Below are 72089 nucleotides of genomic sequence, written 5' to 3'. Positions count from 1 at the left end.
CAAGGATCCGCCTGCCTCGGCCTCCCGGAGTGCTGGGATTACAGGCGCAAGCCACCACACCTGAGCAGAATCATGCTCTTAATTGTACTTGAAAAACCTTTATCTGAAAAAACTTTTTGAGTTTTTGTTTGTATGTTGTTGTTTTTGCTAAAGCTCACAGTTTCTGACCCTAGGCAAGTTTTTATTAGTCATAGTGCATTAATAACAAATAAATACAAATAGGGCTAATAGGAAAAAAAATGACTAAGAAACTAGGAGGCAAGAAACGGAAGAATTACAGGTTTTGCTTTAAGGAAAAGTGGAGTGGGCCGGGCTCGGTGGCTCATGCCTGTAATCCCAGCACTTTGGGAGGCCGAGAGGGGTGAATCACTTGAGGTCAGGAGTTCAAGACCAGCCTGGCCAACATGGTGAAACCCTATCTCTACTAAAAAATACAAAAATTAGCTGAGCGTGGTGGTGCACCCCTGTAGTCCCAGCTACTCGGGAGACTAAGGTAGGAGAATCACTTGAGCTCGGGAGGCGGAGATTGCAGTGGGCCAGATTGCACCACTGCACCCCAGCCTGGGTGACAGAGTGAGCTGTCTCAAAAAAAGAAAAGAAAAGAAAAAGTGGAGTTTATAATTTTCTGCCGCTACCAATTCTTATCCAGTATCGTTAGAGTAGGTAGTTAGGCAGACATGAGCAGAGCCAGAGAGCACTCCCAACCCAGGAATGTCAGGCAACCATCAAGAGAAGGTCAGGTGGCTGTTAACACCGTCTCTCTAAAATAATAATTCGTTGCAGCCAGTGACAGGTAAAGGCAATCTCCCAATATAGAGAAAACACCTGAAGCTGGTGATCAGCAGCTTCCTGATAAGATTTCAGGAGTTGGGCATGTGGGCTGAAGCACAGGCACCAAAAGATAAAATGGCTGATTTTGACTGGTAAACGACCTTCCTTTAGGAACAAGACTGGTAAGGGAAAAACGCCTCAAATGAGCTTGCGCATGACTTCATTAAATACACTGCGCATGTTCCCCTCCCAAGCGCTGTCAGCCTGCGGACAGCCTGCCTCAAGGTAAAATCGACGGAGCAGAGATGCAAAATCCTGGAGACATGCCAAAGTCTGAAACCCCAAGTAAAAAGTCAAACAGGGCACTTGGATCTCTCAAGTTGCCTGCTTGGCCCTCTAACAAGTGTACTCTACTTTCTTCCATTTCTGCTCTAAAACTTTTTAATAAACTTTCACTCTTGCTCTTAAACTTGCCTCCATCTCTAACTCTGCCTTATGCCCCTCGGAAGAATTATTTCCTCTGAGGAGGCAAGAATCGAGTTGCTGCAGACTCTTACAGATTGGCGCTGCTAACAGCATGATAGGATCCATTTGAAGGGCTAGATTAAATTTGTTTCTCTGAACAAACAAAGCGACCTTTGCACTCCTACAAAGCAATGATTTTTGTTTTGTTTTGTTTTGTTTTGTTTTTGAGACAGTGTCTCATTGTCACCCAGACTGGAGTGCCCAGGCTCGATCTTGGCTCACTGCTACCTCTGCCTCCCGGGTTCAAGCGATTCTCCTGCCTCAGCCTCCTGAGTAGCTGGGATTACAGGCGCATGCCACCACGCCCAGCTAATTTTTGTGTTTTTTTTTAGTAGGGATGGCAAGTCACTGTGTTGGCCAGGCTGGTCTCGAACTCCTGACCTCGTGATCCGCCCGCCTCAGCCTCCCAAAGTGCTGGACTTACAAGTGTGAGCCACCGCGCCCGGCCAGCAATGATTTTTGAAAGTAGAATTTCTAGATGCATTGTTTGTTTGTTATATGAAGCTTCACTCTGGAAAGCTTTTGTGCTTACAACCGAGCTGCATGGGTGGGTTTTTGAGGCTCTTGTTCATTCTCTGCCTGCCCTTTCCCCCACATTAAAATGAAGATGATAAAATACCAATTGCATTTTACAATAGCACTTGAAAAGGCATGAAAGATATAACTGTCAAAAATAGTTATTCATGCCAGGCTTGGTGGCTCATGCCTGTAATCCCAGCACTTTGAGAGGCTGAGGCAGGTGGATCACTTTAGCTCAGGAGTTCAAGATCAGGCTGGACAACATGGCGAAATCCCATTTCTAGCCAGGTGTTGTGGCGCATGTCTGTAATCGCAGCTGCCCGGGAGACTGAGGTGGGAGGATCACTTCAACCCAGTAAGTTGAGACTGAAGTTAGCCTGATTGCGCCACTGCACCCCAGCCTGGGCGACAGAGTGAGGCCCTGTCTTAAAAAAAAAAAAAAAAAGTTATTTGTTATTAATCAGCCTAGTTATCCACTTCTAGAGTCAAACTTGTCTGTTGACCCACCTATTTCATTCATTCTAGAATGAGTTTCCTTCTTTTTCAGGGTAAACATAGGTTACATTGCAGGTAGAATTGCTGTGGTTTGTTTTCAGACCTGCCTTTGTGGGAGCAGTAGTGGAGGCACCTGGGTTCTCTACCTTCCTGTTTCTTAGAGCTCAACAGCAGACCAAGTGCTAGAAATGTTTCCTTTACAAGCAGCGTGTATGACAACTCTCCAAGTGAGGTGGAAGCTGGGAACATTGTCGTTTCCACCCTTAGGCTGTTGTGGCTTTATTTACACCCCTTCTGGATAACTACAGCTCCTCACTTATTTCCATGTTGAAGGAATATTAATCCTCCTTTACCATGCATGCAGATATGTCAAGCCATATTTCTTCCAGAATGATTCCGGCTCTGTAAGTTGTCCCCTAGTATCTGCTGAGGAGGTTGAGACATTTTACTTAGGGTGCTTTTCGGTAAAATGGAAATAACAATATTACCCCGCCCCCATAGAATTGCTGTATTAAATGAGAACTTACAATGTGCCTTGCATGCAGTAAATTTTTTACAAATTGGCTCTTATTTGTATTCAGTCTCCACACATTCTGATCCTGAATATGAAACAACCTTCACGACATATTTACTACAGGCCAGGCACTATACTGGGCACTAAGAAACAAAGTTATACAAAATAGGCAAGTCTTTATTCTTTTGGAACTCTCATTTTAATAGGAGAGACAAACAAGTAAAACCATAAAGCAGTGGAGATGGTTTTGGGTGAAACTATTCTACCTCACATCATCAGCTGTTAGATTTGCCTAAGGAAGCACACAAACTAGATCCCTTGCATGCACAATTCACAACAGGGTTCCAGCTCCTATGAGAATCCAATGCCACAGCTGATGTGATAGCGGGCAGAGCTCGGCAATAGTGCTCACCCGCCCTTCACCTCCTGCTGTGTGGTCCTGTTCCTAACAGGCCACAGTCTGTAGCTCCGGGATTGAGGATCCCTGGAATAGAGGATCAAGATAATTTTGGATAGTGCTAAATGTATCATAATTATGAGAAAATAAAATAGAGTAATGTGATGGAGAAAGCTAGATGAGAAACTACTTTAGATGGGGTGGCCAGGGAAGGGCTTCCTGAAGAGGTCACTTTTCTGCTGATATGGGAATGTGGAGAGTCAGCTATGATCTTGGGAGAAAGCACTGGAGGCAAAGGCACAGCAATTACAAAGGCCCTAAAACCAACTGAACTTATAGTACTGTAGTGACAGCCAGGTGGCTGAATGTGTCACTTTTACAGTTCATATGTCCAATGAACTGTAAGAAACAATTATATAGTATATACATGTATATGCTTTTTATAATATGTATCTTTTTTTTTTTTTTTTTTTTTTGAGACGGAAACTCCTTCTGTTGCTGAGGCTGGAGTGCAGTGGCATGCTTTTGGCTCACTGCAACCTCCACGTCCCGGGTTCAAGAGATTCTCCTGCCTCAGCCTCCCAAGTAGCTGGAATTACAGGCGTACACCACCACACCCGGCTAATTTTTGTATTTTTAGTAGAGATACGGTTTCACCATGTTGGCCAGCCTGGTCTCAAACCCTGGCCTCAAGTGTTCCACCCGCTTCGGCCTCCCAAAATGCTGGGATTACAGATGTGAGCCAACGCTCCTGGCTATATCTATATGGTGGAATATATACAAAACAACTAGAGAAATTTGCACAGTGACTAGATACTTGATGATATTATTATTATTATTATTATTATTATTATTATTATTTTGAGACGGAGTTTCACTCTTTTTGCCCAGGCTGGAGTGCAATGGCGCGATCTCGGCTCACGCAACCTCTGCCTACCGGGTTCAAGTGATTCTCCTGCTTCAGCCTCCCGAGTAGCTGGGATTACAGAGATGTGCCACCACGCCTTCTTCTTCTTCTCCTTCTCCCCCCCCTCCTCCCCCCCTCCTCCTCCTTCTTTTTTTTAGAGGAGTCTTGCACTGTCACCCGGGCTGGTGTGTAGTAGTGCCATCTCAACTCGCTGCAACGTCCGCCTCCGAGGTTCAAGCGATTCTGCCTCAGCCTCCCGAGTAGCTAGGATTACAGGCGCCCGCCAGCAAACCCCGCTAGTTTTTTGTATTTTTAGTACAGACGGGGTTTTACTGTGTTGGCCAGGTTGGTTTCGAACTCCTGATCTTGTGCTCCGGCCGTCTCAGCCTCCCAAAGCTCTGGGATTACAGGCTTGAGCCACCGCGCCCGGCCGAGTTGGTAATATTTGAAGGTGTGACAGGTACATTGGATGCACTGTACTATTCTGTCTACCTTTGTATATATACTTTGAAACTTTTTCCGCACAATTTCTCTGGGAAACCTGGACCTTTCTTCCCCGCCTGTTTAGAAGGGAAGGTGAGTAGAGTCAAAGACACATGGAGCATTAACAGTCGGAATAAACGACAGAGACGCGGAAACTTCCGAGGTTTCTAGAGCGGACCCGGAAATGACGCCAGGGGATGCAAACCCTTCTTCCCCTTTTTGCTGCCCCTGAAGCTTACCGTTAGTGGTCAAGTTTTACTGGAAGCGGGCTTTCGCTATCGCGGGGACCAACGCCCTGAGCTTTTGTGCCCAAACGGGATCGCCAGGTTCTTTGATGCGGATCGAAAGGGGCCGGGCCTCGGAGCCTACAACCTGACCCAGGTGGGACTTGGAGAAATGTCGAGAAACCTAGGTCTGGGACTTGAGTTGGCTTCCAGGGCACACATTCTTGTTCAGAAGAAACACACTGCAAAAATCGGGAGGTGACGGGCAGATGAAGGCACCTATGTGTCGGTGCTTCGCCTCCGGACTCCAATGCAACCTACGGGCTTTTGGAAAGGAGGAAGTCGATGACTCTGCAGGGACTCCTCTGGTCCAGGAGCAGATGGCTTTTGTCTGGGCACTCCCCAGCAGAAAAGGTGCATCGGGAAGCAGCCTGGCTTGTGGATGGTAGTAAGTCACTGTTGATGGGTTGGGTACAGGGAGGGATTTAAGTTCTTGAGCGATAGGTGCTGGGGAGTTTACCTGCTCTGGATAACACTATCTTGTGGAAGACAGTCACCTGGAAAACAGAAATGGCGAGACTGTGTTGAATACACTGATGATTCTGGGCTTCAGGTGAATAGGAAATGTATAAGGTTATGGGTGAGTGTGTGCTCATCGGACAGTAGCAGTACATCTGAACAGTCGGCCTCTCAGTCCTCCTCTTCCTTAGAATCACCTATGGAGCTTTAAAATTTCCTGGATAATGTTAATGTGCAGCCAGCGATGATGACCATTGGGCTACAGTCAAATCCAAGAGGCGCATCTCACCCTTTGTTCTGATGGACAGAAACCATTATTCTGACACCTTGCCTGTTGGAGGCATTGTACCTTAAGTAGCACTTAATTCATGTGTGCCGGATTCGCTGAGTGAAACTTACCAGCAGAGTACTGAATCTTGAATAATACAAGGAACGAGTAGAGTAAGGTAGTTCTCATTTTATCCTTATCTAATCTAAGAAATCCAGCACTGGTTCCGTGCCTCACGCCTGTAATCCCAGCACTTTGGGAGGCCGAGGCGGGCGGATCACGAGATCAGGAGATCGAGACCATCCTGCCTAACACGGTGAAACCCCCTCTCTAGTAAAAATACAAAAAATTAGCTGGGCGTGGTGGCGGGCCCCTGTAGTTCCAGCTACTCGGGAGGCTGAGGCAGGAGAATGGTGTGAACCTGGGAGGCGGAGCTTGCAGTGAGCCGAGAGGGTGCCACTGCAATCCAGCCTGGGCGACAGAGCAGACTCCATCTCAAAATAAATAAATAGATAAAAAAGAAAGAAATCCAGCACTATTTCTCTGTTTAAGAAGTCTTTTCTTCAACAAAAAACAAAATCCATATAAAAGGATTTTCTGACACTGCTGGGGGCTCATGGAATTCCAATGTCTAGTGTCTTTTCTGTCAGGAGTTAATGTTACAAAGTTCAGTGGTGCTCTTTTTTTGAGATGGTATCTAGCTCTGTCACTCAGGCTGGAGTGCAGTGGTGCCAACTCGGCTCACTGCATCCTCTGCTTCCTGGGTTCAAGCGATTTCCCTGCCTCGGCCTCCCAAGTAGTTGGGATTACAGGTTTGTGCCTCCACACCCAGCTACTTAGTAGAACCGAGGTTTCACCATGTTGGCCAGGCTGATCTTGAACTCCTGACCTCAAGTGATCCGCCCACCTCAGCCTCCCATATGCTGGGATTACAGTTGTGATGATCTTAAAACCTCTAATGATTTGGAAATATCCCTCCAGTGATCTTTGTTCTGTCACAGTGATTGTAATAACATTTACTGAGGAGTTATATGCCCAGTACTATTAAATGGTTTACAGATTTTGTTATTTAATCCTCACAACTCTGTTAGAGAGATTGGATATTGTTATATCCATTTTACCACAGTAAAGCTGACGCTCAGAGGGTTTAACCTGGTAATAAGTCCAGTATCCCACAACTAGTAAGTGGCAGAACCAAGGATTTGCATTCATGTCTGTATAACATCAAAGCCTGTTTTTCACTTTTTTTTTATTGAGACAAAGTCTTACTCTTGTCCCCCAGTCTGGAGTACAACGACGTGATCTCGGCTCACTGCAACCTCTACCTCCCAGGTTCAAGCAATTATCCAGCCTCAGCCTCCCTAGTAGCTGGGATTACAGGTGTGTACCACTATGCCCAGCTAATTTTTTGTATTTTAAGTAGAGACGGGGTTTCACCATGTTGGCCAGGCTGGTCTCAAACTCCTGACCTCAGGTGATCCACCCACCTCAGCCTCCCAAAGTGCTGGGATTACAGGCATGAGCCACTGCACCCAGCCACGTGTTTTTTACTTTTAAGTCAATGGGACACTTCAGATTACAAGATCTGTGACCCCACACAACCATTCCATGAACTATTGGTTCAGCATATAAGAGGACCCATTTTCTGCCATTTCCTGCATGATGCCTCTAGCAAGCATTGCAATAAAAAAGACCGGGGTTTTTAAAATTATTACAAAGAAAAGGAAAGCTTCTGTAGTATGTTGATTAAAGAAATGTCTAGAAAAGGGGAATGGGATATGAGAACCAGGTTGCACCAAATTGACAGTTTATGAAAAAATAGTAACTAAGAATATGATACTAATTTTGATTAATTGGTTTTGAATAGACATGGCTTTATTCATTTAAGGCAAACATCTCCATCTTTGTGGAGTTTTTTCTGGAGGAAAATACAGTTTCTCAGGTGGTGGTATTGTGGAGAAAAATCAGAGAAGGGCAATATAGAGTAGGGTAGAGTGAGGGATGGGTGTTAGTTTTAAATAGGATGAATGTGGAAGGCTTTACCATTATTTAAGCAAAGACTAAGGAATGAGGAGTGAATCACGAGGATTCTGGGGAAGGAACATTCTAGGCAGGAAATATGCCTCGTTTTGGAAGCTATAAAGAGCTCTATACTGTTGACCAGAAATTTGTATTTCGGTACGTGACAGATACACCAGGATGATCAGAATCTAGCTAGGAAGGGGTAGAGTTCATGACAGGAAGGAAGTTGTCATTGGCTGGTAAAAACAGACTCTTAAAAGAAACCTCTTTCAGGTGGTGGCTCATGCCTGTAATCCTAGCACTTTGGGAGGCCAAGGAGGGTAGATCATGAGGTCAGGAGTTCAAGACCATCCTGGTTAACATGGTGAAACCCCATCTCTACTAAAAACAAAAATTAGCCAGGCATGGTGGCTCATACCCGCCACTGCACTCCAGCCTAGCAGAGACCCTGTCTCAGAGAAAAAAAAAGAAAAAAAGAAACCTCTTTCAAAATAGTCTTTTAAAATAATATTTTTAGTGACATTGAAAGTAATCTTGTATGTATGTGCTCATGGAAGAGGGAAGGAGAAGAAAGCTGACTTCCAGGAATCTGCTGCAAAAAAAAAAGAATGATAGAATAATTTTTTTTTTTTTTTTTTTTTTTTTTTTTGAGAGGGAGTCTGGCTCTGTCACTCAGGCTGGAGTGCAGTTGCATGATCTCGGCTCACTGCAACCTCTATCTCCAGAGATCAAACAATTCTCCTGCCTCAGCCTCCTGAGTAGCTGGGATTACAGGCGTGCGCCACTGGGCTCGGCTAATTTTTTATTTTTAGTAGAGACTGGGTTTCGCTATGTTGGCCAGGCTGGTCTTGAACTCCTGACCTCAGGTGATCTGCCTACCTTGGCCTCCCAAAGTGCTGGGATTACAGGTGTGAGCCACCACGCCCAGCTATTTTCACTCTTACTTATTTGTTAGGTGGTATACTTTCCATCTTTTTTTCACTTAACACTATATCTTAAGAGATTTCTATATTAATAGACAGTGTCTTCATTTGTATATGGATATACCATAATATATTTAAACCATTTCCTGGTGATGAACACATGGACTTTACTCATTTCCTGGTGATAGACACTAGGTTGTTTCTAATCTTTCACCATTACAAACAATGCTGTGAATAACTGTGTGTATGTATCTCATATATATACCCATATATACAATTATATATGTATATATGTACAGTTAACTATATATAGTTTTATATATAAATATATACACACATAATTATATATATATATACAGCTAAACATGTAACTGAAGAAACATATTTTTCCTTCATTCCCTGTGTATAACACTATTACACAGAAAAATTTTGCTTTATTAAATAGCTAATGTCTGTTTTTTCCTAAAGTGTCACATTTCTTTAGGACAAACAAACATAGATTAACAATCACATTTTAGCTGGGCGCCATGGCTTACACTTGTAATCTGAATGCTGGAAGGCCAAGGCAGGTGGATTACTTGAGCTCAGGAATTTGATACCAGCCTGGGCAATGTGGCGAAACCCTGTCTCTACAAAAAAATTTAAAATTAGCTGGGCATGGTGGTGTGTGCCTGTAGTCTCAACTACCCAGGAGGCTGAAGTGGGAGGATTGCTAGAGCCCAGGAGGTTGAGGCTGCAGTGAGCTGTGACTGCGACAGAGCCTAGACTGGGTGACAGAGCAAGGCCCTGTCTCAGAAGAAAAAAAAAAAATTGTATTGTATGATGAGCTAACACATTGTAAACATATCTGCTCTTCCATTCATGTTTAAATTTATATTGGTCCTGCCACCTTGCTGAGCATTTTGCATTTACTTTGTATTGGGTGGTGGATTTGGATGGTGCTAATATATTGAGAGAAGGTTTATTTGCAGCTGAATTGTGCAGAAAGGACTTTCATGGGGGTTGGCCTGGGTGAGCAGAACTAGCACTAGGTTATTCCTGACAACTTCTTTCTCTTTTTATAGACCTGCTTTGCTCAGAAAGGGAGATCAGGAGACCAGGTGATGCTGCAGCAAATGTCAGAGTTGAGTCCTAGGTAATGTCCTGCCTTTCGAAGATCTGCGTGCTTCATGGCAGCTGCCCCAATCTCCTTCACTTGGGCTAGAGCCTACCTAGCACACCACTAGTCACATGCATCCACTCAGGAATTGCAAGACCCTTCTGTAAATGAATGAGATGTTTCTTGCCCAGCAGATTTTTCTCTTAACGGCCACTTTACACTTACCCTTCTTTCCATTCCTTTCCAACCTTATTTAAACAAGCATAACCATCTTTTTTTGAATCTTCTCACGCTTTTGTTGTTTTCTTTTTTTTTGAGACGGAGTCTAGCTCTTGTCACCGAGGCTGGAGTGCAGTGTTGCAGTCTCAGCTCGCTACAACCTCTGCCTCCTGGGTTTAAGTGATTCTCCTGCCTCAGCCTCGTGAGTAGCTGGGACTATAGGCGATGCCACCACAGTCAGCTAATTTTTGTATTTTTAGTAGGGATGGAGTTTCGCCATGTTGTCCAGGCTGGTCATACATTCCTTGTATGCATTTTTGTGCATGTGTGCTCTTCTCTTTGGAAAAGCAGGATCATGGGGTATGTTTTAAGAAGATGGGATAGGTCAGGCTTGGTGGCTTATGCCTGTAATTCCAGCACTTCGGGGGAGGTTGAGGTGGGAGGATCACTTGAAGCCAGGAGTTGGAGATCAGCCAGGGCAACAAAGCAAGAATATCCAGCCCATCTCTCTTTCCCCCAACTACAAAAAATAAAAAAAAAATTAGTGGAGTGTGATGGCTTGCACCTATAGTCCTAGCTACTCCAGAGGCTGAGGTGGAAGGTTGCTTGAGCCCAGGAGTTTGAGGTTATAGTGAGCTACGATTGTGCCACTGTGCTCCAGCCGGAGTGACAGAGCAAGACTCTGTCTCTTAAAAAAAAAAAAAAAAGAGAATGTGGGATGTTTGAAGATATGGTTGTGAACTGGGTTCTGGTAGAGTCGGGGCTTGCTCAAGACTTACCTTTTTAGGAATGAGATTTAAATATGGATCTTTTAAAAACAATTGTAATAAAATACACATAAAATTTAGCATCTTAATGTTTTATTTGTTTGTTTGTTTGTTTGTTTGTTTGTGTTTTTGAGACGGAGTGTTGCTGTGTTGCCAGGCTGGAGTACAGTGGCACGATCTAGGCTCACTGCAACCTCTGCCTCCTGGGTTCAATCGATTCTCCTGCCTCAGCCTCCCGAGTAGCTGGGATTACATGCACGCCCAGCTAATTTTTTTTGTATTTTTAGTAGAGACAGGGTTTCACCATGTTGGCCAGGATGGTCTCAATCTCTTGACCTTGGGATCCGCCCACCTTGGCCTTCCAAAGTGTTGGGGTGTTGGGATTACAGGTGTGAGCCACCGCGCCCATCCTATCTTTTTTTTCTTTTTTGAGAGGGAGTCTCACTCTGTCGCCCAGGCAGGAGTGCAGTGGCACCACCTCGGTTCACTGCAAGCTCTGCCTCCCGGGTTCACACCATTCTTCTGCCTCAGCCTCCTGAGTAACTGGGACTACAGGCGCCCGCCACCATGTCTGGCTAATTTTTTATATTTTTAGTAGAGACGGGGTTTCACCATGTTAGCCAGGATGGTCTCGATCTCCTGATCTTGTGATCCACCCACCTCGGCCTCCCAAAGTGCTGGGATTACAGGCATGAGCCACTGCACCCGGCCCTATCTTAATTGTTTTTAAGTGTTCAGTTCGGTGGTATTAGGTACATTCACATTGTTGTGCGACCATCGCTACCATCTATCTGCAAAACTCTTTTCATCTTATAAAATGGAAACTGTACCTATTAAGCAATAACTCCCCATTCCCCTCTCCCTTCAGCCCCTGGACATCACCGTTCTGCTTTTTGTCTCTGTGAATTTGACTACTCTAGGTACTTCAGATAAATGGAACCATATAGTATTCGTCTTTTTGTGACAGGCTTGTTTCATTTAGCATAATGCTCTCAAGTTTCAAGTAACATGTCAGTTTCCTTACTTTTTAGAGTTGAACAATATTTCACTATATGTATATACCACATTTTGTTTATCCATTCATCTGTCAATAGTCACTTGGTTTGCTTTCACCTTTTGGCTATTGTGAATAATGCTGCTACGAACATGGGGTTTATAAATACCTCTTTGAGATCCTGCCTTTAATTCTTTAGAGTGTACCCAAAAAAGGAATTACTGGGTTATATGGTAATTCTATTTTTCTTTTTTTGAAGAATTGCCATACTGTTTTCCATAGGAGCTATATTATTTTACATTCTCACCAACAGTGTACAAGGATTCCAATTTCTCTTCATCCTTGCCAACATTCGTTATTTTCTGCTTTTTTTTTTTTTAAAGGTACGTGGCCTAGTGAGTGTGAAGTGGTATCTCTTTGTGGTTTTTATTTACATTTCCCTAGTGATTAGTGATGTTGTGCATCTCTTTGCAATTGCATATCTTCGGAGAAATGCCTATTCAAGTTTTTTGTCTAGTTTTTAATTAGATTATGTTTTTTTGTTAAGTTATAAATCTTTTATTTTTAAAATGAAGATCCTTCTCTGGATCTGCTAATCTTTGTAGGGATACTAGATAAAAGGGAAGATGTATTCAAATTAATTCTTGAACTACTCAGTGTTCTGGGGTTTTCTGGGTGTGTGTGTAAATAAGGTAATACTTAAATTGTTTTCTAGGTGGACAAGGTGGAGGAGAGAGAATTCTTTGGCAGCAGCATTATGAACAAGTGCAAGGCTAAGAAATAGCATGGTGGCCTTGACTAAGTGTATGGTGACAGCAGGTCAGTCTGGAGAGAAAGTTTTACAGAACATGTGGGGGACTTGGACATGCATCTCCTAGCCCAATGCCGTCCAATAGAACTTTATCCTGTATCTGTGTTGTCCAACACAGTAATCGCTAGCTACATGTGACTATTAAACTCTTGAGGCTGGGCATGGTGGCTCACGCCTGTAATCCCAGCACTTTTGGAGGCTGAGGTGGGCATATCCCTTGAGCTCAGGAGTTTGAGACCAGCTTGAGCAAAATGATGAAACCCTGTCTTCACAAAAAATACAAAAAATTGTCAGGCATGGTGGTATGCCCCTATAGTCCCAGCTACTTGGGAGGCAAAGGTGGGAGGATCACTTGAGCCTGGGAAGTCAAGGCATCAGTGAGCTGTATTTGCACCACTGCACTCCAGTCTGGGTGACAGAGAGAGACCCTGCCTCAAAAAAAACAAAAAACAAGCAAACAAACAAAAAACAACAACAAAAACACTTGAAATGTATTGAATTTTAGTGGCTACTGTATAAGACAATACAAATCAACTCTAGGCAGTGGTTTCTTAACAAGCAGGTAGCATAACCAGATTATGTCTTAGATTATAGTTATAAGGTGGAGAATGCATTGAACAGGGACAAGACCAAAAACAGTAAAATCAGTCAAGAGACTCTCGGAATAACCTAGGTAGGTGTGTGTAAACTTTGGTCCCTCTTTAGTTATCAGTCCTTAATTCTATTCTGTTTTCTTTCAGTTAGGATGTTTATTTGATTAGTACCATAAAGACCAAGTAACAACGATTTAAGCAAGATAAAAAATTTTCTTTGTCATACAAATGTGCTGTTGAAGAGCAAACCAGAGACTTCTAGAAGCCCTTCTTCACAAAGTTCTCCGGGGTCTATGTTCTTCTTGCTGCTTTTGGACCTCCTGGGGATTGCCTTGTTCACATGGGTGAAACAGAATCACAGCCTGCAGGAAGGGGAAAGAAAATATTGTGACCTAGCAGCTTCCTTTTAAGCAATGACAGAATGAAAGTTGCATGCAACACTTTGCGGCTCACATTCTATGTGAGTTGCGGCTCACATTCTATGTTAAGCTAAAACTTGGGAGATTCTGACATCAAAGATGCCACATATTTAGGAAAGAGTTTATAAGCATTAAGAGTGGAAAATTTTTCAGCTAAAGCTCAGCCTTTCCTGTACATCAGTGTCCTTGCATGGGGAAAGAAGAGAGTGGTGTTTGAATGGGAGGAGTGAAAGAAAACTTGTACGACATCAGAGAATACCTGCTGTACTAGTTTGTTAATGCTGCCATAACAAAATATCAGAACTGAGTGACTTAAACAACAAAAATTTGTCTCTCAGTTCTGGAGGCTAGAAATCCAAAATTAAGGTTTCAGTAGAGTTGATTCCTTCTGAAGGCAATGAGGGAAAGATCTGTTCCAGCCTCTCTCATTGGCTTGTAGATAGCCATTCTTTCCTATGTCCCTTCACATTGTCTTCTCTCTGTGTATGTCTGTATCCAAATTTTCCCTTTTTAAAAGGACACTGGCCATATTAGGATGGGTTTGGTCACATCCTAATGATCTACTTTCAGTTGGCCTCGCAGTAACTCTCTAAAGGCACTGTCTCCAAATAAGGGTCACATTCTGAGGTACCAAGTTTTAGGACTGCAACATATGAATTTTGGTGGAACACAGTTCAACCCATGATATCTGCTAATAAGGGAGCTTGCAAATATGACTAATTTCTAACCAGTTTCTAACATCCCATTTGACACCAGGGAACTCCATATTTAAGGAAACCATTCATATTAACATTTAACATGGTTTTATGGCCGCCCAAAATCAATTTGTCACTCTTCTCTTTTTTGATGTTTAAGGAGCAGAGACACCAAAAGCTGAGACTCTGAACTGGATCAGTGTATTTTCAAATTTCAGGAATTCTTCTCATCAGAGAGCCTAACTTGGAAATGACCACTTACCTTTTCCAAATTTTCTTAACCCATAAATAGGTTAAGGCCAGCATAAAGGAGCTAATACATCTGCTGATTGAAAGTCAGGTTATCTGAACTGCAAAAAAAATTGGGGCTTGAGTTAGATATCAAAAAAAAAATAAAAATGATTCACTGTGAAAAGTGCAAAATTATGTTAAATATAACATTGTTGGGACAAAACAAAAATTAATTTTATTGAAATACTGACTTTTATAAGGTTTTTAGCTTGTTATTTTATTTTTTTGTTGTTGTTTCTTTGAGACAGTGTCTTGGTCTGTCCCGCAGGCTGGAGTGCAATGGCACGATCTTGGCTTACTGCAACCTCCACTTCCTGGGTTCAAGTGATTCTTGTAACTCAGCCTCTGAAGGAGCTGGGATTACAGATGTGCACTACCACACCCTGCTCCTTTTTTTTTTTTTTTTTTTTTTTTTTGTATTTTTAGTAGAGATGGAGTTTTACCATGTAGCCCAGGCCGGTCTTGAACTCCTGGGCTCCAGCGATCCTCCCGCCTCAGCCTCCCAAAGTGCTGGGATTACAGGCTTAAGCCACTGCGTCCAGCCTAGCTCGTTCTTTGAAAAAATATTCCCCATTTCTTGTAAATCGCTTCTTCTCTGCACAGTGGAACATTCTCTTGGCTGGTTTGTAAATGAGAAGGCTCTTTCTACCAAACTCAGACTCATTACTGTCAGGAGTAGCAAATGTTAACTTTCTAAATGCATTTTACCCAGGATATAAACCTATGTGCTATTCTTAAATATATTTAAACTTTCTCAATTCTAACATTTTAAAAATTTTAGAACTTATTTCCAACCTGTTTTATACACTGTTCAGCTGATACTTCACAATTAGTACTTTTGATCTAAGTGTTTTCAGGGTGAGATTCCAGATGATCCCAGTAAAGATTTTTGTTGATAAGTCTTCCCATTATGTGAAAGTCATATGTTGAAGAATGCAAATCCTTCAGTGTTTAGGTTTTACTCCTGAATTAGGCAGTCTTTCAGACACCCCAGAAATAAATCTGGTTACTGCCTCTCATCTTTAAAAACCCTTCTGGTTTCTTCAGTCAGAGAACACAAATCTGCAAGTATTGTTGCCAGGCTGAAATTCAGGACACAGCAACTTATTTCGGATATTAATGCTCCTTGCTTCCCAACTTTATGCAAATGACAAAGCAAGAAAATATACAAGGACATGCTTTGGAAGTCCAAGGTGGAAGGATCGCTTGAGCCCAGGAGTTCAAGACCAGCCTGGTCAACATAGTGAAACCTCATCTCTACAAAAAAATTGAACTTAGCTATGCATGGTGGCACATGCCTGTCGTCCCAGCTACTCAGGTTACTGAGGTGGGAGATTGGCTGGAGCCTAGGAGTTTGAGGCTGCAGCAAGCCATTATGGTGCAACTGCACTCCAGCCTGGGTGAAAGAGCAAGAGTCTGTCTCACTCACAAAAAAGTATATTATCTATTTGGGAAATCACATTAAGAACATACACCAAAGAATATACTTTAGGACAAATTATAGACAAATATGTAATAGTATAAGCAGCATTTACAACGAATTCAGAACCTTTTTTTTAGAAAAAAGGAAAGGATACAGCAATTAAGAGAGTTCCATGCCCTCAGGTTTTATGATTTAATGTGATGGCAGACAGAGAGGATGAAGAGGAATGGACATCCTTTTTGTGAAAATATTTAGGCCTTCAAGTCAAGAAACTAGGGCTTGAAAGCCCTTGTTTTTGGACTCTAAGAATCTCATGAAAGCTGTGGACTGACTCTTCAGAAAAATATACATACACTTGATATTTTGCATGAGTTTCTTGGTGTTCATGGGTACCCTTCAGGCAAGTGAAATATATGGTCTGTCTCAAACTGCATTCTCCTTTGATTTCCTCCACCATAGTGGCTGGAGATCTAAAAATTCTTTCTTTCTCTGATTTCTTTGTAGTTGGGGTAGCATGTGACCTGGATCTGATCATTGTGATTCAAGTCAGTGTCACTGTGGGGGTTTCGGGAAACATTTTTTAAAAGGGAGAAGCTTGGCTGGAACACTCCATCAGTTCTTTGCCCTGTGCATTTTTGCCCTTCTTTCTGCCTCTCAGGAATGCAGACAGAATTCCTGGAGGAACAGCAGCTATCATACATCTGTGATGATGAAAGCCATGGAACAAAGGCAATTGAGCAAGAAGACAGAAGGAACTGGGGACATTCTTGACAGTAGTGCCACCACTGGATGATTTACTTTGGGACCTCTTATTAAATGAGATAGTACTCTTTCCTGTTTAATCCACTGGAGTAGAATTTTCTGTTACAGTGAATCCAGTCCTAATTGATGATATTGGCTAATACATATTAGCACCTCCTATGTCCCAGTACAGTTTAAGCATTTTGTCTACTAATGTTTTAAATTTTCTCAATGACCTCATGAGATAGGCTATAGGTTCTCAGAGTGTGGTACCTGGACCAGCAGCATCAGCATCACCTGGAAACTTGTTAGAAATACAAATTTTAGGGCCCGGCTCTAGACATACTGAATCAGAAACTCTAGGGGTGAGGACCTAGCAGTCTGTTTAAAAAGCCCTCCATGCTATTTTGATGAATGCCAAAGTTAGACAGCTACTGAGATAGGGTATTGTTACTATCCCCATTTTACAGATAAAGAGACAGCTGAATTTATGTCACTTGCCAGTGTCACACGCAACTAGCAAGACTGACTCCCTGAAGCCCATCACATGTAAGAACTACTTTAGAGCAGTGGTCTTCAAACTTTGAAAGCATATCCTGTTGAAAAATTTTGTATCCACTTCTATATTTTTAAGCTGACATCTAAAAATTTCACATCATAAGTTTAAACAGTTGTAAAGAATGTGATTTCCAGTATATTGTGAATTATGACATTTTAAAATGTGTTCCATCACTCCTCTAAACATATCCAGTGGTTTCTAAAGTGTTTAGGTTTTACGCCTCAATTAAGCAGTCTTTCAGACACCCCAGAAATAAATCCAGTTACTGCCTCTCATCTTTAAAAACCCTTCTGGTTTCTTCGGTCACAGAACACAAATCTCCAAGTATTATTGCCAGGCTGAAATTCAGGACACAGCAACTTGTGTGTCCTGAATTTGATATGATGATAGTGATTTAAACCTATCATCAAATAAAAAACAAAAAAAAAGAAAATTTTTAAAAAAGCATTTTTTTTTTTTAACATTAGATATTTTACATCTTTTTCTCTTTTTTTTTTTTTTTGAGACAGAGTCTCGCTGTGTTGCCCAGGCTGGAGCACAGTGGCACGATCTCGGCTCATTGCAATTTCCACTTCCCAGGTTTAAGTGATTCTCCTGCTTCAGCTTCCTGAGTAGCTGGGATTACAGGCGTACACCACCATGCCCAGTTAATTTTTGTATTTTTAGTAGAGACAGGGTTTCATCATGTTGGCTAGGCTGGTCTTGAACTCCTGACCTCAAGTGATCTGCCCACCTTGGCCTTCCAAAGTACAAGGATTACAGGCATGAGACACCGAGCCCAGCCATCTTTCTCTTTTTTACTTGAACTCAGATTTTTATTCCTCCGTTCCTCTCTCTCTCTTTCTTTCTTTCTTTTTTTTTTTTTTTTTTTTTTGAGACAGTCTCACTCTGTCACCCAGGCTGGAGTGCAGTGGCGTAATCTTGGCTCACTGCAGCCTCCACCTCCCAGATTCCAGCGATTCTCCTGCCTCAGCCTCCTGAGTAGCTGGGACTACAGGTGTGTGCCACCATTCCCTGCTAATTTTTGTGTATTTTTAGTAGAGATGGGGTTTCACCATGTTGGCCAGGATGGTCTCGATCTCCTGACCTCGTGATCTGCCTGCCTTGGCCTCCCAAAGTGCTGGGATTACAGGCATGAACCACCGCTCCTAGCCTCTTTCTTTTCTATTCTTTTCCATCTGCCCTCCCCAAACATCTCCTTCCTTCCCTCCCTCCCTTCCTTCCTTCGCCTCTTTCTCTTTCTCTCTCTCTCTTTTTCTTTTTTCCTTCTTTTTTGAGACCATCTCACTCTGTTGCCCAGGATAGAATGCAGTGGCACAGTCTTAGCTCACTACAACCTCTGCCTCCCAGGTTCAAGCAATTCTCCTGCCTCAGCCTCCCAAGTAGCTGGGACTACAGGCAGATGCCACCACACCCAGCTAAAGTTTTTTTTTTTTTAATTTTTTGTAGACAGGGGATCTCACTATGTTGCCCAAACTGGTCGTAAACTCCTGGGGCTCAAGCGCTCTGCCTGCCTTGGCCTCCCAAAGTGTTGGGATTACAGGCGTGAGCCACTGGGCACGTTGGGACTAATATTTTCTAAGTCATGTTTCCATGGCAGAATATTCCTCACTGCTAGAATGAGACCAGAGGTCAAAATCAGCTCTATGTCTGTCATTCTTATGGATATGAGAAATTGTGTTCACACAAGTAGATAGGGATGAAAGGAATTTTGAAATAGAAATGCAGTTCTAATTTTTCTAACTTCCATATTGCATGCCAAAAATCACATAATCTATCATGAGATTCTCTAGTTTTCTCTCATCTGGTGATCTTCTTTTCCACGCTTTCTTTGCAACCCTTTCATATGACCAACATTTATAGCACTGTTTTCCAACTTCGTTTTCTTCAGCTCACAGTAATAAATACAGTTTACATCTTGACTCCTGAAGGTATATGAATTTATAACTGAAGATTTCATAATCTACTCCTTTCCCTTGCTACTTTGTAAGTACAAGTATAAAGTTAGTATTAAATATGCATTTAATCATATTTAAATAGCCATGCATTGTTTAATGACAGGGATACATTCTGAGAAATGTGTTGTTAGGTGATTTCATCCTTGTGCAGACTCACAGAGTGCACTTAAACAAACCTAGATGGTACAGCCTATTACACACCTAGACTGTTCGTGATAGCGTATTGCTCCTAGGCTATAAACCTGTGCAGCATGTTACTGTGCTGAGTGCTGTAGGCAATTGTAACACAATGATAAGTATTTGTGTACCTAAACATATCTAAACATAGAAAAGGCACAGAAAAATATGATATAAAAGATTTTAAAAAATGGTACACCTGGCCGGGCACAGTGGCTCACACCTGTAATACTAACACTTTGAGGCCAAGGCAGGTGGATCACTTGAGGTCAGGAGTTTGAAACCAGCCTGGCCAACATGGTGAAACTCCGTCTCTACTAAAATACAAAAAAATTAGCCAATGTGGTGGCGGGTGCCTATAATCCCAGATACTTGGGAGATTGAGGCAGGAGAATCACTTGAACCTGGGAGGCGGAGGTTGCAGTGAGCCAAGATCATGCCACTGCACTCCAGCCTGGGCAATAGAGCGAGACTCCATCTCCAAACAAACAAAAAAGTACACTTGTATAGGACACTTACCACGAATGGAGCTTGTAGGACTGGAAGTTGATCTGGGTGAGTCAGTGAGTGGTGAATGAATGTGAAGGCCTAGGACAATACTGTACACTACTGTAGACTTTATAAACACTACACTTAGGCTACCGTAAATTTGTAAAAAGTGTTTTTCTTCAATAGTAAATTAACTTTAGCTTACTATAACTTTTACTTTACAAACTTTTTCATTATTTATTTATTTTATTTTTATTTATTTATTTTTTTGAGATGGAGTCTTGCTCTGTCGCCCAGGCTAGAGTACAGTGGCATGATCTCAGCTCACTGCAACCTCTGCCTCCCACATGAGTAGCTGGGATTACAGGCATATACCACCATGCTCAGTTAATTTTTGTATTTTTGGTTTCACCACGTTGGCCAGGCTGGTCTCGAACTCCTAACATCAAGTGATCAGCCTATGTTGGCCTCCCAAAGTGCTGGGATTACAAGCGTGAGCCACCAAGCCTGGCAATTTTTTAAAACTTTCTGACTTTTTTGTAATCCCAGCACTTTGGGAGGCTGAGGCGGGCGGATCAAGAGGTCAGGAGATCGAGACCATACTGGCTAACACATGAAACCCTGTCTCTACTAAAAATACAAAAAAAAACACATTAGCCTGGTGTGGTGGCAGGCGCCTGTAGTCGCAGCTACTCGGGAGGCTGAGGCAGGACAATGGCGTGAACCTGGGAGTCGGAGCTTGCAGTGAGCCGAGATTGCACCACTGTACTCCAGCCTGGGCGACCCAGCGAGACTCTGTCTCAAAAAAAAAAAAAAAACTTTCCGACTTTTTTGGAATAACAGCTTAAAACACAAACAATGGATAGCTGTACAAAACTATATTCATTCTGTGTATCCTTATTCTATAAGTGATATGGTTTGACTGTGTCCCCACCCAAATCTCATCTTGAACTGTAGCTCCCATAATCCCCCACATGTCATGGGAGGGACCCGGTGTGAGGTAACTGAATCATGGGGGTGAGTTTTTCCCATGCTGTTCTCATGACAGTGAATAAGTCTCATGAGATTTGATGGTTTTATAAAAGGGCAGTTCCCCTGCACACGCTGTCTTGCCTGCTGCCATGTAAGACATGCCTTTGCTCCTCCTTTGCCTTCTGCGATGGTTGTGAGGCCTCCCCAACCATGTGTAACTGTGAGTCCATTAAACCTCTTTTTCTTTATAAATTACCCAGTCTTGGGCATTTCTTCCTAGCAGTATGAAAATGGACTAATACAATAAACTTTTTTCTATTTTTCAAATATTTTGTTTTTCAAAACTTTTTTGTTAAAGACTAAGATTCACTGGGCGGGATGACCCATGCCTGCAATCCCAGCACTTTAAGAAGCCAAGACAGATGGATTGCTTGAACTCAGGAGTTGGAGACAAGACTGGGCAACATGATGAAACCCCATCTGTATCAAAAATACAAAAAAATTACCTGGACGTGGTGGTGTGCACCTGTGGTCTCAGTCACTCAGGAGCCTGAAGTGGGAGGATCATTTGAGCCCTAGAGGCAGAGGTTGTGGTGAACTGGGATCACACCACTGCCCTCCAGCCTAGATGACAGAGTGAGACACAATCTCAAAAAAATAAAAAAAATAAAAAAAGATTAAGACACACACATTAGCCTAGGCCTACACAGGGTCATCAACATCACTGTGTGCCACCTCAACATCTTATCCCACTGAAACATCTTCATGGGCAATAACACACATGGAGCTGTCATCTCTTCTTCTGGAATACCTTCTGAAGGATCTGTCTGAGACTGTTTTACAGCTAACTCTTTTTATAAGTAGGAGTATACTCTAACAATAATAAGTATAGTATAATGAATGTTAGGCAATAGGAATAATCAGCTTCATTATAATCTTATGGGACTGCCGTCATAAATGTGGTCCATTGTTGATTGAAATGTCATCATATGGCACATGACAGTACTTTTTTTTTTCTTTTTGAGACCAAGTTTTGCTCTTGTTGCACAGGCTGGAGTGCGATGGTGTGATCTCGGCTCACCGCAACCTCAGCTTCCCAGATTCAAGCCATTCACCTGCCTCAGCTTCCTGAGTAGCTGGAATTACAGGCATGCACCACCATGCCCAGCTAATTTTGTATTTTTAGTAGAGACAGGGTTTCACTGTGTTGGTCAGGCTGGTCTTGAACTCCTGACCTCAGGTGATATACCTGCCTTGGCCTCCCAAAATGCTGAGATTACAGGCGTGAGCCACCGCGCCCAGCCATGACTATGTTTTTTTAAAAACCTAAAATAGGCCAGGCGCGGTGGCTCACGCCTGTAATCCCAGCACTTTGGGAGGCTGAGATGAGCGGATCACAAGGTCAAGAGTTCAAGACCAGCCTGGCCTACATGGTGAAAACCTGTCTCTACTAAAAATACAAAAAATTAGCCGGGTATGGGGGCAGGCATCTGTAATCCCAGCTCCTCGGGAGCCTGAGGCAGGAGAATCACTTCAACCCAGGAGGCGGAGGTTGCAGTGAGCAGAGATTGCGCCATAGCACTCCAGCCTGTGCAACAAAGTGAGACTCCGTCTCAAAACAAAAACAAAAGCACCTAAAAGAATAGAAAAACAACAAAAATAAATTGATTCTTATCTCCAAAGTTGATTTCTCAATCCACTAATTTTTTCTGCTCTGAGAATTGCAGGTTTAAAAACTGCCTTAGACTTTATCAGACCCACTCTGCAATTCAACCTTAAGCATCTTGCTCTGCCTCTTACCTCCTGTCCTTCAGCTTACTCCCTGTAGGGCCTCAGCTCCAACACTTTGACCCCACTGTGTTTACAGTCTATTACACCTGTGTCTTGTCCACCACCCTTCTCATGTCTTCACTTTCCTCCTTTCCCACACTAGATTCCATGGTCTGTGACTACAGTCATTCTTGCTTACATTGTCATCCCACTTGCTTCATCATACTTGTCTTATGAAATTCTAATCCTGACTGGGCACAGTGGCTCACGCCTGTAATCCTAACACTTTGGGAGGCCGAGGCAGGCAGATCACCTGAGGTCAGGAGTTTGAGACCAGCCTGGCCAACATGGTGAAACCCCATCTCTACTAAAAATACAAAAAAAATAGCTAGGCATGGTGGTGCACACCTGTAATTCCAGCTACTTGGGAGGCTGAGGCAGGAGAATGGCTTGAACCTGGGAGGCAGAGTTTGCAGTGAGCCAAGATTGCACCACTCCAGCCTAAGCAAAAGAGCGAGACTCCATCTCAAAAAAAAAAAAAAAGAAAGAAAAAGAAATTCTAATCCTTGTAAAAATCCACATTTCAGGCCTGGCACGGTGGTCACGCCTGTAATCCCAGCACTTTGGGAGGCTAAGGCAGGTGGATCACAAGATCAGGAGATCAAGACCGTCTTGGCCAACATGGTGAAACCTTGTCTCTACTAAAAATACAACAAAAATTAACTGGGCATGTTGGCACGTGCCTGTAATCCCAGCTACTAGGGAGGCTGAGGCAGGAGAATCACTTGAACCAGGGAGTCGAGGTTGCAATGAGCTGAGATTGTACCACTGTCCTCCAGCCTGGCGACAAAGTGAGACTCTGTCTAAAAAAAAAAAAAAAAAAAAAATTCCACATTTCTATTTATTCATTACTTATACCTATCTAGGTGAACATAATTGGAGAAAAACACCACACTGATGCAACTGTAATTTCATGACCACTAACCTTGAGTGAGTCCTTAGTGTTCACTGTAATCTCATACAGTGTCCTAGCCCCTTTACTTCTCCACTCTGGTAGATAAATTTTCTCACTTATCTTTTCACAAACTTCCAATACCTCCTCTCCTGTGCTCACCTCAGCTATGACCTTGCTTTCTTTCTTCCTTTTTTTTTTTTTTTTTTTTTTTTTTTGAGATGGAGTCTTGCTCTGTCGCCCAGGCTGGAGTGCAGTTGCGTGATGTTGGCTCACTGCAACCTCCCTCTTGGGCTCAAGCAAATCTTCTGCCTCAGCCTCCTGAGTAGCTAGGGTTACAGGCACACGCCACCACACCTGGCTAATTTTTGTATTTTTAGTAGAGACGGGGTTTCACCATGTTGGTCAGGCTGGTCTCGAACTCCTGACCTCGTGATCTGCCTGCCTTAGCCTCCCAAAGTGCTGGGATTACAGGCATGACCCACTGTGCCCAGCCAAACTTGCTTTCTATTTGAGGAAATAGAAGCAATCAGAAGACATTTTTCACACATTCTCAATACCTCATCCAGGTACTTAAACATGCATATATTCTGCTTTTCTTTTCTTTTTTGAGATGGAATTTTGCTCCTGTTGCCCAGGCTGGAGTGCAATGGCACGATCTCAGCTCACTGCAACCTTAGCCTCCCAGATTCTCCTGCCTCAGCCTCCTGAGTAGCTGGGATTACAGGGATGTGCTACCACGCCCGGCTAATTTTTTTGTATTATTAGTGGAGACAGGGTTTCATCATGTTGACCAGGCTGGTCTTGAACTTTTGACCTCAGGTGATCTGCCTGCCTCAAACTCCCAAAGTGCCGGGATTATAGGCATGAGCCCCTGCGCCTGGGCTTCCATCCATTCTTTCTTGAACCTTCCTCTCCAGTCAGGTTTTTTGTCCCTAGCACTCCTCTCAAACAGATTTTATCAAGGTCATAGTGACTTTCGCTTTGTTGAACCAGTGATAGATTTTCACGTCTCACATTTTTTTATTATTATTTTTATTATGTAGAGATGGAGTCTTATATTGCTTAGGTCTCGAACTCCTAACCTCAAGCCATCCTCTCACCTTGGCCTCTCAAAGTGCTGGGATCACAGGTGTGAGCCACAACACCTGGTTATGTCTTAGCTTAACCTGCCCGATTGATAACCTTTGACACAGTTAGACATTTTCTCCTTGAAATATTTTCTTCTCTTGGCTTCTGCTATACCACTCTCTTTTAAAAAAAAAATTCTTTTTTTTTTTTTTTAAATTCTTTTCTTGTATCTTCAAGAAAATCAAAGAAACCAAGGTACACCACTCTCATTTGAGCTCTTCCTGCTTCACTGGCTAATCCTTCCTAGTCCTCTTTGCTGTGTACTTTTCATCTCTGGACCTCTAAATAATGGAAAGCCTTAGAGTTAAGTCCTAGAATCACTTCTCTCCTTGGTTTACACTTATGCCCTGGTTGATCCCATTCACTCTTATGGTTTTAATTCTCATGTATTATGGATATTTCCCAAATTTTTTCCCCTTTTACTCCTAGCCTGGACCTCTTCCCTGATGACCATGCTATTTTGTACAGTTACTTAACATCTTTAGATATCTGATCAGCATGTCAGATGTAACATGTGTAAAATCAAACTTCTCTAACTCCCTTCTTGTACATTCTATTTGCCTCTCTTACGGTCTTACCCGTATTAGTAAACAGCAACTCAGTCTTTACAGATTTGGATCCAAAATCCTTGAGGCCATTCTTGACTCTTGTCTCTCATATCCCATGTCTAATCCATCATTAAGTCCAATAGCTCTCCCTGCAAAGTAAACCCACAGGTTGAGACTCCTCTTGCCTTTCACTGTTAAGAACATATTCCAGGCCAGGCGTGGTGGCTCACACCTGTAATCCCAGCACTGTAGGAGGGTGAGGCAGGAGGATCACTTGAGGTCAGCAGTTTGAGACCAGCCTGGCTAACAGGGTGAAACCCCATCTCTACTAAGTACAAAAATTAGCTGGGCATAGTGGCGCATGCCTGTGATCCCAGTTACTTGGGAGTCTGAGGCAGGAGAATTGCTTGAACCCACGAGGCAGAGGTTGCAGTGAGCCAAGATCACGCCACTGTACTCCAGCCTGGGCAACAGAGCCAGACTGTGTCTCAAGGAAAAAAAAAAAGGCATGTTCCAAACCACCATTGTCTCATATTACAGCATTATTGTAAAATTTTACTGAGTTTCCTGCTTAAATTAATCCTAGGTTCGTAGTCCAATCCTAACATGGCAACTGAGTGAATCCATAAAAATGTAAATTAGATAATGTCATTCCTCTGCTCAAACCCTCCAAAGTCTTTTCAAAATAAAATATTCCTTAGCGCAGGCGGGATGTGGTGGCTTACGCCTGTAATCCCAGCACTTTGGGAGGCTGAGGAAGGCGGATCACAAGGTCAGGAGATCGAGACCATCCTGGCGAACACAGTGAAACCCTGTCTCTACTAAAAATACAAAACAAATTAGCTGGGCGTGGTGGCAGGTGCTTGTTGTCCCAGCTACTCAGGAGGCTGAGGCAGGAGAATGGCGTGAACCCGGGAGGTGGAGCTTGCAGTGAGCCCAGATTACGCCACTGCACTCCAGCCTGGGCAACAAAGCGAGACTCCATCAAAAAAATAAAAAATAAAATAAAATAAAAATAAATAAATAGATAAATAAAATAAATAAATAAGTAAATAAAATATTCCTTAGCGCTGCTTACAGGGTCCTACACAATCTGGTTCCTGCCAGCTTCTTTACTCTAGCACCCTCCTTCAGTCCACTCCAGCTGTAATGCAGGCCTTCCTGCTTGCTTCTGCCTCTAGGTCTTTGGATGAGGTTTTCCCAGATATCTGCTCAGTTCAGTCTCCTACTTTCTTAGGTCTCTGCTCAAATGTGGCATTATAAGATCATTCCTGACCATCTTATATTAAGTAGTTAACACTATGGCTACTTTCGGGTCCTACCTCCAGCCTGTTCCATTGTTCTCTATTTGTCTCTTTACTGTCTACACCCATAAGAATGCAAGTACCATGAGAATGGGGACTGTCTCTGATTTAGTTAGGAAGTCAAAACATTCAGAGAGGAAAAGATAAATATATGAAGTGATACATGATTGACTGTGAAATTGGGCAGTCAATCACGGTCATATGTGTTCACACAAAGTGAACTGTTTGGACACTGTGGTTGAGTAAGCTTCTAGCCCAAGCTTGGGCCGTGAAGGGTGAATTTATACTGGCCATTGGAGAGACTGAAGAGGAAGGAGCTAGTAGATAGACATGTGCTCTGGCAAAGGTTTGTGCCACTCTGGGGATGTGTCCATATGGTAACCATATTTCTTTTGCAAACCAGCATCAGGTACTTAGAACACTGTAAGCACTGTGGATACATAGTAGGTGCTCAAAACATGTTCATTTACTGTATGAATGAAGGATATTTGGATGGTACTTAGTGGGCAGTGAAATAGAAGGTTTAAAATGGAGCCCATTCCAGAAAATCTTGCCTATATAGGATTTGGGAAAAGCAGTGTGATGACCTTTTTTGGCAAAGAGGTTGAATTATAGGAAGGAAGTAGACAAATAAAATTGGAAAGATAGACTGAGGCTAGAATAAGGAAGGGCTTGGTTGTTACCCCAAGGATTATATTTAGAGGTAATCAAAAGGAGTTAGGGGAGTTTCAAGCTGGGGAAGGGCCTGATAAACTTATTTGGGGGAGGTGCTGTTAATCTGGAGTCTAGAATTGTGGGGATAATAACTAGGGTCAGTTAAAAGACAATATAACAGGCCGGGCGCGGTGGCTCAAGCCTGTAATCCCAGCACTTTGGGAGGCCGAGACGGGCGGATCACGAGGTCAGGAGATCGAGACCATCCTGGCTAACACGGCGAAACCCCGTCTCTACTAAATAATACAAAAAAAAAAAAAAAAAACTAGCCGGGCGAGGTGGCGGGCGCCTGTAGTCCCAGCTACCGGGGAGGCTGAGGCAGGAGAATGGCCTAAACCTGGGAGGCGGAGCTTGCAGTGAGCTGAGATCTGGCCATTGCACTCCAGCCCGGGCGACAGAGCGAGACTCCGTCTCAAAAAAAAAAAAAAAAAAAAAGACAATATAACAGAACTTAAGGCGTGACACATTATGGGCATGCAGTAAGTATCTGTTAAATGAGTAAGGAGTTAAAAATGTAGAGAGGATATTGGGGCTTGAATGGAAGATTAAGAGAGTTTTAGAAATGAGGGATCATTAGGAATTGTTTTTGAAGGGTGAGAAGTAAATAGGAGAATTTAAAGAAACTCTTCCCTTTTCCCCAACTTTCTTCTTAGGTGATGCTTCCTCATGAGTGGTGCAGGATGAAGAAACTGAACAGGGCCATGATCCTTATCTGTAATTTCCTGGCTGCCACTTTGCTTTGGTGCTCTTCCCTCATCTCTTCCTGGGTAGAAATAGAACTGCCTGGAGATCCCAATGTTCTTGTCAGCGCACTTTTCATGGACTGCAGTGGTAAGACGATGTATTGGATGCCCAAACACAAGTCAAGTAAGTCCTGGATTAAAAAAGGGAGGGCTAAATGTCATTACTAACCTTAGCCTCAGTACTCCTTCCCCTCATTTCCCTCACAACTACTTCTTCCTGCTGACATCCACCAAACTTCACTTTGTGACCTTTAGAACTGGGGAACTCAGAAAACCAGAGATAGCCCTGAAAAGAACTTACACCCCTCTCTCTCTCTGTTTAGCCAACTTCATACTGGGTGGAATTTCTATGATTAGTGCCCTTCTCCTCTCATTCTGCTTGAACTTTTTGTTGCTGACCTTCCCTCAGTTATTCCCTGAGACCCAGAAACAGTATATTTTCTGTGCATCCATCTGCATTGTCACAGGTAAACAGAGGCAGAAATAATTCCGAATGTCTTGGCCTTGGGGTGAGGGTGGAAGAGGCTTAATTAGCCTCTTAAAAAATTTTCAGGAGGGTACAAGGGAAAAGGAAAAGCTAAGAGAAAAAATGGTCTGAAAGGAGGGAGAAGAAGAATGAGGGGAGGTGATGAAATAATTTGGTTCTCTGATCATAATACTACAGTTAAATCTTTTAAGCATTGATAAGCTAATTAGCAGATTGATCTCTCCCTCCTTTTTTTGGGTTGACAGGTACTTTTGTGTTCTCCTTACTTATGCACTATATACAAATTTTGGAAGTAAGTCGGGGACCTGACCCAACAAAAGTCACTTGTAAGTTTCCTTACTTCATAAATTCATTCAGCTATGCTCTATTTCTGCTATCTGGTGAGTGATCATTGGATTCTGTGAGGCCGAAGAGGGAGAGTTAACCTCCCAGGAAGTGGATAAAGCTAATTTCTTTGGTTTTTCTTTTCTTTTTCTGTAAAGTTCTCAAATATGTGGAAGCTATGGCAACACCCAGTCATGTAACCTACCCCTTTTTGTCTTTGATTTCTGATCATGAATGCTCATTCATGACTTCTTTGTTTTGTTTTGTTTTGAGACAGGGTGTTGCTCCATTGCCCAAGCTGGGAGCTGGGATGCAGTGGCACTGTCTCAGCTCACTGCAACCTTTGCCTCCTGGGTTCAAGCGATTCTCCTGCCTCAGTCTCCTGAGTAGCTGGAATTACAGGCAGCGCCAACAAGCCTGGCTAATTTTTTTTGTATTTATAGTAGAGACGAGGTTTCAGCATATTGGCCAGGCTGGTCTTAAACTCCTGACCTCAGGTGATCTGCCCACCTTGGCCTCTCAGAGTGTTGGGATTACAGGCGTGAGCCACCATGTCCAGCCATACATGACTTCTTATTGTTCAGTGATCTATTTTTTAAAATATATCCTTCTTCAAAAAAAAAAAAGGCAAAAAAAAATCCTTTCTTGATTTTTTTTCCCTGCACTTCACTTTTACCACCTAAACACCAGAAGAGGGATTGGGAAGCAATCCCTGTGCACCAAACATACCTTGAACAAGGGATAGAATCCAGAGTATGGGAAAGAATTGTTTCCTTTTCTTGACAACAGAAAAAGTCTGAAGACATTCTGTCAGACCAACTGCATGATGCGTGAGGCCGGTGCAAAATGAAAATACAGAGTCTCTTGTTCAAAAATTATAACAATCTCCAGATGGTGATAGCAGAGCATTGAACCAAGTGTGGGGCTCTTCTGGGTGCAGGGCCATTTGCAACTGTAGAAGTTAACATGCCTATGAAGCTAGTCTGGACAACATCTTTACACTGATGATAAGAATTTACATGAGTAACTCACACTTTAGTGCCTGAACTCTTAAGCTATTTGAAAATTAGTGATTGCCATCATTGAATCATCAATATAATTACTGTTTTCTAGGAGCCCTCTGCCTTTGCAATTCCCAGTGCTGTGGAGCTGTCAGAGTTTTAACATCTCAACCAAGCCACATGGATACTATTTCCTCAGAAAAGACAAAATTGATTCAAGCAGAAGAGTGAACTCACTGAAGAGGACTCTCCACCCATAACTGGGGATGCCTCAGCCACTCACACTTACTCCAAGATTAGTGTCACTGATTATGAAAAGAATTGACTTCTTCCCTTGGTCCTGCTCATTTTTCTAGAGCCCAGGACCATAAATGTGTTTTATGGCAGAGAAAAGTGAAGAGGGGTGGAATTGTGTGTGTTGAGAGAGAAGCAGATAGGCAATCTTATGCTTTGGCTCCTAGATTATGCAGGTGCCTGTTTTCTATCATCTCCATAAATCTACCCTTACTGCGCTTCCTATTTGGCAGGGATATTTTGTTGTCTATAACAGAACTCCTCCTCTGTCTGTAAAGTATAGATTTTGATAAAAATCCTTTTCCCTCCAGAAGTGTTGTGATTGGTAGTTTTTTTCCCCAGTGTTACTGCAGCAAGTGGCGGTGGTGGGCACAGAATCTCTGTTTGGTGAAGAGGTCTTCCTCACTGTGGTATCTGGTCATCTGATGTTAGCAGAAGGGCAATAATCATTTGGTTCTACTACATATGGACACCATTGCTGTGGAAAAGTACAGCATGGGAATCCTAGAGACCAAATTTAAACAGCTTGTCTGGAAGCTTTATGCTCAAGACTAGAATGAAATATTGCCTGTACCACTGAGAATAGCTAACAGGTGTTTGATTGATTAAAGTGTTGATCAAATGATGTGGTTTCTTAGATACTTGAGAAATGAATGCCGGCTGGGTGCGGAGGCAAAGGTGGGCAGATCACCTGAGGTTAGGAGTTCAAGGTTATCCTGGCCAACATGGTGAAATCTCATCTCTACTAAAAATACGAAAATTTAGCCGGGCATGGTGGCATGCACCTGTAGTCCCAGCTACTCAGGAGGCTGAGGCAGGAGAATCGCTTGAACCTGGGAGGTAGAGATTGCAGTGAGCCGAGATCGTGCCACTCTGCACTCCAACCAGGGCGACAGAGTGATATCCGTCTCAAAAAACAAACGAACAATAAAAAACAAACAAAAAAGAAATAAATGTCTAGGGTTAGGTGCTACGGCTCATGCCTGTAATCCCAGCACTTAAGGAGACATCGCTGGGCAGATCACTTGAGTTTAGGAGTTGGAGACCAGCTGGACAACATGGCGAAACCCTGTCTCCACTAAAAATACAAAAATTAGCCAGGTTTGGTGGCCCACACCCATTGGGAGGTTGAGGCATGAGAGTCACTTGAACCTGTTGAACCTGGGAGGTGGAGGTTGCGGTGAGCCAAGATCATGCCACTACAGGTGAGCCTGGATGACAGAGCAAGACTGTCTCAAAAAAAAAAAAAAAAGAGAGAGAGAGAGAAAGAAATAAGTGTCCAGAATATTTTAAAGGCTATGGAAATAAAGCAGGAACATTTTTATGGAAGGCAGCTTATAAAGGATGAGGATGATTTTCTCTTTAGAGGTAAAGGAACTAATATTTATTAAGTACTTACTATTTATCAGGCACTATGTGACATACAGTGTGTGTTGTGTGTGTGTGTGTGTGTGTGTGTGTATGTCTTTCCTCATAATTCTTTTATAGGGTAAGGGTTAGTACAATGAAGATGTTGCAGCTTAGTGAGAGGAAGTGGCAAAACCAGAATTGGAAGACAAGACTGTTGGGCTCCAAGGTCCATGCACTTTTTTCCCTTTTGAAGGTCTTGGGTAAGGAGTAGACCCATTTGGATAGGCCCAAACTCACAGTCTATCTCCAGAGTCCTTGTCCTAAATTCTTTACCCCACTGCCTTCTAAGAGCAAGTTCATCTTTTTACCAGGGAGTAGCCACCTTCAGAAGAATTCTCCTGTCTACATAACCAAATTAATAGAATCCTGGTAAATCAACTGGAATGTTAACTGTTCTGATTTTCATCTGGTTTTACCTTCATCATTAATACTGAATATGGACTGTAGGTTGGATAACTGCTGTTCTGGGTAAAGAACTCTGAGCGGCAGCCTTGAGCTACCAAGGCAAGAAATTTATTCTAAAGTTTTACTTTAAGTATGTTAACTATTTCATAATTTATTCATTTTTCTACCAATTGTGCCAAATATATCTTTGGCATAAATAGCTGAAGGATTAATTGTTTTTCTTTTCACTAGTTATGAATTTACTTTTTTGTTTTACAAGCATTATATAGGATGTTTGCTTAATAGTATTAAAAATATGACTGAGTATATGTATATATTCCCCCCCACTTTCCAAAGATAAACACTGTTAAGCATGTTAAGCACATTTTACTGTATATATATATGGGTGGCATGTGTGTGTGTGTGTACATACATGTATACACATACACTTCTAGACATTTATATACATGTGTTGTGTGTATGTGTTGAGTATGTTTTTAAAAAGGGATTGTCTTTGGCTGGGCACAGTGGCTCATGCCTATAATCCCAGCACTCTGGGAGGCTGAGGTAGGAGGATTCCTTGAGCTCAGGAGTTCAAGAGCAGCCTGGCCAACATGGCAAAACCCCATCTCTACTAAAAATACAAAAATTTAAAAACAAAATTTATCAGGACTTGGTGGCACTGCCTGTAATCTCAGCTACTTGGGAGGTTGAGGCAGGAGAATTGCTTGAACCCAGGAGGCAGAGGTTGCAGTGAGCTGAGATTGTTCCATTGTACTCCAGCCTGGGTAACAGAGTGAGACTCCATCTAAAAAAAAAAAAAAAAGTTGGGTGGTGGTGGGGGAATTGTTATCCTATTAAAACTATTTTGTATCTTTTTTTTAAAAAAAAACTTAATGCTATATCTTGAACATCTTTACTTAAAGAAAATAAATAGCTAAATATTACATTATGAAGAAAAATTCAATAAATATTTGTTGAATTAATGTAACATTTCCTTTGATCACCAGCTGCGTCTAATTCCCTACTTCAGGTATTGTTGAATACTACATTGCTTTAGGCAAAAAGTGTTTTATTTCTCATTGGATCAAAAACAATTAAGGATGTCATTTTCTTTTCTTCCACTGAGTTCCAATAAATCTACATTTGTTCTCATTCCCTTCTTTAAAGGTACAATGGAAAAGAAGTTTGCAGATTCCACTCCTGCCTGGTTGGATAAACTCATTTGAAAATAAGCTCCTATTTTGTGCAGATGCAAATTTAAATGTGCTATTTGTAACTAAGCACTGATAAAATAGAGATTTCTAAAGTAAGTGAGAAAAGGAGCTGCAGAATAATGAGTAAATATTTTTACCTTTTATGTAAAAAGTTAGATAAAATAAGAGTGTGCTCATATTTGCAAGTATCATAAAATCAGGGAGAATGCATTTAAAAACTAAAGTAAGCCAGGAGGGATGGCTCATGCCAGTAATCCTAGTACTTTTGGAGACTGAGGTGGGAGGATCGCTTGAGTCCAGGAGTTTAAGGCCAGCCTATGCAACATAGACCTCATCTCTACAAAAAAATTTAAAAATTAGTTAGATGTGGTGGCATACACCCATAGTTCCAGCTACTCAGGAGGCTGAGATGGGAGGATCACTTGAGCCCAGGAGGCCGAGCCTACAGTGAGTCATGATTGTACCACTGAATTCTAGCTTGGGCAACACAGTGAGACCCTGTCTCAAAATAAACAAAACACAACAAAAAAGAAAAAAAAAAAAAAACTATGGTAGAGGTGGTAGGGGGAATTGAGGGAATGGGGGAAAGGAAAGGCCAAAGACTTTTTCTATGCCTTTTAATATTTTCTCATTTTTGAACCATCTGAATATATGACTTGTGCAAAAAAATTTGAAACAAAAATTATTGCATCTGTTTCTTTCATCACAACTATGCTGTTTGGTGCAAATTGTTCTTCATTTTTAAATTTTGTTTTCTCTTACACTAAACTGTTGTGATGGTTAATTTTATGTGTCAATTTGACTGGGCCATGATATGCCCAGATATTTGGTCAATCATTATTCTGGGTGTTCTGTGAGTGTGTTTTGGGATGAGTTTAACTTATTATTATTATTATTATTATTGAGACAGGGTCTCTCTCTCTCTGTCACCCAGGCTGGAGTGCAGTGGCACAATCTTGGCTCACTGCTGCCTCGACCTCCTAGGCTCAAGTGATCCTCTCACCTCAGCCTCCTGAATAGCTGGGACTACAGGCATGTGCCACCGCACTGCCAATTTTTCTATCTTTTGTAGAGACAGGGTTTCACCATGTTGCCCAAGCAGGTCTTGAACTCCTGGTCTCAAGAAATCCCCCTACCTCTACCTCCCAAAGTGCTGGAATTACAGGTGTGAGCCACCATGCCTGGCTGAGTTTAACGTTTTTTAATTTTAATTTTAATTTTAATTTTTTTGAGACGGAGTTTCAATCTTTTCGCCCTGGCTGGAGTACAATGGTGCAATCTCGGCTCACCACAACCTCTGCCTCCTGAGTTCAAGCGATTCTCCTGCCTCAGCCTCCCAAGTAGCTGAGATTACAGGCACCTGCCACCAAGCCCAGTTAATTTTTGTGTTTTTAGTGGAGATTGGGTTTCACCATGTTGGCTAGGCTGGTCTCGAACTCCTGACCTCAGTTGATCTGCCTACCTCGGCCTCCCAAAGTGTTGGGATTACAGACATGAGCCACCACACCCGGCCTTAAATTTTTATTTATGTTTTGAGGGGGTCTCATTGTGTTGCCCAGACCGGAGAGCAATGGCACGATCGTGGCTCACTGCAATCGCCACCTCCTAAGCTCGATTCTCCTGCCTTAGCCTCCCAAGTAGCTGGAACCACAGGTCTGCACCACCATACCAGGCTAATTTTTTGTATTTTTGGTAGAGATGAGGTTTCACCATGCTGCTCAGGCTGGTTTCAAACTTGTGAGCTCAAGTGATCCACCCACCTCGGCCTCCCAAAGTGCTGAGATTACAGGTATGACCCATGGCACCCAGCTGAGTTTAACTCTTAAATAAATAAACTGTGCCAGGCATGGTGGCTTGCACCTGTAATCCCAGCGATTCAGGACATAGAGGTGGGAGGATTGCTTGAACCCAGGAGTTTGAGACCAGCATGAACAACATAGTGAGACCTTGTCTCTAAAACTATAAAATTAAAAAAAAAAAAAAAGAATAAAGCAGATTACCCCCCGCAATGTTGGTGGGCCTTATCCCATCAGTTGCAAGCCTGACTAGAAAAAAAGACTGGCCTCCCAGGAAGAAAAGGGAATTCCTCCTGCCCGACTGCCTTTTAGCTGGGACATTGGTTTTATTTCTGCCTTTGAACTCAACCTGAAACATTGGCTGTTCCTGGATTTTGAGCCTGTTGGCCTTCAAACTGGAGCTATACCACTGGCTCTCCTGGGTCTCCAGTTTCCTAACTGCAGATCTTGGGATTTGTTGGTCTCATAAATATTATATAAGCATATGTAAAATATTGATTCTGTTTCTCTTTAAAAAGAAAAGACACCTGGCCAAGCACAGTGGCTCACGCCTGAATCCCAGCACTTTGGGAGGCTGAGGTAGGTGGATCACTTGAGCTCACAAGTTTGACCTGAGGTCAGGAGTTCGAGATGAGACGGACCAACATGGTGAAACCCCGTCTCCACTAAAAATACAAAATTAGCCAAGTATGGTGGCTCACACCTGTAATCCTAGCAATTGGAGAGGCTGAGGCAGGAGAATGGCTTGAACCCAGGAGGTGGAGCTTACAGTGAGCCGCTGAGATGGCGCCATTGCACTCCAGCCTGGGCAACAAGAGCAAATCTCCATCTCAAAGAAAAGAAAAGACACCTTTGAGGTCCCCTTCTGGTCCTCTGCACCAGAAAGCTTGGGAGAGTGGGGACTTATTTTTCCCCCATTGCTGCATTCCTAGTAACTAGATGTGTGCTCCAAAAAAAAAAAAAAAAAATTTTTTAAGGGATGAATTGGTAGCTATTGTCATATTATGTGTTAAATGTGAAATTAATATCTACAAATACACATCTGTATTTATAAATTGTACTTATATAAAGAAACAAAAAAATAAAAAAAATTGTACTTACATACTTAGGTAATATATGCTTCTATTAATCTAAAATTTAATTATTAGCTTCTTTTTTTTTTGAGACAGAGTTTCGCTCTTGTTACCCAGGCTGGAGTGCAATGGCATGATTTCAGCTTACCAGAACCTCCACCTCCTGGATTCAAGCGATTCTCCTGCCTCAGCCTCCCGAGTAGCTGGGATTACAGGCATGTGCCACCATGCCCAGCTAATTTTGTATTTTTAGTAGAAATGGGTTTTCTCCGTGTTGGTCAGGCTGGTCTCGAACTCCTGACCTCAGGTGATCTGCCCGCCTTGGCCTCCCAAAGTGCTGGGAATACAGGCGTGAGCCACTGTGCCCAGCCCAATTATTAGCTTCTAAGTATCCATTGAGAGGAAGTGTCTAAGGGTCCCTCAGAGAGTCAGTTTCAGGACCCCAAGAAAGGGACAGAGAGAGCAAGGTGCTTAGATGGAGAGTGGCTCCTAGAGGCACTTGACACCCTATCCTATACAACCCAGTTTTCTGCTGTAACATTTCCATCTTAGCATTCTGTTATTTGCTTTAACAACCAACCAAATAGGAATCTATTAGTTTTATGTTGCTGTGTAACACAATATCACACTTAGCAGCTTATAACAATGCCCATTTATCCACTCACAGTTCTGTAGGTAGGAAGTCTGGGCACTGGGTATCTGGGTTCTCTGCTCAGGATCTAGCAAGACTAACTTCATTGGCTGGCCGGATTTTTTGTTTTTCTTTGTGATGGAGTTTCGCTCTTGTTGCCCAGGCTGGAGTGCAATGGTGTGATCTTGGCTCACTGCAACCTCCAACTCCCCGTTCAAGTGATTCTCCTGCTTCAGCCTCCCGAGTAGCTGGGATTACAGGCATGCACCACCGTGCCCGGCTAATTTTGTAGTTTAGTAGAGACAGGGTTTCTCCATGTTGATCAGGCTGGTCTTGAACTCCCAACCTCAGGTGATCTGCCTGCCTTGGCCTCCCAAAGCGCTGGGATTACAGGCGTGAGCCACAGCACCCAGCCGGCTGGATTCTTATTTGGATCTTGCGATCCTCTTCCAAGCTCTCGTGGTTACAAGAATCCCTATTTCCTTGCTGTCAGCTGGGTGCCCTCAGCAGCTATAGGCCATCTTCATGCAGGTGGCCCTTTCATCTTCAAAGCCAGCCCCACTTCAAACTCTTCAATTTCTCTCAAATTTCTAATCTCTGACTCTGGGAAGAGCCCATTCTTTTTTTTTTTTTTTTCCCAAGAGATGGGGTCTCACTCTCACCTAGACTGGACTGCAGTGGTACAGTCATAGCTCACTATGATCTCAAGCCTCTGGGCTCAAGCAATCCTGCCACCTCGACAAGCTAGGACTACAGGATGCCCAGTTTATTTTAAGGACTTACCTGATTAAGCCAGGCTCATCCCTGATGATTTCCCTTGCTTAAAGTCAACTGTGCTATATAACATACCCTAATCATATTCACAGTTCAGCATATTATGCAGGTTTGTAATATCCAGGTGGAGGGAGAATTCTTGGGGGCCATCTTAGAATTCCGCCTATCTCAAGAAACAACAACTGGCCAGGCAGGGTGGCTCATGCCTATAATCCCAGCACTTTGGGAGGCCATGGTGGGTGAATCACTTGAGGCTAGGAGTTCCAGACCAGCCTGGCCAACATGGTGAAACCTTGTATCTACTACAAATACAAAAATTAGCTGGGTGCGGTAACAGATGCCTGTAGTCCTAGCTACTCAGGAGACTCAGGCACGGGAGTGGCTTGAACCCAGGAGGTGGAGGTTGTAGTGAGCTGAGATTGCATCACCCACTGCCAGCCTGGGCGACTGAGCAAGACTGTCTAAAGACAACAACAACAACAAAAACCAACAGAAATTAGAGTTGAGTAGAAATTTTCAGCATCGCTAATGATCAGGCAAATATAAAACCAAGTGACAGATACAACAGATTCAAATCTCTTGTGGCAGAGGTGTGCATTGGGTGGTGACTTTAGGTTGCAGTTGGCCCTCCCATTAGGAAAAGTTACATAAATTAACTTCTGTAGGGATCGTTCCCTAACATTAATGTCATCAGCACTATACTCTAAACAACTGAGCTAAGTGACCACACAGAAAACAGACTACTGTGTTTTCAGAAAGATCTGATTCAGGTAAAATATATGTCATCTGGTTTATTAGTCCATTTTCATGCTGCTGATAAAGACATACCCAAGATTGAGTAATTCATAAAGAAAAAGAGGTTTAATGGACTCACAGTTCCACGTGGCTGGGGAGGCCTCACAATCACAGTGAAAAGCGAAAGGCACGTCTTACTTGGTAGCAGACAAGAGAGCATGAGAGCCAAGTGAAAGGGAAAACTCCTTATGAAATCATCAGATCTCGTGAGACTTATTCACTACCACAAGAACAGATTGGGGGAAACTGCCCCCGTGATTCCATTATCTCCCACAACACATGGGAATTACGGGAGCTACAATTCAATATGAGATTTAGGTGGGGACACAGCCAAACCGTATCATCTGCAGTTTCATTTCGAAACATAACAAAACCACTTACTCATCCTCTTTCTTCCTACCCCACCCACATGACAAAAACAAAAGTAAGAAAACCGACCTTTGCTAGGGATGATTTATTCTCCTCTATGGGAACTCAGTCTTTCTCAAACCTGAGTATTCTGGCTGTGAGGTTGCAAATAAACATTCTCAGAAAGTGCTTCCTTCCCTGCACCCCAACAACCCCAACCCTCTCAAGGCCAGGAACAAATTCAAAGCACTAAGGCAGCTCATGAAAATAACCCACTTTGTGCTACCACCTGGATCAGAGAAATTTCAAGTGTGGAATCTTGGTGTTTGATCTCAACACAGAAGCATAACTATCAGGACAATATTTATCCAACATAGAAACAAATTAACTACCAGAACAATATTTAATTTCTGGGTTTCTCTGAAGGATGGCTCTAAAAGAAAGTGTGAGTTTCTTCTAAGGGAAAAGGGTACTAACCCATATAGTGGAAAAGGGCACTTTTAAATTTGCCAGGCACTTTCTTAGACACTATATATATATGTAATATATTAATTATATATATTATATATATTAATTATATATTATATATAATATATTAATTTTATATATAGTATATATAATATATTAATTTTATATATATTGTGTATATATATTTCTTTTAATCCTTACAACTGCCTTCCATGAATTAGAATCCTATTTAACAAATGAGGAAATCAAGATTCAGAGATTCAATGGGAAAGCCAGAATTAGGACATCTGATTGCTGAGTTCCAAAGTCCACTCTTTCAAATCCTCTCAGAGACACAAGGTCCTATGAATTCTAAAGGGAACCGAATTTAGTATGCTGTCATTTCAAGCACTCTGGGAAATATGAGTATTCAGTAATGGTGTTGGGATTAGTGGTAGTCTGCTGGAACTAATGCGGAGTTGGATCTATACCTCACATATTACACCAAGGGAAAAATGAGGTCAAATAATTGAATATAAAAAAGAATATTCTAGAAGATACAGTTATTTTGTGAAGTGACCTCGTAATGGGGAAAGGCATATCTAAGTTAAATATAAAACTTGAAGAAAAGACTGATAACTTTGGTGGTTGCAAAGATACCCATTTTCACACATCCCAAGCCACCCCAAAGTTCAAAGACAACAAACTAGACTACTTGTGATTCATGTCAAAACAAAGTTTAATCAAGCCGTATTTAAAGAGTCCCTACAAATCATAAGAGAAAGACCTAACAACTAAGTAGAAAAATTAGCACAGAATGGTATGCACGCAACAGAAAAGGAAATACAGATGGCTTTTAAACATATAAAAAGGTGCTCAAGGACAATATAACCAGTTAAATGCAAAATAAAACTCCCTGAGGGATCATTTTCACATTTCAAACTGGAAAAAACAAGATAAACTCTGTTGAGAAGGACTCAACCATGCTCTCCAGAGTGTATGAGAGACAGCCCTAGCTAAGAGTTAGGCTTTTCTTGTACAATCATTTGGAAACTATGAGAATCCTGGGAGTGGCTCTTATTTCCTGGGAGGTACTGAGAACTTAGAGTTTCTTACCTGTGGTCTTAGGGTCAAATAGTCTCAGAGGTTCAATTCCTGGTGGAACTGAAAGTCCTGGAGCAGACCATGGATGTGAGTGGTGGATATGAGTGGTTTTTCCTTCTATTGGCAATCCGATAGGTTGTGGTAGAGAATCATTTACACACTACTGCCTATTCAGGTGATTTCTTTAGATTTGAAGACAAAAAATGTTAGTGTTAACGCTAAGGGGTAGAAAAACAATGAAGTCACCTTCACATACTTTTTAAATGCTGGTATTGAAAGGAGTCTGGAGATGAAAACTTAACCTACCGAGAGTGGGGTTCGAACCCACGCGGGCACTAGCCCATTGGATCTTAAGTCCAACGCCTTAACCACTCGGCCATCCCGGTGATTGGGGTTAGATATAAGGCAATCATTTTTTTATAACAACAAAGGCATTTGTGCTGAACGTTAAGGAAGTACCGAATTATTCCTGTTTTTACTGAATTGTATTAAAATATGAGGATATAATAAGAAAATACAGCATGTGTTCATCAAGCACTTCTCCTGAGTCTCCTCACTTGGTCAAAATTTTCCAGAGAAAATTTTGTTTTTAGTTTGTTTGAAAAGAAAAACAAAGGAACAGGGGGAGGGATGGAGAGATCAGGGGAGGGAGTGCCCTATGGAAACCACAGCATTAACACCACCTACTACTTCTACTTCACTAAAGGCACTGTCCCGATTTTTTCTCCAGAGATCACTGTTTTGCCTGCTGAATTCAAACCTCTACTCCAGACACACTGATGTCATTGGAGGCATCAGGATTGGGGGCCCAAGGTTTATTATTAAAACGAGTTCATCCTGGGGTAAATTTTAAGATGTTTAGCGGACACAAAGGCAGTTCAAATTCTTTGATTTTAATGACAAAATGTTTTAAACTGACAATGCAACCTATTTACAAAAGGAACATATTGAGCTGTGTGTGGGCTGCACAGAAATACACCACGCCAGAACTCAAAGTACTCCCGGAAAAGCTCGCAATCGTTACAGCAGAGAATCCAATCCTTGTGGCTAAAGTATCTCCTGGGAGACTTATTACAACTGTGGATTCTAGAACCCCTAGTGCAATCGTCCTGACTAAAGCGATTTACGATGGGTCCCAAGAATCTCAGTCTTACCAAGTACCCTCAAGTAACGGTAACTTCAATAGTCTGCTAAACGGCACTCAGTGAAGGGTGCTAAAGCTGTCATGGGGAATTTAAGAACTCATGAAAGAAGCTTGTAGAAAAGAAGTTTAGGGTCTGGAGGACACAGAGCTGAAATGAAATCCTGAAGTAGGGTTGGAATATAATTAATTTATGTAACAATACTGAACACCTAGTGTGTGGCATGCCCCTTTGTTTCTCAGGTAATCAGAGGAAAGCACCACAATATGCAAAGATTGTGTGGTCTGCAGCAAACAAGCAAAGAGAGTCAGAGGACATCTCCTCAGAATCTCGTCAGCTGAGGAAACAGGAGTCCAGGCCTTATTTGTGATCCTCAGGACTGCCTGGGTCCACATCAGGATCTTTCTCTGGCTTATGAAGTCATGGAAAAGGAATGGACTCCTGAAGGCCTTTGGCTGTTGGGCTCTGGGTTCTGTCTCTGGCCAGATCAAGGTTCCATTCCTAGAAGAGGAGATATGACCTAAGAGATTCCCACTTCTACCAAACACTGAAGAAAATTCAGGTCTCTCGCTGCTGGGGAAAGAACTGACTTGAGGATGGGGATGAAGGTGATTGGAAGGTTCCATGAAAAGCATATCAGAGAAAGAAACCATCATATATAGATAGACATAAAAATGTTTAGAATATCCTATTACTGTTAGCTCTTAACACGAACTACAGAGCAGACTCAATCAGCTGGGAAGTTTTTAAAAGTACACTTATCTAGAGTGGTTAAATATCTACATGTGAAAGTAAAAAATAAAACTTTTCGAAGTATATGAAGGATGGTCGGCCACGGTGGCTTCAGCTGTAATTCCAGCACTTTGGCGGGCCGAGGCGGGCAGATCACCTGAGATCAGAAGTTGGAGACCAGTCTGGCCAACATGGCGAAACCCCGTCTCTAGTAAAAATACAAAATTAGCTGGGCATGGTGGCGCATGCCTGTAATCCCAGCTACTCGGAAGGGTAAGGCAGGAGAGTCGCCTGAGCCGGGAGGTGGAGGTTGCAGTGAACCCAAATTGTGCCACTTTACTCCAGCCTAGGCGAGAGAGCGAGACTCCGTCTAAGAAACAAACAAACAAATATATATATATATATATATGAAGGAGAACATCCTTATACCCAGGAGCAGAAAACTTTTAAAAACTTCAAAAGCACAAACAATAAGGCAAAAACCAAAAAAGACATATTTGCTTACTTTAAAATCAAGAATATAGCCACTGTAGTCCAGCTACTGGGGAGACTGAGGCAGAGGGTTGCTTGAGGCTAGGAGTTCAATGCCAGTCTGGCCAACATAGCAAAACCCCCACCTTTAAAAAAATCTTTTTTTTTTTTTTTTGAGACAGAGTTTCGCTCTTGTTGCCCAGACTGGAGTGCAATGGTGCAATCTCAGCTCAACGCAACCTCTGCCTCCCAGGTTTAAGCTATCTCCTGCCTCAGCCTCCTGAGTAGCTGGGATTACAGGCATGTACCACCACGCCTGGCTAACTTTGTATTTTTAGTAGAGACGGGGGTCTCCATGTTGGTCAGGCTGGTCTTGAAGTCCTGATCCACCCGCCTTGGCTTCCCAACGTGCTGGGATTACAGGCGTGAGCCACTGCGCCCGGCTAAAAAAATCTTAAATTAAAAAATCAAGAATATGTAAGATAAAGGACACAGTAGAAATATAAATATGTAGATAGATGCGCTAATGGGAGAATATGTTTGAATTGTCTCCAAAAATGGCAAGGGCTTAATATATATATCAAGAAGTCATGTAAATCTGCAAGAGAAGGACAGCAAGATCAAAAGGAAGTGAACAAAAGATAGGACAGGTAATTAGACGAGAGAAATATGTCAAGACTAACAAATATTGTACAAAATCTTTAGTAATCACAGAAATAAAAAGTAAAAAGATTTATCGCATTTACTGTCATTACATTCGCAAAACTAGAAGCTGAATAAAATTAATTTTTGCAGGACTAGTGATAAAAGAACCCTCCTGTCCTGCTAGTCGAAGTTTAAATTAATGAAGCCATTCTGGAGTACTTCTTATTCAAATTAAGGATATTCACATTCTATGATGTAACTGCTCTGCTCCTAGGCATAAGTCTTCCCCAACCCCATCCACTGCCTCAAATCTTACACAACTACCGAGAGTACACATGTGATAAAGTTAATCACAGACTTATTTTACTCTTTAATATTTATTATTGGAAAGTGGACAGGCAAACTGTTGTAAATGCACACCATAGGCAATTAAGCAATATAAAAAGTAACAGAGTAGATATACATGCAACAATGTGGATGGAACTTGAAGAAGAACACCAACAAAAGAGATACGGGTTTCTGCTTCTACCTGTGAAGAATTCACTGTTAGGAAAATTGCAAACAACAAGAAAAATATACTGGACACAAGTATGTGAAATAACTGTTTTCAGGCATCACCTGCTGTCAATGCGGGACTGTGATACCTGAGAGAAGAGAAATAAATGAGGCGAGTCTTACAAATGTTTTAGCTTATTGTCTAGGGTTTTAGGCCTTAGCGCAGTAAGGGAGAATTCAGAAAGAGCTAGGTTGTGTCACTGGATTGAGAACACAAAGGATTTCAAGGAGGTCAAAGCAATTAGAATTTGGGGACAGAATACAAGACAGGAGACAGCTGCACAGAGAGAGCTCCAGAGGTCTGCAGAGGGATCTTCTGTGTCTTCGGTGGAATATTGATCTGTGCATGAGTGGGGTTAAAACTCCAAAAGGCCAAGGAAAGAACCACTGGAAAGCTGTAAGCAGATCAATTCATGCCATTCATAAACAACTGAGAATAGCCTGTGTTCTCATCAGCTGTAGTGAAAATAATTTACAGGGCATAGGTGGAGTCTCACAAAGGTATAATCTTTGTATTGGAGCTAAATTATCTCAATTGAGGCTGCTTTTGGACTCACCCTAACAAAGTTTGGAAGCAAGCCATGGATGGAATAAAATTTTATTTGAACTTGCAAGAAAGAAATGCTATTGCCTGTAGTATTATGGAATGTAGAAACAAATCTATGAACTGAGTAATTAGATTCTCAGACAGAATTATAAAGATGTTTCCTAGCATTTTCTTTTAAACATTATTTATTTATTTATTTATTTATTTATTTATTTATTTATTTATTTATTTTTATTTTTGAGACAGGGTCTCACTTTATCACCCAGACTGGAGTGCAGTGGCACCATCTTGGCTCACTGAAGCCTCCTCGACCTCCCAGGTTCAGGTAATCCTCTGCCTCGGCCCCTCAAGTAGCTAGGACTACAGGTGCATGCCACCACAGCCAGCTAATTTTTGTATTTTTTGTCAAAATGGGGTTTCACCATGCTCCCCAGACTTGTCTGGAACTGTTGGGCTTAACTGATCTACCTGCCCTGGCTTCCCAAAGTGCTGGGATTACAGGTAAGAGACACAGCACCCGGCCTAAAAAAAAAATTTTTTTAAAACTTTGTCGCCAAATTACTTCTCACCTAAGAATTTCCTAGCATTTTCTTGCTATTTATTGTAAAATATGACATGAGAGAGATAAGTTAAAGGGAGAACGTCTAAATGTAAATGAGCCACAATTTACTGAGTTAGAAAGAAAAGCTATTTACTATTCCCAGGTGTTCCCGATTAGACAATGATGCTAAAATTAAGAAAAGACTTCCAGGCAAAAATCAAATCCAGAGCACGATCAGAAAATGCAGTCTAAAGATGAAGCCAAGGGTGTTATTGTAAGTCCTTTATTAACACCATAGAGAGACTTAAGGTGGTATCTAAACAAACCTCTAAGGTTCTTAAGGACATACAGTAAGGATCCTATAGTTTAAACAATAATTCTATAACTCTTAAGAATGTGCCCCTACTGCCGTTTTATGGGAAGCCAAAGAGAGACAAGGCATTATTTTCATGAATATGGCTTTTGTTTTAAAAGAGACTGGCGAACTTTAAAAAAAAATTTTTTTATTGAGACAGAGTCCCGCTCTGTTGCCCAGGCTGGAGTGCAGCGAGTGGCCGGATCTTGGCTCACTGCACCCTCTACTTCCCAGGTTCAAGTGATTCTTCTGCCTCAGCCTCCCAAGTAGCTGGGACTACTGGCGTGTGCCACCATGCCTGGCAAATTCTTTTCATATTTTTAGTAGAGAGGGGGTTTCACCAGGTTGGCCAGGCTGGTCTCAAACTCCTGGGCTCAAGTGATCCTCCCACCTCGGCCTCCCAAAGTGCTGGGATTATGGGGGTGAACCACCGCTCCTGGCTTGGCAAACTTTTTCTTTAAAGACACAGATAGTAAATATTTTAGGCTTTGTGGGCCATTCGGTTGATGTGGCAATTACACAAATCAGCTGTTGCAGGAAAGCAGCCACAGATAATCCTAAATGAATGAATGTGGTTGTGTTCCAATAAAACTTTATAAAAACAGATGTAAGGCCAGATTTGGCCTGTGGGCTATAGTTTGTGAACCCCTGGTCTAAATGAATAAACTTCAGTAACTTTCATAATGTCACATTTTTTGAAGAAAATTATAGTATTTGAACATTGACAATCTGAACTAAAAGGAATAAAGGACAGCATAAAATGAAAAGACTTTGGACCTCACCCCTCTTCCCCCCAGACTACTATGGGAAGGAAGTAGGCTAAGAAAACCATTCAGCTGCAAGTAAATGATATTTCTTATTAAAAGAATGGATGAATCCGAGTGTGGAATAAGAACCCAGGAGATGGACCCAAGACCCTAGGGAGTCATTCTCAGACATCATTACTGAGTTCCAATCAATGCACTAGCATCATGTGCCCACTGAATTCTACAATTGCTACAGACCAGTGTACCTCTTGTTTTTTCTTTTTTCTTTTTCTTTTTCCTCTTGTTTTTGTTCTTTTTGAATAGGATTGTGTATCGAGATTATCCTATGTCTCCTCTGCCTGTAGTTGGGTGACAGGTAACCTGTATCTTAAGTACATAGATGTTCAAACTAAGTAGAACCTTATTTGAAAAAATTTACCTAAGGAATTAAATCCGCACCTTTACCTGATTTTGATAATGCCATCCTAGAGTTCGAGTTCATGTTGCAAAGGAGTCAGACATGGCCAGGGTGACTATATTTTGCATGCTAGACAGGCAGAATCATTGGGGGTCAAGTTAGATAAAAATGTAGAGAGAGTGTTTTTCCTGATACCACTTACCCACTGGATGAACAAATACAATGAGAGTTCATCAGAAGGCAAATTCACTGCTAAGCATATGAGATATAATTATTCTCAAAACCAAGCAAGTTCTCTGCCTGGCCGCCGGAGCTTATAGTCTGGAGGTGTTCTTGACATTTAGAGCAGTTTCCTAAAGGAAACTGGTCTTCTTAATTCAGGACCTATTCTTATTCTACAGCAAGAGCATTATTCTCTGGTTTTGACTGAGATCCAAAAATGTCGTATTGTGTTACTACAAAAAAAATCAGTGAGGTAGAAACATTGACAGGCTGAGGTGTAAATTTTTATAAAATAATAAATTACCCCCACACAATACAGGTGAGGCTTCGTGGCTTAGCTGGTTAAAGCGCCTGTCTAGTAAACAGGAGATCCTGGGTTCAAATCCCAGCGAGGCCTCCTTATTTCTTCCCCTAAACTTAGGTAAATTCTTGTCACTAGTTAAACCTGACTTGGATTTACACCTAATAAAGCGGCAGACCTTGAATCTTGATATCTGAGGCACTTTGTAGAGGAACATGGTGATGGGTTGGAAATATTTACAATGAATTAGCTAAATCTATGCTAGAGACCAACCATCTAGAATTGAGATGCAATTTTCTACATTTAAATTTTTGTAGCTACTTTTCGTATTTCTAAGGAACTTACAGCTTCCCATAACATTTTTGCTTTTAATACAATTCAAAAGGAAGGCAAGGAACGAAATAAGACATATATATTGTATAAATTGAGTGTTGTGATAACTTCCTCCTTGCATGATTCTGAACTCTAGAATTTCACTGAATATATTGAAAAGTGGAGTAACATGACAAAGTCTTGAGAGGATAAATAGAACAATTATTGAAACACCAAAAGAAAACACAAACACAAACAAAAAACCTAACAAGAGACTGGAAGCAAATGAGACCTGAAATTGTGGATCATTTATTAGACAGATAAAAATAAAGGGATGGAGAAAATTAATCAAACCCTGGATACAGTGTTATGTTTTAGCTGCTCTTTAAAGAAAAAAAAATTATCAGTTATATCTTCAAGTTATCACATTCTATAAATGCCTTCCCTCATAACATTCCTTGTTGCAGTATGGCACTCAGCTTTTTGCTTCTCCCTGTAAGGAATGATTACATTGGATGATTACTCCTTTTGTGAGCATTTAGGAAAAAAACCAGTTACATAATTTATGAGTGCAGTGCGAAACGGAAATATTCCTTGCTTAAGAAAATTAGGAATTTTAAACCAGCAATAGCAGAGCATTAAATCAAGTGCCTGGCCTTGTGCAAATGCGTAGGTCGCATGCCCATGAAGACAGTCCTTACTGGGAAGACGGTCCCGATTGGGAATGAGGTTATTTGTCAAAAGACTGGATTTTAGAGACACCTTAAAATGGGGTGAAATCTAAAGTGATAGTCAATGATATCAAGTACAGCTAGAAGGCTTGACAACTTAAAGGTACTAAACAGGGGCAAGGCGCGGTGGCACTTTGGAAGGCTGAGGCGGCCGGATCACAAGGTCAGGAGTGTGAGACCAGCCTGGCCAATATGGTGAAACCCTATCCCTACTAAAAATACAAAAAGTAGCTGGGCATGGTGGCACATGCCTGTAGTCTCAGCTACTTGGGAGGCTGAGGCAGGAGAATCGCTTGAACCCAGGAGGCGGAGGTTACAGCCACTGCACCCCAGCCAGGGCAACAGAAGGAGACTCTGTCTCAAAAAAAAAAAAAAAAAAAAAGTACTAAACAAGGAAATGTTACAGTATAAAAAGAATTCTTAAAGTCATGATTTTGTTAGTCTTCTCTAACAAAGTAACATTTATTATACAATTCAAGTTACTCTTCTCAGACAACTCGACCTCCTTCCAAATCCCATCAAATAGCACCAGGCTGGGATCTTTCAACATAGATATATGCTCCTTCTTCCTTTAGCTTCCTGTTGTCTTTGGGCCCCCATGGGGTCCCCTCCTCTCTAAATCTGGTGTAGGAAGAGAGCAATTCGCATTCGTAGTACTGAGTTACACAGTGTAAACAACTTACAGGCGGGTAGTAATTGATTCGAATGGACGGGGTCCTAAGAGCGGTCCCTGTAAATTTTAGGAAGACAAGCATTCACTATAAATTTTAGGAAGACAAAAACTTAGTACAGTATAGTGTTCCCGCCCGGTTTCGAACCGGGGACCTTTCGCGTGTGAGGCGAATGTGATAACCACTACACTACGGAAACCCCTACTAAGGGAAGACAGCATCCTGCTGGACCTAATCAGGAATTCTCTGTTGATCATCCTTCCTAGAAATTTTTCTTTCTATTCAAGTCGGTGTCTACCATCGCATTTTAAAAGTGCTACAAAACGAGCACCACACCGAAATTAGGAAATATCCAAAACCCAGAAATTGCTGAGTATTTGAGCTCTAAGAGTCTTATACTAAAACTATAACCTCAGTACGATAAATCTCAAACATCTTGGCGCTGACCAGATTTGACGTTTACTTACTTGACGTGATGACTGGAATTTGTCCTTCTGCTTACCTCAAAATTCTTTCTCACTCTCTCACCCAGCGTCAAAATTGTTGCAAAATTCTACTGAGCTTACATTCAGACTCTATAAAATATCCTTTTCCTCTGTTGTTGATAGGTCCCTCGTTCAGGCCCTTTATATCAGTTCTTCACGACTCTCCGTAGCGAGGGTTGACTCTCTGAATCAATTCTCCACCGAGCTTAAAGTCCCAAGCTTCATTTCCCTTCATAAAGTTCCACAAACATAAACCTTTCTTCTTTCTTACATATAAATTTTATAGACTTCTTTTTTTAAAGAGAGGTTCTAGATTCACAGCAAAACTTTGAGCAGAAGGCACAGAGATTTCCCATATACCCTCTGCTCCCGCACATGCATAGCTTCACCAAAATTTGCTGTTGTCAGTGTTCTGGACTTTAGCTCTTCTGATAGGTGTGTAGTGATATCACATTGTTGTTTTAATGTGCATTTCCCTGATAACATATGATGCGGAACACCTTTTCATATGCTTATTTTTCATCTGTATATCTTCGTTGGTGACATGCTTGTTAAGGTCTTTGGACATTTTTTTTTATGAGGTTGTGTTCTTACTGTTGAATTTTAAGAGTTCTTTGTAGATTTTGAATAAGAGTACTTTGGTATATCTTTAGCAAATATTTTCTCCTAGTGTGTGGCTTGTCTTTTCATTGTCTTGATGTTATAGTGGTTTTGATCACTAGCATGTCTTTTTGGCTCTTTCTTAGAATTTCCATCTCTCTGCTTACATTGCCCATCTGTTCTTGCATGTCATCTTCTTTATACATTAGAGCCTTTCCCATCTTTTTTTTTTTTTTTTTTTTTTGAGACAGAGCCTCGCTTTGTCACCCAAGCTGCAGTGCAATGACTCACTGCAATCTCTGCTTCACGGGTTCAATCAATTCTCATGCCTTAGCCTCCCAAGTAGCTGGGATTACAGACATGTACCACCAGGCCCGGCTAATTTTTTTTTTTTTTTTTTTGTATTTTTAGTAGAGACGGGGTTTCAACATGTTGGTTAGACTGGTCTGGAAGTCCTGGCCTTACATGATCTGCCCACCTGAGCCTCCCAAAGTGCTGGGATTACAGGTGTGAGCCACCTCACCTAGCCAAAGCCCCTAGCATCTTAATCAGTTGTTTCAAATTTCTGGTCTGAGAATTCCAACATCCCTGTCATGTCTGGGTCTGATTCTGATGCCTGCTCTGTCTCTTCTGTGTATTTTGCTTTTTATTGTGCCTTGTTATTTTTTCTTGCTAGCAGGTCATGTTCCAGTGGGTAAAGTGAGGTGCTATAAGCAGGCCTTTAGTAATGTGGTGGAAAGGTGTGGGGGGAATAAAGCATTCTGTAGTCCCACAAGTAGGTCTCAGTCTGTTAGTGATCCTGTGTCTCTGGACTGTCAACTTTAAACGTGCTTCCTAGTTTTCCCCCACTTTAGGTGGGACTAGATGGCTAGAGTGGGCTGGAGTTCCTTATTTCCCTTCCCACAGAGCAGTTGGGCTCTGATAAAACCCCAGCAGGTTAGGCTGAGGTTAAATTGTTTCTCCTGAGGGCAGACCTTGTTAAGAGAACAAAATGCTTTGGCCTATTGCAAACTGGTTCTTGCCCACCTGCTACCAGAGGTAGAGGGGATTTTTCTCCCATATTCACTGTGACAATCCAGTCAAGCTCCTGAGGTAAAATTAACAAAATTGTGAGGTAAAGATGACTGAGTTCTGGAGATTTTATCTCCTAGACTCGGCAATGTTGAGCCACCAACAATTTGCTAATTGGAGTTCAGATTTCCCTGCTCCAGCACTAGTTCACATGGTGTCTGTTCTGTGGGTTTCTGCTCTGGTAAGTTGTGATTCTCTGTATTTGTCTTTTCAGTTTTGGAAGCAGTGGCTTGCCCTGTGACCCCATTTTTTCTGACAGACATAAGAAGAGCTGGGTTTTCAGTTTGTTCAGGTTTTACTTGTTTTTAGGACTTAGTGATGACTTGTAGCTTCTTACATGCCCAACTGGATACTATATGTATATAAATCTACAGCTTTCTCTCCAAGAACAGTGTTAGCAGCTATCAATAAGTTTAGATATGTTGTACTTTATTATTTTTAGTTCAAACTATTTTCTAATTTCTCTTGTAATTTGTCTTTAACCCATAGGTTGTTTAGGAGTGTGATGTTATTTTCCCAAGCATTTGGGGATATTTTCCTTTGTTTCTGTTACTGATTTCTAATTTAATTCTATATTGATTAGAGAACATTCTTATTACTTATTTTATTTTATTTTTTTTTTAAGATGGAATCTCACTCTATTGCGCAGGCTAAAGTACAGTGGTGCGATCTCAACTCACTGTAGCCCCTGCCTCCCAGGTTCAAGTGATTATCCTGCCTCAGCCTCCTGAGTAGCTGGGATTACTGGTGCGGGCCACCATGCCCCACTACCATCAGGTTTTAAAATTTTTAATTTTGAAATAATTATAGATTTACAGGCAATTACAAAGAAAGCAAAGAGAAGTTCCCTGTACCCTTAACTTAGTTCCCCCCGATGGCTACATCTTATATAACTATAGTACAATATTAAACCCAAGAATCTGACGTTGGTACAATGTTTGTATGTAGTTCTAGGTCATTTTATCATGTGTAGATTTGTGTAACTATCACTGGAAATCAGAAAAAAAGTTTCATCACCACAAAGATTTCCCTGTGGGTGTCACCATTTAACTAGTTACACTCACTTCCCATGCCAACCACCCCCACAGAACTAATATGTTCTTTTTTTTCCTTTTTTTTTTGAGACAGTCTCACTCTGTTGCCCAGGCTGGAGTGCAGTGGTGCAACCTCGGCTCACTGCAACCTCTGCCTCCCGGGTTCAAGCCATTCTCGTGCCTCAGCCTCCCAAGTAGCTGGGATTACAGGCACGTGCCACCACACCTGACTATTTTTTGTATTTTCAGTAGGCACAGGATTTTACCATGTTGGCCAGGCTGTTCTTGAACTCCTGACTTCAGGTGACCCACCCACCTTGGCCTCCCAAAGTGCTGGGATTACAGTCATGAACCACTGTGCCAGGCCTAATGTGTTCTTAATCTCTGTTTTTTATTTTGTTTTTAGAATGTTACAGAAATAGGCCAGGTGCCGTGGCTCACACCTGTAATCCCTGCACGCTGGAAGGCTGAGGCAGGTGGATCACATGAGTCCAGGAGTGCAAGACCAGCCTGACCAACATGGTGAAACCCTATCTCTACTAAAAATACCAAAATTGGCTAGCTGGTCGTGGTGGCTCACACCTGTAGTCCCAGCTTCTCGGGAAGGTGAGGCATGAGAACTGCTTGAGCCCAGAAGGCAGAGGTTGCAGTGAGTGGAGATGGTGCCACTGCACTCCAGGGTGACAAAGCAAGATTCTGTCTTAAAAAAAAAAAAAAAAAGGTTGGCCTTTTTCACAGTATAATGCCCTTGAGATCCATCCAATTTGTTGTATCAACAGTTCCTGCCTTTTAATAGCTGAGTAGTTGTTTATTGTATGGATGTACCACAGTTTCTTTAACCATCTACCTATTGAGGTACATTTTAGTAGTGTGTTTTGCTATTATAAATAAAGGTGTTACAAATAATTGTGATAGATTTTTGTGTAGACATAAGTTTTCATGTCATTTTGTATTGTTATATATTATTGAATATATACAATATATATGGAATGCTACACATGTAGCATTCACATGTTTCTGTTTTATAAAATGTCTCTGTTTTATCAGTATGAAATGCCTCCTTTTTTTTTTTTTATTATGTCATGTCTCTATCTATGGTAATACTCTTTGTCTTAAAATCTACACTTTATGTTAATACATACGTTTTACGTTAACTTTTTTATGGTTAGCGTTTGTGGTTTTTTTTGGGAGGGAGGGGGTTGTTGTTTTTAACTTTATTTTATTTAATTTATTTTTTGAGACTCACTCTCATGAATGGAGTGTAGTGGCGCGATTTTGGCTCATAGAAACCTCTGCCTCCTGGGTTCAAACAATTGTCATGCCTCAGCCTCCTGAGTAACTGGGACTATAGGGGTGGGCCACCACACCTGGCTAATTTTTGTATTTTTAGTAGAGACAGGGTTTCACCATTTTGGCCAAGCAGGTCTTGAACTCCTGGTCGCAAGTGTTCCACCTGCCTCAGCCTTGCAATGTTCTGGAATTACAGGTATGAGCCACCACACCCAGCCTAACCTTTGTGTAATATATCTTTATCCCTTTACTTTTCTTTTTTTCTTTTTTTTTTTGAGACAGAGTCTTCCTCTGTTACCCAAGCTGGAGTGCAGTGGTGTGATCTCAGCTCACTACAACCTTTGCCTCTTGGGTTCAAGCGATTCTTCTGCCTCAGCCTCCCAGGCAGCCGGGACTACAGGCGTGCGCCACCACGCCTGGCTAATTTTTGTATTTTGAGTAGAGACATGGTTTCACCATATTGGCCAGGCTGGTCTCTAACTCCTGACCTCGTGATCCGCCTCCCAAAGTGCTGGGATTACAGGCGTGAACCACTGCGCCCGGTCTATCCCTTTACTTTTCTAAACCATTTAATTTACATCCTTATATATTTTTATATATATATAAAATATATTTTACATCTTATATATTTTACATCCTTATATACTTTTAAAAATTGTGGTAAGATATACATAACATAAAATTTGTTATTTGAATTACTTTTAAGTATACATTTCAGTAGAATTAAGTACATTCACATCATCGTGCAACCATCTCCATTATCCATCTCCAGAACTTTTTATCATCCAAAATTGAAACTCTGTATCCTTTCAATAATAACTCCCCATTTCTCTCTACCTTCCTAGCTCTTGGTAACTACTCTTTCTATCTCTATGAATTTTACTATTGTGGAAATCATATATTTGTCCTTTATGTTTGGCTTATTTCACTTTGAATAATGTTCTCACTCTTTATTCATATATCATGTATGAGCATGTATCAAAATTTTACTCCTTTTTAGGCTTTCTGAATAGTCAACAGGTAGAATCAACCAAAATCAATAATGCTGTTGTGAAACATTGGCATGCAAGTTTCTTTTTTAAATTTTAATATTTTAAATTTATTTTATTTATTTTTTGAGACAGGAGATTACCCATGCTGGAGTGCAGGGGCACAATCATGGCTCCCCGCAGCCTTGACTTCCCGGGCTCCAGTGATCCTCCCACCCACACCCAGCTAATTTTTGTATTCTTGGTAGACACGGGTTTGGCCATATTGCCTGGGCTGGTCTCGAACTACTTGGCACAAGTGATCCTCCTGCCTCAGCCTCCCAAAGTGTCGGGATTACAGGCATGAGCCACAGAGCCAGCTGGGATGCTTTTAATTTCACTTTCTTGCCTACTTTCTGTGGCTAGAACTGACAACACTATGCTGAATAGTGTGGTGAATGTGGGCATTTTTATCTTTTGCCGATCTTGGAAAAAAAGCTTTAGTCTTTCACTACTTTTTTCTTTTCTTTTCTTTTCTTTTCTTTTCTTTTCTTTTCTTTTCTTTTTTTTTTAATTAAGAGGGTGTTCCACTCTGTTGCCCAGGCTCGAGTACAGTGGTGAGATCTCAGCTCACTGCAACCTCTGCCTCCCAGGTTCAAGTGATTCTCGTACCTCAGCCTCCTGAGTAGCTGGGACTACAGGGGCACGCCATGCCCGGCTAATTTTTTTGTATTTTCAGTAGTGATGGGGTTTTGCCATGTTGGCCAGGCTGGCTTCAACTCCTGATCTCAGGTGACCTGCCTGCCTCGGACTCCCAAAGTGCTGGGATTATAGGCGTGAGCCACTGTGCTCGGCCAGCCCTTCACTATTGAATATGATGTTAGCTGAAGGTTAATCATAAGTAGCCTTTATGATGCTAAGGAAGTTTTCTTCTATTTGTAGTTCATTGGGTGGGTTTTTTTTTGTTTGTTTGTTTTTCACAAAAGGGTGTGGGATTTTGTCAAATGCTTTTTCGGTATCAATGGAGGTGATTATGTAATTTTTTTCCATTCTGTTAATGTGGTATATATTACATTGACTGATATTTGTATGTTGAATTATCCTCACATTCCAGGAATAAATCCTACTTTTTCATAGTGTATAATCTTCTTAACATATTGCTAGCCAGGCATGGTGGCTCACGCCTGTAATCCTAGCACTTTGGGAGGGCAAGTCAGCGGATTGCCTGAGCTCAGGAGTTCACAACCAGTTTGGGCAACACAGTGAAACCCCGTTTTTACTAAAATACAAAAAATTAACCAGATGTGGCAGTGTGTGCCTTTAGTCCCAGCTACTCGTGAGGCTGAGACAGGAGAATTGCTTGAATCTGGGAGGTGGAGGTTGCAGTGAGCCGAGATTGCGCCACTACACTCCAGCCCGGGTGGTAGAGCGAGACTCCATCTCAAAAAACAAAAACAAACCCAAAAACATATTGCTAACTTTAGTTTGCTAGTAATTTGTGGAGAAATTTTGTATCGTACTGCTTCAGTATCCTTACTAGTTACAGGTCTATTCAGATTTTTTATTTCTTTGTAATTACATTTTAATAGATTGTTTTTAGGTGCTTGTCCACTTCATCTAGATTATCCAATTTGCTAGCATACAATTGCTCACAGTATTCTCTTATAATCCTTTTGATTTCTGTAAATTTGTAATGTCTCTTCTTTCTTTTCTTTTCCTTCCTTCCTTCCTTCCTTCCTTCCTTCCTTCCTTCCTTCCTTCCTTCCTTCCTTCCTGCCTTCCTGCCTTCCCTTTCTTTCTCTTAATTTTTTTCCTTACAATCTCTGATTTTAATGACAGTCAATCTCAAGGGAAAGCTATGACCACCTCCATGGGAAACTTAAAATGGATATCCTGTGTGTTTGGCCCAGCTACCATAGACATCTCTTGCCCCAGAGTTCCAGTATATTTTTTCCTTCTAGTTTTTTGGTTCCTCTCTGCCATTGCACTAGCCTCAGGTCCACATAGGATGCTCTCTGCTGAGTATTGACTTGAGTTACTTCTCCCTCTCATGTTCTAGCTGATGCTACTCATGATCACAGTATCACTTGAGTAGGAAAGAGGATGCCAGAGGTAAAAAACACTACCACAGCATTTTGTTTGTTTATAAAATGTTAGACCCTTGTCCCCTCCATTTTTCCTCTCTCATATCTAAATTTTGAGACCACTGGCCTCTAACAGTCTGTAGTAGGCCTAAGTTCAAGGTGTCATATGCTTCTCTGGTGCCTGTTTGTGAGCCAAATAGAGAAACACTATGCTAGAGAGAGTGCTGACCAGGAAGATCACATCAAACCAATGGTGACAGAAATTGAACTGCAGTTCTCCGAGGACTTCGGTAATTATGGTGCAGTATTCTAGAGGCATATTCATTCGGATCAGCAGCACAGAGGAGACAAAGTACATGCCCATTATCTGTGCTAATAGCAGGACATTGACACTAGAGGGCTTACTGCTAGAGATGGCATAAAATAACTTGGTATGAGTGATCAGCAGTTCTCTGATGGATGTGGCAATGATTATTCCAACAAGATTGGAGGAAATGTGTTGGGACCAAAACTTCACATCACATTGGATTCCCAGATAATTCACAGTAATCTCAATGACTCTCGTGACAGGATCCATTTTTCCAACTCGATCAAAAACAATATTGATTGTTGCCATGAAAAATTTCCCAACACAGTAAATAGAGAAAAAGTAACCCAGAAAATTAAAATATTTCCCTTTCAAGGTTTTGGAGTATTCTGTTCTCTCCTTGGTAGCATACAGATCAGCTGTTTCTAGAAAAAGCTGCCTGCTTAGTTCTTCCAAAGCATCTACTTCCTATTGAATAAGTGGTAATACTTTTATCATTCCCCAGAATCCTGATGATTTGTTATGTACCTCCCCCTTCTGGAACATTGGTCTCTGTGCCATTGCCATCCTTTTCTTTTTGGTTATGATCATATCCATGGTTTGGAGCAGTCGCTATTCTAGGGCTAGAATATCTGTCAGTCACATTCCTGAGGAAGTAAGACATGAAAGTGTATGGGTAGTAGACAGCACCAAATCCAGAAAGGAGAGCCGTGAGAGTAACTCCAGTCACACCAACCCAGCTGATGAACTGTTCTATGGATAAGATCCCATGTTTTGGGCTGAGAATGGGAAAGGAATCTCCTAGTTTCCAGAAGAAATAGATAAAGGTAAACCACAGGAGACTGGAAAAAAGCAGTCGTTGTTTATGCACTAAGACAGAGGAGACAAAAGTAGTCCGATGTTGCCCACAACAAAATAGCCAGTGTAAAAACGCACCATGAAAACCAGGATCAGCAGAATTACACACAGTTTCATTTTCCAGTGAAAATAACGAGAGCGACTACTCAATACTCCTAAGATTTCAAACATGATGAGCTCAAACATAGTGCAAGAAAATGCAAACATCACAGAGAAGGTCACCCGTGCAACATACTGACGCACCTCATAGTTCTTAAACAATTGGCCCATGAAGAAAAGCCACCCAAATTAAAAAAAAAAAAAAAAGTATCTGGGAGGTAATCATGATGCTGGAATCTATCAGGAAGCCTATGGTGAAGTGTAGGGAGGGCTCCTGCCTCCATTTCCCACTTCTAAGGCCACGGCACCCTGGGGCCACCAGCCTCTCACACAGGCGCCATTCGCCCAGGTGCCGCCTGTGGCTGGTCAACCCGACGCCATCAAGCTGTGCCCCAGCCAGCCAATCAACGGCTATGTCCTGAGCTTCCCGCCTCGGGTTCAGCTTAGGTGGAGCAGATGCCTCCACTTTCATTTCTGATTTCAGTCTTTTGAGTCTCCTAATTTTTTTTTTTTTTTTTTTTTGAGACAGAGTCTCACTCTGTTGCCCAGACTTCAGTGGCGCGATTTCGGCTCACTGCAACCTCCGCCTCCTGGGTTCAGACGATTCTCCTGCCTCAGTATCCTGAGTAGCTGGGATTACAGGCACCGCCACTGTGCTCCGCTAACTTTTGTATTTTTAGTAGAGACGGGGATCTCGCCATGTTGGCCAGGCTGGTCTCGAACTCCTGACCTCAGGTGATCGCCCACCTTGGCCTCCCAAAGTGCTACGATCACAGGCGTGAGCCACTGTGCCCGGCCCTCTCTTCTTTTTTCTTGGTTTATTGAGCTAAATATTTGTCAATTTTGGTGAACTTTTTCAAATAACCAACTTTTAGTTTCATTGATTTTCTATATTGTTTCCAGCCTGTACTTTCCGATGGCCTGCTTTTCCTGACAGCCTGCCCTATGGATTTAGCACTTACTAGCCAGGTCCACAGTTGCATAAGACAATTCCTTAAAAAAAAAAAAAACCTCTCACATATAAATATTCACCTGGATGATTCTCCACAAACCGAATAAACCCCGCCTACCAGCACGCAACTCAAGAGCACTCCAAGTTCCTTTCCAATCACTATACAGAGGGAACCACTATTGTGACTCGCTCCCTTCAACCAGTGCGAAGGCAAGGTCTCGCTTTGTAGTCCAGGCTGCAGGGCAGTGGCGTAATCAGCTCACTTGAACTCCTGGGCTCAAGTAATACTCCCGCCTCAGCGTAAGCCACCAAAGGCCGGCTAATTTTTAATTTTTTTTTGTAGAGATGGGGTCTTACTGTGTTGCCAGGGCTGGCTTCTAACTCCAGGACTGTCTTCTAACTCCTTGGCTCAAGTGATCCTTCCGCCTCAGCTAACTAACTAAAGTGTTGGGATTGGAGGCGTGAGCCACTACGCACCGAATCACTGAAGCTGTATTGTATAGACATAGCTCCTTTTTTTTTTTTTTTTTTTTTTTTGAGATGGAGTTTCCCACTTTGTTGTGCAGACTGGATTGCAGTGGCGCGATCACGGCTCACTGCAGCCTCTGCCTCCCGGGCTCAAGCAATTCTCCTGTCTCAGCCTCCCGAATAACTGGGATTACAGGCGCCCGCCACCACGCCTGGCTAATTTTTGTATTTTTAGTAGAGACGGAGTTTTACCATGTTGATCAGGTTGTTGTTGAACTCCTGATCTCAAGTGATCCACTTGCCTCGGCCTCCCAAAGTGCTGGGATTACAGGCGTGAGCCAGCGCGCCCTGCCAGCACCTTCTATTCTGAGATCTTCCAGGGTATATTTTTCTATCGTGTAAAGGTTACTATTTTGCCTAACGAGCAAAAGGTTTTTGGATAAAAAATATGATGCCTTTTCTTTTTGTCATGTTGCCTCTGTGCGTCTCTGTTTGAACCGATAGAATCTTTGCATATTATTAAGCATAAACACGGAAAGACTTTTTGTATTCTCTCCTTGATCTTCAGCCGTCTCATGAACCTTTGTCCCTTCTTTGTCCTGAGCTATGTTGTTGAACCCTGAATCCATTACCCTCTTTACTTTTTTTTTTTAGACAGTCTCACCTTGTTGCCAAGGCTGGAGTGCAGTGGAGCGATCTCGGCCCACTGCACCCTTCTCCTTCTGGGTTCAAGCGATTTTCCTGCCTCAGCCTCCTGGGATTACAGGCGCGTGCCACCACGCCCAGATAATTAGTAGAGACCTGTTTTCACCATGTTGGCCAGGCTCGTCTTGAACTCCTGACCTCAGATGATTCGCCTGCCTCAGCCTCCCAAAGTGCTGGGATTACAGGCACGAGCCACCGCGCCCGGTCGCTCCCTTTCTTTTTACTCTGTGTTTGTCTGCAGGCTTTGAGAGGCCCAGGTGGTGCCTACCCGAGTAGGTGCCAATGTGCAGGATCCCATCTGTGCAATGCAGGTGAGTCTGGCTTCCTTGGAGTCTCGAGAGCAGACCTTTGTCAACAGTTTTCTGCAGAGAGTTTCCTTGGGGATCTCGAAAAAGGAACAGGGCTCCGTTTTGAGCAAAGTGGGGAACTGGACATTCTTTACCCTGAATGACAGAAAGGAGTTCAAGAAATAGATACGTGGCAACCTCATGTGGATGTGTGAACTGATACTTAGAAACCGTCCAGGCTTTAAAGAAATTATATCCCGGCCGGGTGCGGTGGCTCGTGCCTATAATCCCAGCACTTTGGGAGGCCGAGGCAGGCGGATCACAAGGTCAGGAGTTCAAGACCAGCCTGGCCAATATGGTGAAACCCCGTCTGTACTAAAAATACAAAAATAGTTAGCTGGACGTAGTGGTAGTCTCTTGTAGTCCCAGCTACTTGGGAGGCTGAGGCAGGAGATTGCTTTAACCTGGGAGGCGGAGGTTGCAGTGAGCCAAGATCGTTCTGGGGAGACAGAGTGAGACTGTCTCAGACAAAAAGAAAAAGAAAAAAATTATATATTGGCCTGGCCTCTATGGGGACCCCTAATATTGGCATTATGAGCACGACGCTCTAATCAAGTAAGCTGATCAGTTTTAACTAAGAAAATTTTCTTTTTTTTTCTTTTTTGAGAAAGGGTCTCGCTCTGTCGCCCAGGCTGGAGTGCAGTGGCATGATCTCGGCTCACTGCAAGCTCCGCCTCCTGGGATCACGCCATTCTCCTGCCTCAGCCTCCTGAGTAGCTGGGACTACAGGCGCCTGCCACCACGCCAGGGGTTTGACCGTGTTAGCCAGGATGGTCTTGATCTCCTGACCTCGTGATCCGCCAGCCTCGGCCTCCCAAAGTGCTGGGATTACAGGCGTGAGCCACCACACCCGGCCGAAAGTTTTCATTTTCTTTTTTTTTTTCAGAGGAAGTCTCGCTCTTGTCCCCCAGGCTGGAGTGCAATGGCGCGATCTCGGCTCACTGCAACCTCCGCCTCCCAGGTTCAAGCTCTTCTCCTGCCTCAGCCTCCTGAGTAGCCAGGATTACAGGTGCCTGCCACTATGCCAGGCTAATGTTTGCATTTTTAGTAGAGCCGGGGTTTCACCATGTTGGCCAGGCTGGTCTCGAACTCTTGACCTCAGGTGATCTGCCTGCTTCAATCCTTCCAGACTGCTGGGATTACATGCATGAGCCACCACACCCGGCTCCATTTTCTTTTAAGACTGCATTAAACCATCATTGTCATGTAAAGTTTCACTATAATAAAGGAAGCAATTCTGTCTTTCCATATCCACCTTCCATAATCCCCAGGTCACACCTCACCTGTGTCAGTAAAGTCTATCCAAATGATTGTAAGTTACTTGTTTTAATAAGGAAATACAAAGACAAAAACCAATTTTGTTTGCAGCTCCCTCACAGAAAATCCAATCTCTAAATCCAAAACTCACAGATTTGAAGGAGCAAGTTTCTGTTGTTTCACTTGTTTGAATTTGGCCCAGAAAATTCTTAGAGAAGGTGCTAGCTGGGGTGAATTTCCTCTGCATCGCTTGTGAAGTTCTGGAGCTAATCAAGGCCACTACTCTTGATTCCAAGGGCTGGATTCCAAAAGCTGGAATCAGAGCATGAGTGTCTTGTGGATCTGACTCCCTGAGTCATGTATGCACCCTGGATCCACAGGTCCAGGTCACTACTGACAGATCCAATTAACAAGGAAAGACATTCCATGTGGGTCTATCTTTTTTTTTTTTTTTTTTTGAGACAGAGTCTCACTCTGTTGCCCAGGCTGTCCAGGGGCACAATCGCGGCTCACTACAACCTCAGCCTCCCGGGTTCAAGCAATTCTCTGCCTCAGCCTCCTGAGTAGCTGGGATTACAGGCACCTGCCACCACACCCAGGTAATTTTTGTATTTGTAGTAGAGATGGGGTTTTACCATCTTGGCCAGGCTGGTCTTGAACTCCTCACCTCGTGATCCACCCTCCTTGGCCTCCCAAAGTGCTGGGATTACAGGCTTGGCCAGGCGAGAGTGCAGTGGCACAATCAAGGCTCAATGCAGCCTTGACCTCCCAACTTCCTGGGCTCAGGCAGTCCTCCCCTCTGTTTATTTAGAAGTTGCACAATCTCAGCTCACAGCAACCTCTGCGTCCCTGGTTCAAGAGATTCTCCTGCCTCAGCCTCCTGAGTAGCTGGGACTACAGGAGCCTGCCACTATGCCTGACTAATTTTTGTATTTTTAGTAGAGACAGGGTTTCACCATGTTGACCAGGCTGCTCTCAACCTCCTGACCTCAGGTGATCTGCCCGCCTCGATGTCTCAAAGTGCTGGGATTATAGGCGTGAGCCACTGAGCCTGGCCCCTCCTTATGTGTGGGGAAAAGAGAGATCAGACAGTTACTGTGTCTATGTAGAAAGAAGTAGACATAAGAGACTCCATTTTGTTCTATTTTGTATATATGGCATAATGTATTTAACTGATTACCTAAGATAAATAGCTTTTTCTTAATCTTTCTATTACAAATAATATCAAGTGAATAATTTAAACATAATTGTTATGCCTGCAAGCATCCTTTGTACACATGTGAAATGCACATCAAGGGACATATGATATATACATTTGAAATGTTGATGGATTCTGCCAAATTGCCCTCTGCAGCGTGATTTATTTCTTTGTGGTGAACACAATAAAACAGGATCCTGGCCATACTCAATATCACACTTGCACAATATTAGATTATCTGTTGCAACTATGAAGCAAAATCAGGCAATCCATGAAGACTCTAGAAGAATAAAAAGTGGCTGGGTGTGGTGGGTCACGCTTGTAATCCCAGCACTTTGGGAGGCTGAGGAGTTTGAGACCAGCCTGGCCAACATAGTGAAACCCCATCTCTACTAAAAATACAAAAATTAGCCGGGCGTGGTGGCAGGCACTTGTAATCCCAGCTATTTGGGAGGCTGAGGCAGGAGAATCGCTTGAACCCTGGAGGCGGAGGTTGCAGTGAGCCAAGACCGCACCAATGAACTCCAGCCCGGCCAACAACAGCGAAACTCTATCTCACAAATAAATAAATAAATAAATAAATAAATAAATAAATAAATAAATAAATAGTAAGGTATTCTAGCCATGAATAATGCTTGAAAGATCATGCTATACAAATAAAAAACTCTGATCTCGGATTGACCTAGATGAGGTTGTAGGCCAAGGCAAAAATTATGCTTCTACTGCAGAGATTGAACCCTGCTTCATACAAAACAAAGGATACTTGAAACTGTACTAACACTAGGAAGAAAGACATGATGACAAGCTAAGAGTGTCAATTGTCAGAACAGGCATAGTTGGAGTTCTGGGGTTTTTCTGGGGACAGAATTACTGGGAAATTCACTGATCTCCCCCACATGCAGAATAATCTGCCATCAGATTCTATAAAACAAGTTTTTCTACTTTACTTTGAAACTCTGAAGAAGACAGCCCCACAAAATATTATCACATTGCAGAAAATTTTGCTAGATCATTAAAGTAAAAGAAATGTTAATTAACAGTAAATAACTTGTTAAACTTAAATTTTCCGTCCGCTCAAAATACCTTCCCTTCTTCACCACAAGTTTACTCAAATTTTAGATATACCTCAAGAATCTTCCCTGGGAGGTTTCCTCAGAGCATTGTAAGTTAGATGTCCTTCCTCTGATTTATCACGAGAAAAATATTATATGTATGATTTTCTACATGGAATAAAAGTAGGATTTAATTCTTAAAAATATAGATCTTAGATTTTGCTGTACAGGTATTAAGTGAGTTTTTATTTTTGCATAGCTTTTTGTCTAGAACCCAGTAATCCCACTTCTAGGAATGTCCCTCAATGACATTTCAGCTTATCATTCTAGTGGATTAAATGAGACTAATCATTGTAGTGATATGGGGTAACAAAGTTGAAGCAACCTGCATGTCCGTCATCAGAGTAGCTGGGTATACACTTCATGCTGTGCAGTAGTCACAAATAACGAAGCAGCTGCGTATGCACCAAGATGGGTAGATTTTTCAATGTGAAGTAAAATCTAAGAAACAAAAACCAAAAGATCAAAACAAACAAACAAACAAACAAACAAAAACAAAAAGCACAATACCAAGATTAAAATTATAGCAATACGTAAAAAAGCAGATTGAGTGAGACAATAGCTGAATAGGAATGGCAGGAAACTGTGTGAGAATTGGAAGAAGCTGAGTCAAGTGGTCCTAATTTTACCTGTTGTAAGACAGCTGCGTAGCACTGTCCCCTGCCTTCTTGCTGACCTGGAAGATACCTGGCAGTCACAGGCAGCCCCCTGGCCCCATCTGACTCCACAGTCTCTCCCTGCGAGCATTTCTCTGCAGAAAAGTGGTGGAGGTCTCCTGGGCACCTTCCTTATAAAGTGTGTTTTAAAAGTCATTCTCTGTAATCAAGAAGTGAATGTCTGTGTGCATTGAAAGGACAGAGAAACAGTCATAGGACTGTATAACAGTTTTGAAATTGAAATCAAATTTCTGTGTGTTCTGCCCGAGGTTTATTGGCCTGGCGTTTGTGAGATTTTATGTCCCTGAAAGCCTTCCTGGATCTTGAGTCTAGAGTTTTGGTATTTTCGGTTTTGATACGTGGAATGTATAAGGAAAGGGGAAAAGCGCCGCAAATATGACAATGGTTGTTACAGGAGTTTCTCTAGAGTAGTGGTTCTCAAGTTCACTTCATCCTGGAAGGACGCTCCGTCTGAAACTGAGAGGAAATACTTCCCGGATTCTTCCCACTCCCCTCTCTATTTCAGCTTGGGTAACTTGTTTCATTGAACTCCACCTCAGCTGAAGGAGCCAATGTCCCAAGAGAAGGATCGCTGTGGGGCCCTAACTAATCTCAGTCTCTATGCTGATGTGATGCAGGTTAGTAGCCTAAGGCACCACCACGTTACAGGTCCCACTTGCTGGTGAGCCTGGTCACCCTTCTCAATTAGGAAAGAGTGAGGCTCTCAAGGATTTTGTTGTTGTTTGTTTGTTTTTGGTGGGGGTACAGTGGTTAGATAAGGTCTCTCTCTGTCCCCAGGCTGGAGTGCAATGGCAGGATCTTGGATCACTGCAGCCTCTGCCTCCCGGGCTCAAGCGATTCTCCCGTCTCAGCTTTCCCAGTAGCTGGGACTACGTGGGTCCGCCAATTTTTGTATTTTTAGTAGAGACGGGGGTTACGCCATATTGCCCAGGCTGCTCTCGAACTCCTGAGCTCAAGGGATCCTGCTGTCTCGGCTTCTTAAAGTGCAGGGATTACAGGTGTGAGCCACTGTGCCCAGCCTCTCAAGGTTTATAAAATGGAGCAGAGCTCCCTTTTGAATCACAACAGCATATTTTGTTGGGGTTTTCATTATTGATTTTGTGTATGTCACGTAAGAGTTTTTTGCTGGATATTTGTAGCGTGAATATCTTCTTCCTACCTGTGTCTGAGAAACAGTTTAATGGTGTCTTGTGATAAAATTGTTAATTTTCACAAAGTCAAATTTATTTCAATTTTGTTTACTTACTTTTTATCTCCCTATGAAATATTTGTTTCCCCAAGGTCATGGAAATAGGCTATGCTCCACATCCCCCCACCCACTTACATAATCATTTACCTTTTATTTATTTATTTTTATTTTATTTTATTTATTTACTTTTTTGAGCCATCATGGCTGACCACAACCTCCATCTCTCAGGTTCAAACGATTCTCCTACCTCAGCCTTCTGAGTAGCTGGGATTACAGGCTCCGGCCACCACACCCCGCTAATTTTGTATTTTTATTAGAGATGGGGTTTATCCATGTTAGTCAGGTTGGTCTGGAACTCCCGACCTCAGGTGATCCCCCTGCCTCGGCCTCCCAAAGTGCTGGGATTACAGGCGTGAGCCACCGTGCCCGGCCACATCATTTACCTTTTATTTTTAGGAATATGATCAAAAGATCCGAACAGGCACGTCCGAAATAGAATATGTCAATGGCCAGTAAGCACATAAGCAGTTGTTGTGATATCAATAAAAAGTTTGCTTATTTATTTTAACCAGTGGCAACCAGACAAAAAACCTCAATTGTCTCTGGAAACTTTATTTTCTTGCCAGAAATCTTTTCAAAACTCTTCTGTGAAGGTTGTGTTTGTCTAGGGGAGGGGTGAAGTTGTGGTTTAGGATGAGTGCAGATGAAGGAATTAAGACAAAGTTTCTGCCTTCAGGATCTTCAGGAATATCTGTCCTTTAATCAGACTGCTTAACCTGATTTGGCTGATCCCCCTTTCTTTTTCAGTTCCCTCCATCCCTCTAATCTCCATCACCTAAAAAACCTCCAGAGACTTAGTTCATAGCTAGGCTTGATCTACATCTCTTTGCTCCAGACATTTCTGCTCTGTGTCAATGCCAGCCTGCATCTGTCTGGGATGTTGGGTGGGGTAGCAGAGTGGGATCGGTTACTCTAGCCATAAGGTCTCCTAGGTTGGGCACTCAGCAGTTGCCATCGGTGTCCAGTGATTATGGGGAGATTATTCTTAAGTAGGTTAAATGGGCAGTCACACAGTTCTGTACGTGAGGTGGAGTTCAGAAATTCAAGACAGTCAGGAGCTGGGGGAGAGAGCTCAGCCTTTTCTGGGGTTGCAGTGGTGCGGGTATGTACTAGATTTGTGGGGCCCTAGATTTGCTGGGACAGTGGCAGGATTTATCAAAATTGAGGAATGAGAGAAAGAAAAGATTTTAAATTTTAGTTATTTGATGTGGGTTTTTTTGTTTTTTGTTTTTGAGATGGAGTCTCGCTCTGTCACCCAGGCTAGAGTACAGTGGCAGGATCTCGGCTCACTGCAAGCTCCGCCTCCTGGGTTCACGCCATTCTCCTGCCTCAGCCTCCCGAGTAGCTAGGATTACAGGCACCCGCCACCGCGCCTGGCTAATTTTTGTATTTTTAGTAGAGACGAGGTTTCACCCTGTTAGCCAGGATGGTCTCGATCTCCTGACCTTGTGATCCGCCCACCTCGGCCTCCCAAAGTGCTGGGATTACAGGCATGAGCCACTGGGCCCGGCCTGATGTGGGTTTTATTATACATTTTGCTAGAAAGAGTAAAGGTCAATTTTTCTTTTGATTTAAGAAATGTATTTTATTGTAGTAAGAGCACTTTACATGAGATTTCTGTTCTTAACAAATTTAAATGTATGCTATACAGTTGTCCCTTGCTTTGTGGGGGAGATTGATTCCAGAACCTCAGGCATATTCCAAATTCCCTTCATAGTCAAGTCCTGCGATTGGCCCTCTGAAACCTGCCCCACCTACATAAAAAGTCAGCTCTCCCTTTGTGCAGGTTTTGCATCTTGCCAATACTGCATTTTTGATCTGCAAGTTTGGATGAAAAAAATCCATGTATAAGTGGACCAAGTGCCCAGCCTGGGTAATATAGCGAGACCCTGTCTCTACAAAAATAAAAATTTTTTAAAAATATGAAACAAACTGAATGTCCACCATCAGATGAGTGGATGAAGAAAATGAACCTTGACTGGGAGTGGTGGTTCACGCCTGTAATCGCAGCACTTTGGGAGGCCGAGGCAGGCAGATCACCTGAAATCAGGAGTTTGAGACCACCCTGGCCAACATGGTGAAACCCTGTCTCTACTAAAAATACAGAATTAGCTGTATGTGGTGGTGCACGTCTGTAGTCCCAACTACTCGGGAGGCTGAGGCAGGAGGATCCCTTGAACCAGGGAGGCAGATGTTGCAGTGGGCCGAGATTGTGCCATTGCATTCCAGCCTGGATGACAAGAGTGAAACTCCATCTCAAAATACAATAAAATAATAATAAAAAAGAAAATGAACCTCGAGGATAGTATGTGAAGTGAAATAAACCATCAAAAGAACAAATTAATTCTATTTTAGATTAACCTTTATTAATCTTAATTTGTTAACTACTTAATTCTACTTGAGATATCTAAAATGATCAAACTTAGAAAGAATGGTGGTGGCCAGGGGCTTGGGAGAAGGAGAAACAGGAAGTTGCTAATCAACAAAGTTGCAGTTATACATTGTGTTAGTCTGTTTTCACACTGCTAATAAAGACATACCGGAGACTGGGTAATTTATAAAGGAAAGAGGCGTTATGGACTCACAGTATCATGTGTCTGGGGAGGCCTCACAATCATGGCAGAAGGCAAAGAAGAAGCAAAGACATGTCTTACATAGCTGCAGGCAAGAGAGCTTATGCAGCGGAACTGTGTTTATAAAACCATCAGATCTCCTAAGACTTACTCACTACCACAAAAACAGTATGGGGGATACTGCCCTCATGATTCAATATATCCACCTGGCCCCACGCTTTACACGTGGGGATTATTACAATTCAAGGTGCAATTTGGGTGGGGACACAATCAAACCATATCATACGTGACGGAAAAGTTCTAGAAATCTCTGTACAACGTTGTGCCTATAGTTAACGATACTACAGTTGACTCTTGAACAACACAGGTTTGAACTGCATTGGTCCACTTATATGTGGATTTTTTTCCAACCAAACTAGCAGATCAAATGCGCAGTATGGCATGATGTGAAACCTGCGCAAAGAGAGAGCTGACTTTTCATGCAGGCAGGGCAGGTTTCAGAGGGCCAACTGCAGGACTTGATTATGCGGGGATTTTGGTATCTGCCTGAGGTCCTGGAATCAATCTCTGCCACAAAGCAAGGGACAACTGTATATTATACATTTAAATTTGTTAAGAACATAAATCTCATGTCAAGTGTTCTTACTATAATAAAATAGGTATTTTAAATCAAAAGAAAAATTGACCTTTACTCTTCCTACCAAAATGTATAATAAAACCCACATCAAATAACTAAAACTTAAAATTTTTGCTTTCTCTTGTTCCTCAAACTTCTGATCTCCTACCTCAGCCTTTGAAAAACCTGGGATTATAGGTGTGAGCCACTGTGCCAGGCCTTTTTCCACTTTTTCCTCCCTCCCTCCCTCCCTCCCTCCCTCCCTACCTACCTACCTACCTACCTACCTTTTTTTTTGACAGACTTGCTCTGTCGCCCAGGCTGGAGTGCAGTGGCACTATCTTGGCTCATTGCAACCTCCACCTCCTGGATTCAAGCGATTCGTCCCCAGCCTCCCGAGTATCTGGGATTACAGGCATGCGCCACTGTGCCCTGCTAATTTTTATATTTTTAGTAGAGATGGGGTTTTATCATGTTGGCCAGTCTGGTCTCAAACGGCTGGCCTCAAGAAATCCACCCGACTCAGCCTCCCAAAGTGCTGGGATTACAGGCGTGTGCAACCATGAACCCAGCCTCCACGTCTTGACAGTTGTGAATTCATTGGTTGCAGTGAATACAGAAGTGGAATGTGTCTTCCAGATTCTTATTTCAGTTCTTTTGGATAAATAGCCAGGATGATCAAAACGTAGTTACATTTTAAATTTTTTTGAGGATCCGCCATACTGTTTTCTACAGTGACTGTATCATTTTGCATTCCCACCTACAGTGTAGAAACAAGGGTTCCAATTTTCCACATGTTGCCTTTTGTTTTTGTTATTTGTTTGTTTTTGATATTAGCTATCCTAACAGGTGTGATGTGAATCTCATTGACAGGTTGATTTGCATTTCTCTGATGATTAGTGACATTGAACATTGTTGCTCATTTGCACATCTTTAGAGAAATGTCTACTAGCCCTTCTTAAATCAGATTAATAGAGGTTTATTTGTTTGTTTGTTTTGCTACTGAGTTGTAGCAGTTCCTTCTGTATTTTGGAAATTAACTCCTTAACAGGTATATAGTTTGCAAATACTTTCTCCCATTCTATAGGCTGCCTTTTCACTCGATTGTTTCCTTTGCTGTGTGGAGGCTCCTTCATTTGGAATAGTCCAATTTTTCTATTTTTGCCTGTGTTTTTGGTGTCTTACCCATGAAGTAATTGCCAAGACCAATGTTCTGAAGATTTTCCCCTATATTTGCCCTGTCGCCCAACCTGGAATGCAGCTGCACAATCTCTGCTCACTGCAACCTCCGCCTCCTGGGCTCAAGTGATCCTTCCACCTGAGCCTCCCGAGTAGCTGAGACTACAGGTGCGGGCCACCAGGCCTGGCTAATTTTCTGTAATTTTTGTAGAGATGGGGTTTTACCATGTTGCCCAGTCTGGTCTCAAACTCCTGGGCTCAAGCAATCCACCTGCTTCAGCATCCCAAAGTGCTGGGATTACAGGTGTAAGCCACTGAGCCCTGCCTAAGACCTTGTCTTAAACAACAATAGCAGCAGCAGCAGCAGCAACAACAACAAAAACAACACACCAAACCAAACAACAACAAAGAAAACCCCAGTATGATACTGGTACAAAGACAAACATAGAGACCAATGGAACAGAAGAGAGGGCAGGAGAAGTGTAACACCTCCTGCTTTATTGGTTTTTTTTCTCAAGATAATTTAGTGATTCAGGGTCCTTTGTAGTTTCATACAATTTTAGAATTGTTTTCTCTATATCTGTGCAAATGCCAGTGGGATTTTTGATAGAGATTGCATTAAATCTGTAAATCACTTTGGGTAGTATGGAAACTTTAAGTCTTCCAATCTATGCCCATGGGATGTCTTTCCATTTGTTTGTATCTTTTTGATGGATGTTTTATAGTTTTTAGTGCACAAGTGTTTCACTTTCTTAGTTAAGTTTAACTAAGTATTTTATCATTTTTGGTGCCACTGTATTAGATTATCTTCCTAATTTTCTCTTCAGCTAGTTGGTTGTTAGTGCATAGAAACACAATTGCTTTTTAATGCTGATTTCATATCCTGCAACTTAACTGACAGTTTAAAAAATGGAGTCTTTAGGGTGTTCTCTATATAAGGCCATGCCATCAATTAATTGATTTTTGTATGTGAAGCATCTTTGCATCCAAAGGATAAATCCCACTTGTTCATGGTGCATGATTCTTTTAATGTGCCGTTGAATACAGTAATAGTTTGTTAATATTCTGTTGAAGATTTTTGCATCTATGTTCACCAGGGATACTGGCTTATAGTTTTCTTGGTAATGTATCTGTCTTTGATATCAGGGTATTTCTAGCCTCATAAAATGACCAGGCGTGGTGGCTCACGCCTGTAATCCCAGCAATATGGGAGGCCTAGGTGGGTGGATCACCTGAGGTCAGGAGTCGGAGACTAGCCTGACTAACATGGTGAAACCCCGTCTCTACTAAAAATACAAAAATTAGCCAGGCGTGGTGGCAGGCGCCTGTAGTCCCAGCTACTTAGGAGGCTGAGACAGGAGAATTGCTTGAATCCGGGAGGCAGAGGTTGCAGTGAGCCGAGATCGTGTCACTGCACTCCAGCCTGGTGACAGAACATGACTCTGTCTCAAAAAAAAAAAAAAAAAAAAAAAACACTTTATTATTTCCTCCCTTCTGCTAACTTTGGACTTAATTTTTTCTTCTACTTTTTTGAGGTATAAAAATTAGATTGTTTAGCCAGGCGCAGTGGCTCATGTCTGTAGTCCCAGCAGTTTGGGAGGCTGAGGCAGGCAAATCACCTGAGGTCGGGAGTTCAAGACCAGCCTGACCAACATAGAGAAACCCCATCTCTACTAAAAACACAATATCAGCTGGGTGTGGTGGCGGGCGTCTGTAATCCCAGCAACTTGGGAGGCTGAGACAGGAGAATTGCTTGAACCTGGGAGGCAGAGGTTGCAATGAGCCGAGATTGTGCCATTGTACTCCAGCCTGGGCCACGAGAGTGAAACTCCATCTCAAAAAAACAAACCAAAAAAAGCCCAAAATTGGCCTGGTGTGGTGGTACACACCTGTAATCCCAACTACTGGAGAGGCTGAAGCATGAGAATTGTTTGAACCTGGGAGGTTGCAGTGAGCCGAGACTGTGCCACTGCATGCCAGCCTGGGTGACAGAGCAAGACCTTGTATGAAAAAAAAAAAAAAAAAAAAAAAAAAGGAAGGAAGAAAAAGAAACTTGGTATAACTTTGATCTTCTTAATTTTTTAAAGACATGCTTTGTAACCTAATGTGATCTATCCTGGAAAATGTTCTGTGTACACTTGAGAAGAATGTATGTTCTGCTGCTGTTGGGTGGAATGTTCCGAATAGGTCTGTTAGGGCCATTTGATTTTCTTCTGATTTTTAACATATGGCTAGTATATGGGGACTATGACCTCCCTAGACAGGTAATTCAGGGAATTTTTTTCTTTTTTTTTTTTTTTTTCTTTTTTTTTTTTTTTTTTTTGAGACGGAGTCTCGCTCTGTCACCCGGGCTGGAGTGCTATGGCTGGATCTCAGCTCACTGCAAGCTCCGCCTCCCGGGTTCACGCCATTCTCCTGCCTCAGCCTCCCGGGTAGCTGGGACTACAGGCGCCAGCCACCTCACCCGGCTAGTTTTTTGTAGTGTTTAGTAGAGACGGGGTTTCACCGTGTTAGCCAGGATGGTCTCGATCTCCTGACCTCGTGATCCGC

The 72089-nt window shown here is 42.3% G+C and overlaps 3 non-coding genes and 1 pseudogene across 3 annotated transcripts; 1 reads left to right on the top strand and 3 right to left on the bottom strand.

Moving 5' to 3' along the window:
* Positions 1-40324: 40324 nt before the first annotated feature.
* TRNAL-UAA lies at positions 40325-40407 on the bottom strand. Its single transcript has one exon. It is a non-coding gene; the product is annotated as a tRNA-Leu (tRNA).
* Positions 40408-46718: 6311 nt separating this feature from the next.
* Positions 46719-46792, top strand: TRNAT-AGU. Its single transcript has one exon. It is a non-coding gene; the product is annotated as a tRNA-Thr (tRNA).
* Positions 46793-48536: 1744 nt separating this feature from the next.
* Positions 48537-48609, bottom strand: TRNAV-CAC. The gene has a single exon. It is a non-coding gene; the product is annotated as a tRNA-Val (tRNA).
* A 7487-nt stretch (positions 48610-56096) lies between these two features.
* Positions 56097-57453, bottom strand: LOC111525938 (annotated as a pseudogene).
* Positions 57454-72089: the final 14636 nt, after the last annotated feature.

This window comes from Piliocolobus tephrosceles, chromosome 5, assembly GCF_002776525.5.
Source record: "Piliocolobus tephrosceles isolate RC106 chromosome 5, ASM277652v3, whole genome shotgun sequence".
Taxonomy (NCBI): Eukaryota; Metazoa; Chordata; class Mammalia; order Primates; family Cercopithecidae; genus Piliocolobus; species Piliocolobus tephrosceles.
Note: the sequence above shows the minus strand (reverse complement) of the source record. Positions and strands in the feature narration are given on the sequence as shown.